At 34.5% G+C, this 72,089-nt stretch overlaps 1 protein-coding gene across 2 annotated transcripts; it reads left to right on the top strand.

The window, feature by feature from the left end:
• Positions 1–17,561: 17,561 nt before the first annotated feature.
• LOC149530399 (2,3-bisphosphoglycerate-dependent phosphoglycerate mutase) lies at positions 17,562–58,916 on the top strand. Of its 2 annotated transcripts, none has more exons than XM_089810218.1 (3): positions 17,562–17,782; positions 17,867–17,919; positions 58,567–58,916. In XM_089810218.1, the coding sequence occupies exons 1-3, from the start codon at positions 17,695–17,697 to the stop codon at positions 58,690–58,692; spliced, it is 267 nt and encodes an 88-aa protein (XP_089666344.1). In that variant the 5' UTR covers positions 17,562–17,694; the 3' UTR covers positions 58,693–58,916. The 2 variants fall into 2 exon arrangements, with proteins under 2 accessions (XP_089666344.1, XP_089666343.1); XM_089810217.1 differs by lacking the exon at positions 58,567–58,916 and adding an exon at positions 56,138–56,742.
• Positions 58,917–72,089: the final 13,173 nt, after the last annotated feature.

The following is a 72,089-nucleotide window of genomic DNA, read 5'->3' on the forward strand; positions in this document are numbered from 1 at the left end:
ATTGCTTAAGAAAAGATGTACCAAAAAAAAGTAAATTTAAAAAGGTTTCCCTCCAATCCATACATACCGAAAATAAAATTATATATGATAAATTGAGAGTGTCAAAATTCAGAATTTAGAATATATAACATATATGTCAATTATTAGTATAGGTAGTATGAGAATTTTCTAAAGAATTTGAAATATATCTTCTCCAAAGTCCTTCAAAACTCATTTATAAGACCATAAATAAAGGTTTTGGTTTACAAAACTTAAAGAATTGTCATTTGTATAAATCTTTAGATTTCCAAAAATGAAAGTAAATATAGTGAGATGTCTATTAATTTGTTGAGATATCTATTTAGTTGTTGATCAACAAGGACGATATCAATTTGTGAAGATGGGTTTCAATCTTTTGAATTTCAAAATTAAGTTTTTATAATTTGTAATCAAAGTGCCAACTATTAATAGAAGCTAAATGATTACAAATATAGGCAAAAATAATTAAAAATTTAAATTTCATTTAAATCAACTCCCAATGTTGTGTGCATCCATGTTCATCATGTTTCCTCTTAGCTTTCTTGTTTGATGGAATAGTCGTGTTCTTCTACCTTTTAGAGCTTCTTCAATAATTTGAAGTTCTTTTTTATCAAAAACTTGTTTCTTGTGTCAATTTGATGTACTTTGGCTTACAATAAATGTAATTGTTGACAAAATTCATGAGAGGTAAAGCAAATGATAATTGTATCCTTCAATTTTCTTCAAGTTTCAAAATTTTTTGATACCTGCTTTAACTTATGAATGTTTCATCTTTTTCATGAGAATGTTCATCTTTAGCGTTTTTAGCTTTTATTTTTTTTACTCAATTTTTTATCCCTTATTTGCAGTACACTTTATTAGCCTTTCCTAAATTTTGTTTGATTATTTTTTGTTCTAAATTGTAGTGACAAATATCAAATCTTAAGAAAATTTAAATAGTAATAAAAAAACTTTATTAAAATATTATCTTATCAAATTAAAGTAAAAGAAGAAATTTTTAATGAGTTCTAAAATTGAACACTAATAATGTCTAACTAAAAGTAAGAGATATATAAATGAAAACATATGCAACAATTAAAAGACCGAGAGTTCATGATCTTAGAGTAAAGTTATCTCATAAGTTATCTAACGCATATTTGATGACCATAAAAATTGAACAATGAAAATTTACAAATATTAGCAAAAAGCTAGAATTTTAATTCTAGAAATCAAATTTAAAGACAACATTCACATGGATAAAAACTTTATTCAAATCCTAATTTCTTTTATTATTATACAATAATATAATCTTTAATAAAATATAGAAAACCTACTAAATATATTTTTACAATATTTTAAAATTTATTTGAAGATAACATAAAGATGGATGGTTAGCTGCAATAGTCACAAACTACAATACTAATATTAAAATGTCAATATTATTGCTTATCTTTTTAACCAATACATTTGATAGAATAAATATGTCATGTTAAAAATTTGAAAATTTGTCAATAAGTTTAGAAGGAAATTTAAGTATTATGATATTAGAGTAATGGTTGTGTCAAGTGATCTTACAAGTAAAGTCAAGAGACAACTCTCACTTGAATATGTCGAATAAATTAAACTCTTAAAAAATGTAAAATGTTAATAAGTCAAAAATTATATAGGATCTCTAAACTGCTAATATGATCTTCATCAAGATTATGAATTTCTAAATCTTATGCTTATAATTATCTTATGCTTAAAATTTATAATTTCTTAATATTTTAAAAAGTATTTTTAAAAAACTCTACAAAACAATTTCATATTTTAATAATACTAAGTAATGGGGAGATCTAACTGCTTCTCAAGAACTCTTCTAGCTCTTCCTAAAACCTATCCTTTGGCCTTGCTAGGGTACCTATCTCAATGCATTAACTTAGTTCTTTCAATCTATTAATCATTGGATTAAGGCTCTATCACACAATTTTAGACTTGTCTTGTTCTTTCCAATTCCACAATCCAGAAAACCCATTCACTAACTATCTAATTAGGTTTAGAGGGGTCTTATATATCTTACCCCTACATTTCTAGACCCTTAGGTCAGGTTTGGGCACCATTAAAGCCCTTTCCTAGTGTTTAGGAAAAGTTGTCATGAGCAACTTTTACATCTCTTACAATTTTGCCTTGAACCATTCACCTCATTAGTTCAACTTGACTCCAAACCATTACATAAGACCTTAAAATAACTAAAAACATCAAAATCTCAAAAATCATTCCACTTTGGGGTCTTCATCAAAGTTTGACCCTTTGGTTGAATTTCTAGGACTTAAACACCTAGATTCTAAAAGACCACTCAAATCCCTTAACTCCACTCATCCCTAAACTATCCACGCACACACACACACACACACACACACACACACACACACACACACACAAATCAAATTGGGACTTCATAGCTTAGTCCTTATTAACTGGTGATTGGATAAGCTAATCTATAAGCCAAAATGTATTGAAGACCTTAAGGTACTCCTGCACCATTCTCCCCCTGATTACATGCTTCTTCAAGTCACTCTCAGCTATCCAAATAGCCTCTGACTCTGGTTGGTATCTCCACTTTACCAAGTGTTCCATGTATATCTTGTGCCTAGTTTTATTCTTCACCCTAGAATCCATAATCTTCTCAGCTTGTGGCTTGATTTGATTAGGTACCTTGAGTTCCTCCACATCCCTATTCACTACAATATTGTATTGTTCATCCTTCATCTCTCATCATTTTTATTTGATCAAATCCTTCACATTAAATATGGGAGAAATGGACATCTCTTTGGGTAGTTCCACCTTGTAGGCATTTGGTCCATATTTGGCCAACACCTTGCATGGTCTAATCTGTTTCATCTGTAGCTTGCTTGTTATGCCCTTTTGAGATCTAGATTTGTTCAAGAATACCATCACTAAATCACCTACCTCAAACTATAGATCTCTTCTCCCTTCATCTCTCTTAGATTTCAAAAATTGATTTGCCTCTATTAGAGTCTTCTTTACTTTCTCATGTATCTCTCTCATTGATTAAGCAAAGTCATCAGCATGACCACTAATTCCTTCATAACCCTTCAAGTCTCTGAGCTCAAGTATACCTCTTGGATGTAACCTATATACCACTTCAAAGAAATTTCTACCAATAGTCCTATTTGTACTATCATTGTAAGCAATTTATTCTTGAGGAATGACTTACTCCCATCCTTGTCCATACTCCTTAGTCAAACACCTCAACAAGTTACCAAGCACCTTGTTGACTACCTCTATCTGACCATCTATTTGGGGATGGTAGGCAAAGATATGAGACAAGTTGTTTCCTAACCTCTTCCAAAGTGTCTTCTATAAATGGCCAATGAACTTCATATACCTATCTTTCACTACGCTCATAGGTAAGCCATGCATCCTAACTATCTCTTTGAAGAAAAGGTGGGCAATGTGTTGTTTTGCATGGAACAAAATGACCCATCTTACTGAACCTGTCCACCACCACAAACACACTGTCCAAGCCATTAGATGTTCTAGTTAGACCTACTATAAAGTCCATGTCGATGCACTCCCAAGGCCTATTAGTGATGGGTAATGGTTGACAGAGACTTACATTTATGATGTACCCTTTGCTTATGAACACTCCACACTGCTCCACATATCTCCTTACATCTTTCTGCTTCTTAAGCCAATAGTAGAACCTTTCTATGAAGTCTCGGGTCTTGTTCAACCCAAAGTGTCCACTCAAACTCCCATTATGTTTTTCCTAAATAAGATTCTCCCTCATAGAGCCTCTTGGGATACACGACTGTTTGATCTTGAATAGTAATTCATTATTCAATGTGTAGTCAACATATTCACTATAAAAATGATTATCAAACTCAGTGCTTACCTTATGGATCTCTGAGAAGTCTACATCCCCTTTGTAAAGGTCATTGAATTCCTTAACTCCAATTCTCTGCAACTAGATCTCCTGAATAGTGAGCAACCTCCTGCTAATTGCATCTACAACCTTGTTATTAACTCCCTTCTTGTGCTTGATGGTGAAGGTGTAGGACTATAGTAGTTCCATCCACTTGATATGCCTCAAACTCAACTTATCTTAGGTGTTGATGTAATTTAGGGCCTGGTTATTAGTGTAAACAAAAAACCCCTTAGGCAATAGGTAATGCTTCCACTTTTTAAGGGCTTGTACTAAAGCATATAGTTCTAATTCATAGGATGAATATACTTGGCCTCATTTAACTAAATAATACCATTGTCCTTCCTTCTTAGCTTAGGACTACACCCACTACAATGTTACTTGCATCACATTCTACTATGAATTGTTTGTCAAAGCCAGGCAATACTAGTATAGGTTGGGTAGCCACTTCCTTCTTCAATCACTCAAAACCTACATTTGCTTCCTTGGTAGTCCTCCTTTTATGGTGTCAAGGATTGGTGTCCAAATTTCATTGAATCTTCTTATGAACTTCCTATAAAACTAAGCCAACTCATGAAAACTTCTGAATTTAGTCCCTATCCTAGGAGTAGGCCAACTTAAAATGGCCTCAACCTTGCTCTTGCCCATCTTCAAGTTGCCTTGTGATACTACAAATCCTAGGTAGACTAGTTCTTGCTTCATGAACTCACTCTTTTCAAGGCTTATGATGAGCTTTTCCTCTTGGAGTTTCCTCATCATAGGTTCTAGGTGTTTCATATGTTCTTCATTGGTTTTACTAAAAATGAGAATATCATCTAAGTAGACTACCACAAAGACTCATATGTAATCCTTTAGAACCTCATTCATTACCCTCATAAAGGTACTAAGTGCATTTGTAAGACCAAATGGCATTACTAGTCACTCATATAACCCCTCTATAGTCTCAAAAGCCAACTTCCACTCATCTCCCTCTTTCACTCTAATCTGATAGTATCCACTTTTTAAATCAATCTTAGAGAAGTATTTAGAACTTCATAATAAATCCATTAAATCATCTATTCTAGGAATAGGAAACCTATATCTAATAGTTATCCTATTTATTTCCCTAGAATAAGTACACATTCTCCACTTACCCCCCTTTTTAGGAGCCAATGCCACTAGAACAACATATGAGCTTATACTCTTCCTGATTAGACCTTGATCCAAAAGCTCTTGCACTTGTCTTATTATCTCCTTATTCTGTTTTGGTGTCATTTTCTATGCATCCTTGTTAGGCAATGATTCCCCTAGCACAAAATCAATTTGATGGTTGATTTCTCTCTTTGGTAGCAATGTAGTTGGCGTACCTTCACAAATTATGTCCTTGAATTGATCTATTAGTTTCTTCACCTCTTCTTGAATGGGTGATTATTTAGGCACCTCTTCCTCCCTTGGTTTCACTAGTATTTCATAGCCAACTCCTTCTTTCTTATTTATATTCTTTAGGAATTCTTTACTACTCATCAATAGTGCATTGGATTCTACCTTCTCTACTACATCTTCTTCTATCAAAGACTGGATCTTATAGGTTACTCCATTCTTCTTAAATGAGTACTTATTCTCCTTACCGTGGTGTACTACCTCCCTATCATACTGCCATGGTCTACCAAGCAATAGATGGCATGCATCCATAGGTAGAACATCACAAAGTATCTTATCTTGGTACTTCCCTATGGTGAACTCAACCCATACTTATTCATCACCCAATATGTTCTGCCCCTTATTCAAGTAGGTGACTTTGTATGGACATTCATGGGGTATCTTAGTAAGTTTCAACTTCTAAACTACCTCCTCTGAAATGACATTATCAGTAGATCCTGACTCAATTATGACCCTGCATACCTTCCCTAGTATCTCACACTTGGCCCCAAAAAGAGCCCTTCTTTGCTTATGCTCATCTTCAGTAGGTTCTTTGATCAATATCATCCTCAACGTGTGATTCTCTCCTTTCTTTTAATCTAGTCTCACCTTTGATTGTTTTGGACAGTCCTCTTCTTGGTCATACGCAATCTTTTTCTCTCCTTATGAAGATGATGGTTTATTAGGACATCTATAAGTTGGGTGACCCAATTGCCCACAATTGTAACACTTCATGTAAGCAAAATGGGAACTTCTTCCAAATCCACTTGAACTTCCTCTTCAACTATTGTAAGAACTTATACCTCTGCCATATCCACCTCTATTATTTGGCTCATGTTCTTGCTCTGCAAACTTGGAGTCACCTTGACCCTTATTGTCATTGCCTTTTCCACTTAAACCACCTCTTTGACCACCTCTAGTGTCCCTGCCTCTTCCTCTTCCTCTTCCCCTAGTATTGGAATCTTGCTTTTTCTTTAGTTTTTCTTCCACTTTAATAGCCATTTGATAATAACTATGAAGGGTAGTAAGTGTAAAGAGACTCAATTCTTCTTGAATGTTTCATGTAAGACCATTTAGGTACCTTGCCACCTTAATGCTCTCGACTTCTTGGACTCTAGACCTTAGGCTTAGTTTTTGGAACTCTTTTGTGTAAGCAGCTACATCTAGGTCTCTTTGACTGAGATTTTGTCTCTTCTTGTGTAATTGGATGTCATAATCCTCAGGTAGGTAATTCTCTTTCACTTTGGCCACCATAGTTTTCCAGTTTGTTATTGGTTTCTTGCTTTCCTTCTCTCTTTCTTCTTGCAAGAATTTCCACCAGGTTAGTGCTTGTCCTCTTAGCCTTAATTTGGCTATCTTCAACTTTTGAGCATTTGTTATTCCATCACATTCAAAGTGATTTTCCATACCTTAAATCCACTCCATAACTAATTCTGCATCCATTCTATTAGAAATAGATAATACTGGGGGTGGGGGGGAATCAGTATTTTACAAACTTTTGCCCACAACTGAATATTGTTAATTACTTTATAACTTGCATATGAAAGTAAATCAACAATTCTTAATAGTAAATATAACCATAAACATGGAGAGCTCATAACACCATTATTTGTTAACTAGGGAAACCCTGGCCAAGGGAAAACCCCGGTGGGGATGATACCCACTAGATGATTCACTAAACAATAGGATCCGGTTAAGGATATGGACCTTGTTAGGAGTCTATGAAGTACATAGTGTCCCAAGTCCTTGTTAGAGGACTAGGCCTTGCTAGAAGCCTCAACCCTATTAGGAGTTAGTAGATCAATTATAATGTATGCAAGACGAGCCCACTACCCTAACATGCAATTTATACAATTTAGTTCCTTCACATAATAGATATACATACAATACTTGCTTACTGCTTTAATTTGCACTTGCTTTGACCTTTACATCAGATTTTGCATCACATGAGCCTTGCAAATAGTTCTCACAATATTTTTCATGTCACATCTAATCATGAAACTTCCATAGTATCTGTGCATCACATCTATTCATTGCGTAACACACTTACACACTATTTGTGAAACATAAGATCTTTACTTATACTTTGCGCATTCACAAATTGTTGCTCAATCAGCTTCCATGTCTTCACACACTTGATATAATATAAAATAATATCCACAGAGTTAGCTTAATATGATTTAGTAATTATTTTGTAATCAAAATAATTTCTAAAGTCGTACAACTTTATTTTCTATTATGCTTTGTTCTGCACTATTAACTACCAACATAGTTAAACTTACTATAACTTGTGTCATATTGACCATACACATATGCGTACTAGTACACATCATCATGAAAAATTTATGAACCTTCCTCAGCTACGCATAAGCTTAACTCTTCATGCATCGTTTGTACTGTTAAGATCTGTACACTATACTCCTGTAAAAGTCTAAGATAATTTTTTGTCTCTGAATGCATCAATGAAATGTTGATTATATGTTTCCATAAATGATAACCATCAATACATTTAACTGACTATATTGTCAACAATCTCCCCCTTTGGCATTGATGGCAACATTTGGGAAAATTGGCCAAGTCCCAAAATAATGTCATACACAACAAAAACAAAACAAAATAACTATACTCAATTGCCTTCAAAACATAACAATTTTATTCATGTTTTGATGGATCATTACATTCCTTATCACTCCTTTACATTGATACATGCATAAGCTCCCCCCTTATATATATATATATATATATATATATATATATATATATATATATATATATATATATATATATATATATATATATATATATATATATATATATATATATATATATATATATATATATATATATATAATTTTCTCTACATAATACTCCCCCTTTGACATCAATGACAAAGGTGTCAAAACAAAAACTGTATCTCAAAAACTTGTTGTCTGTTGTTGATCAGTTCGTCATTTTGGATATGGAATTTACAAAGTCAATCTTCAACCTATCAAAGTCCTTCCAGTTCCCTTTAATTGCATTTGATATACTGATGAGTGTGCAAATTGCATAAGATGCTACTTCAACTGTGCTCAAGTCAGTATAGGCAAATTTGTCATAGGAATTCTTTGCTAAAAGACATTCCACCAATTTCCTCTACAAAATTACAATCTTGGGTGCCAAATATTCTTTGAGAATAGACAATCTTCTTATTAGAAACATATAATACTAAGAAGGGGGTGAATCAGTATTTTACAAACTTTTGCCCACAACTGAATATTATTAATTACTTTATAACTTGCATATGAAAGTAAACCAATAATGTTGAACAATAAATATAACCATACACATGTATAACTCATAACATCATTATTTGTTAACTAGGGAAACCCTAGCCAAGGGAAAACCCCAATGGGGATGATACCCACTAGATGATTTGCTAAACAATAGGATCTGGTTAAGGATATTAACCTTGTTAGGAGTATATGAAGTACATATATTGTCTTAAGTCCTTGTTAGAAGCCTCAACCTCATTAGGAGTTGGTAGATCAATTAAAATGTATGCAAGAAGAGCTCACTGCCCTAATGTGCAATTTATACAATTCAGTTCTTTCACATAATAGATATACATACAATACTTGCTTGCTGCTATAATTAGCACTTGCTCTGACCTTTACATCAGATTTCACATCACGTGAGCCTTGCAAATTGTTCTCATAATAGTTCACATGTCACATCTAATCATGCAACGTCCACAATATTTGTGCATCACATCTATTCATTGTGCAATGCACTTACTATTTGTGCAACATAAGATCTTTACTTATACCTTGCGCATTCATAAATTCTTTCTTAGTCGACTTCCATTTCTTCACACGCTTGATATAATATAAAATAATATCCACATAGTTGGCTTAAAATGACTTAGTAATTATTTTGTAATCAAAGTAATTCCTAAAATCGTACAACTCTATTTTTTGTTATGCTTTGTTCTGCATTGGTAACTACCAACACAGTTAAACTTACTGTAACTTGCGCCATATTGATCGTACACATATGCATACTGGTACACATCATCATGAAAAAGTTACAAACCTTTCTTAGTTACACATAAGCTTAACTTTCTATGCATCGTCCCTACTATTAAGATTTGTACACTGTACTCCTGCAAACTATCTAATACTTAAACAATTTTTTGTCTTTGAATGCATCAATGAAATGCTGAGTATATGTTGCCGTAGATGACAATTATCAATACATCTAACTGACTATATTGCCAACATATTCTTCCAATAAAGATAGGAATGCCTTTTAGTTCTTTACTACTTAGTGCCTTCAATTCTTTTAGGAAAGGTTCCTCAGCTAATGGAGGGTCTAGTTCTGGCTCTACTTCCTCTTCTACTTGATTCTTTCCCTTGTCCTTATCCACTTCTAATTGCTCTTTCATCTTGCATGTAGTTTCAACAACTTCCTCTAGGTTTTCTTCATCTCTTCCACAACTTCCTCAAGAAGTCTATTCTTTTCTTATTGTTCTATCAAATATCTTGCCAAGTCAACATTAGTCACCATGGTGCTTTCTCCTATGGATTCACTTACCTCTGACATGCACTCTACTCTACCCAAGCCTTTTAATAGCTCTGATACCACTTTGATGGGGAGATCTAACTGCTTCTCAAGAGTTCTTCTAGCTCTTTATCCTTTGGCCTTGCGAGGGTAATTTCTTTACCCTACTCAAAGATCACTACTAAGATCCCTATCCCTTTTAGAACCCTCCACCAACTTCAAACTTCAAACTAAACCCCAATTTCCTCCTAGTGCACCCATGGGTATAACTAGCCATTCTTATTCCTAGACTATTAATGGGACTAGGAATAAGTTTGCTATTATTCCTTGTTAGTTTTCAATCTCCCTTGCTCCATCTTGATGGTTTTTCACTTGGGTTTCCTATCGATTTCTTGTTTGGTTAGTTTTAGATCTTGTAGCCTTTTTGCCCCAATTAGGCCTCCTAGAAACTAGGTATCTTGTTTTTCTCACAAAATTCCTTAACAACCCCTAGAACCAATTACTGATCCTTCCTACCACCTACCAAGACTCAAATATTTCTCACATCTTAGGTCCCGACACTTTTATTACATTGGATTTCCACCAAACCCCTATTTTTAAGGGTTTATAGGGCATGTCAACCAATCTAACTTCTTTTATTTCAACAAGTGCATCGAATGTCTTCCTTGAACTCCTCCTTGCTTTTACATGTCCAATAAATATGCCCCTTCACTTCAACACTCCTGGATTGGAACATCCAATCCATTTAACAAGCCCTCTTGTTGTTATTCTGAACAAGCACCTAGCCAAAGTGCCTCTACACTTGCCTAGGGCTTGGTATTAAAAATAAATTCTTTGCAACCCATGAATCCAAAAGTTGTATTTACACTATTTAAAAAGTCTCCTACTTGATTCCAAGAGGCCATGGAAGTTCAACCATGAGAACTCAAGTAGGATCCATTTTTGCACAACTAGCTCTAAACTAGACAGTGAATCAACAAGACATAAGAATTTAACAAAATGATAACTAACCTAACAAACCAAAAAAAATAGTGTTATATAAAGTAAGAAAACAACATTTATTAAAATCTCAATGCATTAACATAGTTATTTCAATCCATTAATCACTGGATTAAGGCTTTGTCACGCAATTTTAGACTTTTCTTACTCTTTCCAATTCCACAATCCGTACAACCCATTCACTAACTATCAGATTAGGTTTAGATTGGTCTTATATATCTTACCCCCCACATGTATAGACCCTTAGGTTGGGGTTTGGTCACCATTAAATCCCTTTCCCAGTTTTTAGGAAAAGTTGTCATGAGCAACTTTTAAATCTTTTACAATTTTGCCAAATCATTCACCTCATTGGGTCAACTTGACTCTAAAACATTACATAAGACCTTAAAACAACTAAAAACATAAAAATCTCAAAAATCATTCCACTTTGGGGTCTTGTTCAAAGTTTGACCCATTGATTGACTTTCTAGGACTTGAACACCTAGATCGTAAAAGACCACTCAAATCCCTTGACTCCACTCATCCCTAAACTATCCACACACACATAAATAAAATTGGGACTTCATATATTAGTCCTTATTAAATGGTTTTTGGTTAAGCCAATCTACAAACCAAAACGCTTTAAAGACCTTAAGGTGCTCGTGCACCACTAAGCCTAGCCCTTTCTTGTTTTATCATGTGACCAACCATTATTTGTCTAGACAATTGTTTGTTGCAAAGTTTGGATATTGTACAATCCCACCATTTTGATTTTACAATCTGATCATGTATTATTTATTTTGGCAATATAAAGTTTGCATATTATACTTAATTAAATTAAAAAATAGAATATAGATAAATATTATATAATAGATAAATTTGATTTTGATGTTAATAAAATATTCAAACGTGTGTGTATTTCAATCTGATTTCATATTCCTTAAAATTAAGAAATGAAGAGAAACATTATTGATCAAAATTTTAAAAAATATTATATATTTTAATCTTATATTCATATGTATTGATCTCATATTCTCAAAATATAACACAAAGAACTATTTCTTATGACTTCTTCGATAACAAGAGATTAATCCTTAACATTATGAACCAATCACGAATAAAATATTTGGTAATCTCTTTAGCATGTTGTGTTATGTTAAATCAGAGAAGCTTGTATTTTTTAAATTTGAAATATTTGAAAAATATTTATTATCAACTTGATTTGAGCTAAGTCTTCTTGGCATCTACTTATTAGCTATTTCTATTGTTTGTAGAAGCCTGCTTGGTTCCCAATGAGAGAGAAAGCACACGTTCAGAGGCACACACAATTTTAAAAGTGGTATCCAAAATAGAAACTTTTAGCCTAGGGATTACGGTCAACTATAGAGCATATAAGTAGTTGGTGAAGAGATAATGATTTAGGTTAGATGCAAAGGACAACTGGACGATTGGAGTAGACTGCAGGGCATCAATTTGTAAGATGGTGGAATGGGTTATAGTTCCATCGTTTTGGTTCATATGGTTTTTATGGTATTGGTAATGTTTGCCTCTATGTAAAGCAATTTTATTGGCCATGATTCGATACATTTAGGACTAGTCTTGCACACAATTTATAAGTATGACAAAAGCATTGATAACAAGTATTATAGGAAGATACATGAAATGCACATGCTGCATGGGTATAAGCGAAAAATGATGAAGACTTTGCTCCAAGCAATAGAAATATCTAGTTTAAGAAATGTACAAAACATGATCAATGAATATTAGCTACAAATATTGGGTGTACACAAATTATAAATAAGGTTTATTTAACAACATGATCTAAAATTATTTTGCAATTGAAGATTTGAATTATTGCTCCTCTTTTGAGCACATAAAAAATATCTCGAATATAAAATTAAGAAATGTTGATAGACAGACCATAATTTATTCTTACAATTAAAAGCTTACTGCATATTTTGCAACGTATATATATTTTGCCTCATTCAATACGTTTCTTGGCTTCTGAAAAATGTTAACAATGATAGTCACAAATGAGCCTCTATATTACTTCATGATGCAAATTTTTAAAATTCTTTTGATTGAATATGAAACCCATCATTGGTAACTATTTTTCCAAGTGTCCAACAAGTGACAAAAAGCTGAAGGACAATGCCAAGGATGGTGGACAGTGGATTATTATAGTGAGAACACATAAGTTTATGATTGTTGACCTATTTTTGTCCCCATTTAGCCCAACAATGATATTTGAACTGAGAAATCTTCAGTGAGTTGGATTCCTTGCAGAGGGATAACATCACGTAGTTAGCTTGCAAATCCAACGACTCTGGTGTCTTTGCATACCATCTCAACATCCTCTCGAAAGTGTGAGATGCTACCATGTGTCTAGTCTCGGGTTGGCTCATTTTGCAAAGGTCTAATGACTCTTATGTTTTCACGTGATATCTGCTCATCCTCACGAGAACATAGGATGCTGCCATGTATCTTCGAGTGGTTGTGTCTTTCTGTCTACATGGGTGGTTGAATTAGTGCATCATACAAATCATGCTGCTACACATCTTCATTTCAACATTTCTTTATGTTGTAATGTTTCTTTGATGCCATGGAACCTAGATTGCACCATGTGGCAGAGGGTCCCACTTCCCGCGTTATCTTCTTCCCTTTTTGCTGGGTCACCTTGATCTAACAACTCTCATGTTTTCATGTCATTGCCTTGGCCTCCTGCAAAGATACAACATCTGTTCGATTTGAGCGCATCTTGGAGATTTCCCCCGACATCTCAACCATCCATTTCAAAGGGAGGATCTTGATCGACAATGGTGACTTAATCTCTTGTTGGGGATATTTCCTCACCATTTGAGCCGTCCATTTCAAAGGGAAGATCTACATTGATGACCAACATTCATTTTCAAGGAAATCAAATTCCCCCCCTGATTAAACTTGCATTTTGTGGGTAGATAACACATCATGTTATCCCTCCTCGCATTTTTTTCTAGTGGTGTGAATCAACTTCTTGTGGACATGGCATGTTATCAGGGTCCGTTCTTCAATGTTCAATGACTTCTTGGGCCTTGTTTGCAGGACACTAATGCCCTCCGTGCCTCTTTAATGCATGAAATGATCAAATCTTTGGAGATTTGACCTCTTACAACTAGGTTCATTATTCTTTTCTCTTCCTGTCACTTCCAGTAGTAGGGCACTCCACAATCAAATTTCTTTCTGATTTTTAGTTATTGCTCTCTCTGCAAGTCAATCGGTGATTAGGCCTAGGGTTTTCAGCAAGACATCTAGGTTATGCCTGCACCTTTAAAAGACAATGTTAAATATGTTTTAAGGGTTGGTCTCTTTCTCTAATTCTTTGACAGTGACATTCTATGCTTTGGAGTTGTAATTTCCCTTGTCTTGCATAAATATAATCTCTTGGTTTACCTTCTTCCACCATTAATGTTGTGCATGCCTTCTTTCCTTCTATTAGTGTTGCTTCTTATTTCTTCAAGTTATATGTTGTATCTACTTTTCTTTTTAATGCTATCTTGTGAAGCTTCTTCCTTGTAGCATTTCATCTAGCTCCTGATCTACATGTGAGTTGTGAGGGGTAATTAGCGTTGGGGAGCTATATATATTGGAGCCATATTGATGTGTAGTGCGACAGAGATAAGATTCAACACAATATTTGGTACATCACCTCCTTTCGTTGTAGCTTTAGGTTAGGCAGTTCTTCTCCCCTTTTCCTTGAAAGAAGTAGTTTAGTGCACCCTGATAATAAGGAAGCCAACCTTCTCTAGAGACTCAATCTCATAGTTCAAATTCCATAGCTTGGAGATTGTTTCCATGTTTCACAAGGTTGTCTTTAGGTTAAACTTTAGGCAAGGGTCCAAGCTTTTGTGACAACAATGACAGACATGCTTCTAGTAAGTAAACAATTTGTAATTGACATTCTTCTTTTTTGGCAAGATAAATATCTTTAAGGTCGAGCTTATGGATAAGCTTGAAAATATTTATAAGTTAGAAATTCTCAAACTATCTTTTATTTCTAAGTTTAGAATACAATTTAGAGTGGGAAATATATGAGGTTTTGATTGATTTAAAGTACATGCTTATTAGATATGGGAATTTTTTTTTTTTTTGAAGTACAAGCTTATATTACTTTCATCTAGTCAAAGAGAACAATAAATGACTCAGAAGCTAGGACTGTGGGTGATCATCCTATCCCATAGCAAATCTAAGCCATATCCTTGATGTTGAAATCTCATACTAGGCAACACAACATAATCCAGATACATACTGCCAACAATTAAGGACTCTCATAGGCTTAAATTAATTGCTCTTTGTTGTGAATTAGGTACAAACAGAGAGAATTAGCTGGGAAGTGCATGTAAACATCGAAGATTGCGTGGAAAAGTTACAGAGGGATTTAATTGCCACTAAATTAAGTAGTCACCACCGCATTTAATATGTATTGCTGCCTTTTAGATTGAAACATATAAAAACATTTTTTAGTTAAAGAGAAACTAATTAAAGAATGCTTAGTTGATTAAAGATAAATAATTAAAATAAACTTTTTAAAGGTTTAAATTTAATATACTCCACTAAAGAGTGTGCAAAATTAGGTCTGCATACATCAACATTTGATTACGGTTCATTTTTCCTCTCAAATGTTGATATATAGTACAACAATTGCCAGTTTAAAGCTCATCATGATAATTTGAGAAACTCTGGTGGCAGAAATAACGTTTACCTATTTAATAGAGCTTTGTTTTGAACTTCAGGTTACTTCCCTATATCAGGAAATTATAATAAAATATTGTATTGAAAGCTTGAATCCTTAAATCTCCAGTCAAAATTCAACTATGACCTAATATTCCATTCTAAGATCACTCTACTCATAAAAAAGTACATATTATTACTATGCAATTTAAAACTCTAGATAAAATCTAGCTTAATAAAAGGCAAGCATGCCCTTACAAATAATCAAGAACCTTAAATAATGAACAAAAGACACTAAATAACAAACAATCTATTGACTGCTCAAAGCCACATGTTTAGGATATCTAATTTTGGTTGCAATAAATTTACGCATAATCAATAACATATAACCAACAAAGTTCCAAAATGTATAATTTGTCATCTTGTTCAAATTCCTCCACCAAACTTGAAACAAGGCTATAAATATGATGATAAACTATATTTTTAAATAACTCTTTTATTTCCCAATACTGTCTTGCCTGCACTTTGTAGGAACTAAGCTGCAATGCATCTTTCTTAAAAAGACTTTAGAAATGTTTAAACAAAATGCCTTTTAAATTTGCTAGTAGTCTTACACATTTTTATTAAGACTTCGCACCTAAAAATGGTTTAATCATTGTCTTTATATACAAGGATGAAAGAGAAGAATAAGTTTACAAATTAAATTTTTTGTTTCAAGATTGATTTATCAATATAATTATTTAATGAAAAAAGTTGGCAAAATTATAACTAAGTTGTTTCATTTAAATATATTAATTTGAAAATGAAAATGAAATTCTGAAAGTTCATAGTTTCTAAGAGTAAAAAATTATCTGTTAGCGAAGAAGTAAGCCTTAGCTCAAATTGTCTTTAGTTCAAATTCATCATTTTCTTGCAATAAGTATTTAGTTTTTACAGATACCACAAACTTGTCAACAACCTCTCTATCGTTCATAAATTTAAAAACACTCAGAAATGTATATGGAATACATAGTAAGGGCTCAAGACTACCTCTGAACAATAATCCTTAACTGAGATGAGGAGTAAGAGGAAAGGACCCAGCCCAAACTTGCATGATACAAACAATAATCCTAAACAAATGTGGAGGGGTGTTCCTATAGAGCATCAACATAACTCATTTATCATCATATAAAATGAATTCATACTATAAGTGTAGCTTATGTAATGAATGAAATGCTTTCAGGAATATATATTTTTGGTTGTGAAATATTTTGCAAATCCTAAGTATAATTGGGGTTTCTTCTAATGTCGGGGAGTGAGCTGTGAGGACGATTTGGTATGCTTGTGAAGAATAATGGTGTTTTTCGTTGCTATCATCCCTTTTTATGCCAATGTCATTCTCACGACTTCATAAAAAGGAAAACCAGAGACAAACTTAATACCTTTATCTCTCAACAATACATGCATCTTAATACCTTATTATAATAATAAAATTACAAACAATACTGTGAGCAACTTAATACCTTGATCTCCTTGGAGGATGAACACTGTCCATGGCTTTCAGAAGGGGAGCCATTTTTACAAGCTTAGATTTCCTCAAACTTGCACAATAATACTAAATTATTGAATCTAATTACCTAGCATCAATAGGGATGTTCAAGCTATTAGATTTGTGGGCTATTAAAAGATAAGACATGTGAACCATTTTGCATAATGCCACCCAGCCATAAGTCAACATGTAGACATTGGAAAACTTAAAACCACCTACTCATATTTTGAGTCAAATATTTCAAAAGAAAAAAAAAAAGACACCCACAACCAATAGGAAAAAAGAAATAAAAAAGTTGAAATTCATATTAATAGATAAATTCATTCATTCAAATTATAGGTTAAGAAGAAATAACACAATTTTCAAGAAACAGTTTAATGTTAGAAATGTTATGGAAAACTATAGTCTCCTCCCTTAGAGGGACTAAAAACTAGAATCAAGACTATAGTGTTAAAATTTAAAACAATAATCCTAATCGTAGCGGCGCCCCAAATTCCTGGGTTAACCTTACGATAGAGCAAGTTGATGGTATTTGGAAGAGAGGCAGGGCAGAAGAGGAAGCCGCCGGGGACAAGGGTTATTTGTGTGTTGTATTCTTGCATGTAGGACAGGAGAAATGACGCAGAAGGGGGATTTGTTCAAAGGGCGCCAAAAGAAAGCCCAAGCTGCCAGCCGACACGGCAAAGGCATTAAAGTCCGAAAAGGCAATCATTTCAAAACTCGCAATTTTCTTACTGTGTTTTTAACTGCAGATTATAGCCCTAACTCTCTTCGGCGTTTCTCTTCAGGGAAGACGTTTAAAGAGCCTTCAAAAAAAACCAGTGCTATGGAGCTCAATGCTGTAAGTTTTTCCAATTTTCACCTTTCCGGGATTTCTGGTTACCGTCTGAAAAATTGAATTCTGTTTGTTTAATCAGAAAAGTATGGATTGGATTTTAGGTATTCCCTTGCATAGAATATAGCAAAATAGCATAAAAAAACAAAGACCATGGCAGCAGAACTCAGAAATCTTCACCATAAGCAATTTAAAAATTAGATATTGACTCACCAGCTTTACTTAGAAATGCCAACAATGACGAAAATCGAGATTTGAAAGTTTATCTTATAGTATTTATCTTCAGCTCGGCTCATCCCTGGATGTTGAGTCTTGACCCATTCATATATCTCGACATCCTCTCTTCATCCATCTCATGGTGGCCTGATTAGATGACGATCTTTCCTTTGTATAATCCCTTACACTAAGCTCTCTTTGTTTCAGCGTTTGAATCTTGTTCAACAATTCTAACCAGTAATCTCTAAGTAGAAACTTTTAATTTAGTCTGATTACCATTTGGCTCCAACGGGCGATCCTTCTTCTACTACTACTAATACTTTGAATGCTTTTTGTCCCTACTATGCCTTCTAACTTAGCTTGTGCCACTCGTACTCTTATTAGGTCATTTGGACTCAAAATGTCGGAAAAGTTGGGAACATCTAATTTCTTTAATCTTTTGATGCTAGCAAGTGCTCTAAATAACATATCTTTGCCTTCATCCAAGGGTTGTTTATCTATTCATTTCCCTTCTCCTTTATCTTCTTCTTTTTCCACCATATAGGCTTCTTCTTAATGGTTTGTGTATCTTTGATGATCTATTTCCATGACTTGAAGAACTTTAAATAGTTCCTTCTTTGTTCTTGCCAAGGCTGCTACTCAAGTTGCCTTTGAAGAGGCATGGTGACATAGAGAAACCTCACACCCAAAGCCCAAAATTATATCCTAGAAATGGGACGAGTCAATCACATACACACCTTCCCACAAGTACTTAATCTGCTTTGATACCATTTGCTGCAATCTAGGAGAGGGGGCTAAACAACAACATGAAACAAATCTCAAAAACTTAAAAAGTTAACATTGATTGAAATGAACATGATGCTAAGATGTAATGCCCTGCTCGGAGATCCTTGGAACAAGGATTCAATTCAAGCCAAGATATATATATATATATATATATATATATATATATATTTTTTTTTTTTACAAGTATAAATGCACATGTCAACATCATACAGGGATCACAAAGATCGCAACGGAAGACTTAACTACAATCCTGACAACTAGCAAATCTCCAAACGCCACTACTAAACTGACACACACAACTCATGAATGAAAACCAAAGACGACATCAGAACACAAAATCTCCAACCTCTCAAACATGAAACCACTAGCATTCCTAAAGGGTACTCAAAAGTCCAAGTTGCATTCCCTGAAGAAAAGCGGAGAGGCCCCCTGTTTTTCACATGAGAGAATAACAACTGACAGTCTCGCATGAGGAAGCACCTCTTCGTGCGAGGAAGTACACTGAGCCACGCGAGGAAACACCATCTCGCGTGAGGACATGCTTGGTTCGATAGCCAAAACACCCAAATTGGTGTGGGGTTTCGCGTGAGGATTCACCAAGCTGCGCGAAGAAGCCCAACACACCACGCGAACAATTGCATTCTAGCGTGAGAAAGCTCAATTTTGCGCAAGGATACATATTAACAAACCAAAAAACAAAAAGGTAAAAATCTAGGAAATAGATTTCCTCTATATTAGGGAGTACCAGATCCACATAAATTGAGGAACGAACACTCGAGTGCTTAAACAACAAGATGCCATAAAACAAGAAAGAGGAGCATCTATTAATCTAAACCATAGCAATAAAGAACGTACTGAAAGCAACATCGCAATGTACAGAAATAACATCACAATAACTGAACAACCAAACTAAGTACGCGGTTCCTCCCAACCATCAATAGCATCATAAGACCATCATGGATCCTAGCCATCCCCCGCGCGTAACGTCCCAAACTACCAACCAGATCATCGGTGTTATCTTATGAGGACCTCACTACTAAAACGTGCTATAACATAAGATTAAGGGAATCTAACATGCTAACTGTAAAGCATTAGAGAATCCAATAAATCAACCACATCATCTATCATATGCTAACATCATACAAATAGTAAATCTAACATGCTATACCAATAAGCAATAGATATGCTAATAAAGCAATTCACATCATCTAATCATATGTTAAACATCATAATATGGGAATGCGTCAAATAAACTAACATCATCTAAATATGATATCCAAGCATTCCAATGAAAGCATAAATTATAAGAAAGCATACTCCGAAACTTGAAGCATCAAGTGAAAACATCCAACAACAGTCACACTAGGATAAAAGGTTGTCTCTGTACACCGGTCCCTAGCAGTGGTATAGGTAGCTACGCCTCCCAACCACGTGGCACCCTTAGGTCCACACTCGCCGTGCTGATAGAGATAATGATTCAACCACAAACACACATAAAGCACAACATCCATGGCTAACACTCACGCGAGACAATATGACGATTGAATTCAAGACATAGACAATGCATAAACTACAAGTCTTGGTTAGACAACTCTATGGACTACTAAGTAGGGGCTAACATCATGGAGAGTAGCTTGGCATCGACAAGCCCAAGCTCAGAACGTGCAGAGTCTACTCCCTCAATGGCAAGGCTCTAGCACAGATTATTATCTTAAGTTTTATTACCACCCAATGTTTTATTTAGTTATCACTTATTTAAAACTTCCTCGCCTCCGCCAACCCTCTGGGCACAATGATCACCAGGTTGCAGGATAGAAGCCCACTCAATATTCTACCCTACCCTACCCATGCTCATCCAATGATGAGTGCCTGTAGGCATGCAAATTCCCAACCCAACCCCAATGATCATAACTTTCGGAAGCACCACGGAAGATTGGGCCCCGCAGGTTATCCGACAAATGTACGTGCACGTACTCATGTGTGGCGCACTATCATCACGAAAATCATAGCACAAGGATTGGATGAGAACACAAGCAAAATATCATTCAACCGATAACAACTTGGGAGGATGGATTCTATAAGAATCCCAAAGACAATAAAACCATACATCATGAAATCACTCAACCGACCTCAATTCAGGAGTATGGATTCTACACAAATCCCAACGATGCAACAAGACCAAACATCATGAACTCACTCAACTGGCCTCAATTTGGGAGTATGGATTCTACACGAATCCTAGTGTCCATGAAACAAAAACAAGGTCCAAGAGAAACCATAACACCAAGTATAAAATCACTCAATCAAACATGACATCAAGAGTACAAATGCAACACACATCCCAATGCAAACATAAAAGTGCAATAAATGTCCGATCGATATCCAAACGAATGATCCAAGTCCACGACCAATCTCATGCCAGGAAAATCCGAGAAAATAGGGTGACACGCAAAATGAGGTAAAAACCCCAAAATTTGGAAAACTTCAAAATTAAAACCCATTTGGCCTTTGGTTATAGAAACCCCAAAAATCAAAAAACAATTAAGTTCGGACACCGTATGCAAAAACGGTAAGCATAACGGCGCAAAACCCCAAACCCTCATTCCAAAAACAGGGAAATGTTCATACCCGACCAATTGGGTAGAACCAGCAAATAGAAACGGAGGGGAACGCTAGTTCTCAGCCTCCTAACAAACGACTACCAAAAACAGAAGCTGAAATGGAGCGAAAACAATAAAACGGAAGAGCCCTACCTCACAACCAAAAGGCAAAACGGGATCTGAACCATAAAATAAAAATCTTGCAGATGTAGCTGGAAATCAAGGCAATCCAAGGTTTCCTCGAGCTGGATCCAACGAGCTCAACCTCGCGACGATCCCATGCCCGTAGCTCCCACAACAAACAGAACAATAAATCCTCATGAAGAGGATTTTGGGTTTTACTCTCAAACTTTCTAATTCAAAAGTGAGAAGTGAGGAATTAAATTCCTTTCTAGATATTTATTCATTTTTCAAGTGAACAATTGATTAGGGCAAATAACCAACCGACCTAGTTAAACCCTGAATTGACCCAAAGGAAAATAGGCTATTCTTAGAAATAGGAATTTGTTTATGGCAAAGCTGCTAGAAATTAAAATAAATCAATTAAAAAGCCTGAAAACCCAAAAACATAAAAATTTCCTTAACAACTTTCGCAACAATGCGAAATTCTATATGCATAGACACACTCACTGGTCTAATCACATAATGCAAATGAGTTCGGATTTAATAATCACCGAAAGGGTTAATTAAACAATTAAAATAAGGATACGTCGATCAAACAGGGACGACATTGGTAAAATATGAATAGTTGAATCACTAACTCCATGTGCCACTACTAGGGATATAAATCCTGCACACTAAACAACACGATCAAGTGCAATTGCATATAATAACATAACCGAAGCAATAAATGCATTAAATCACCTAATTTAACCATTTATTTAATTATATTAAAATAATCTATTTACATCACTCACGTTCGCATAAAGCAAAACAATGCAAGAATGAAGTAAATAACCATAGCATTAAATCCATCACCTAACATAATTAGAGATATGTCCAAATACCGGATAACCATATATTGTCATAAAACACACTGTCATCTCAAAATGGCATCATCATGCAAATATGATCAACTGAACAACATAGTGGTCTAACATCTATGATACTGAAATCCAAGTAGAACATCTGACCCTCAGGTCATCTCACATGTAAAACATAACACGGGTAGCAAATATCTCTCGGATCAAAATATAACAAGGTAAATATCCACAACACATAACCAAAGAATCCAACAAGGACAATCCATTCCTAATTATTTAAGCAATTAATAAAGGTAGTTTAAACAACATGAAAAGACACTTAAAACACATAAGTGAACATAGTCATAAACATGACTAACCACTGCTATAGGAACCTAGTCCAACGTAGCACGATAATAGCACACAATGCAATCTCTGCACACATCTCAAGGTAATCACGGAACAACCTCATGATACCACATCAATCTTGGTAACCATTGGCACAAACCTCAGTGAACTATAAATCACATCATAATCTCATAAATCAGCCTAAGCATAATCAAAGAAACTGATACAAAACATAAATCCAATCATCTCAACGGTGTAGACCACTCATGGTCCCAAGCATGATCCCATCACAAGGAGAGATCAACAAAGTTGCATCTTTCAGGATGACTTTCAAAAGTCAAATGGGAGAGGCACTACATAACATTCCAACATTAGCATTGATTAAGACAACACTAAGATACAAACACATATATTTTGTTATTCAACAATTCTGAGACTATCTGGGGTTCTTCTACTGAGATGATTGAGATTTGCCTCTATCCTTAAGAAAAGATTTAGCTACAAAGGCTTGCTCTTAGGAGGAGGAGGTAGTACTGCTACCAAATTGTCATTTCCAATGATCTTGCTAGAAAAGTTTGGTGTACAATTCAACATTAATGGAAGTAATGTTGGGAGTCTCTATAAAGTGCTCTTAAGATTTAGGTAGACTCTTCAAGGTGATTACCATATCTTCTTTCTCGATTTTTCAACCAATAGCTTCGAACTAATCTTGAATGTCCTTAATCTTGGTGAGATGCTCCTGCAAGGACCTATGTTCACCCATCATGATGGAGAATAGTTGGTTCTTTAGGAAGAATGCTCAATTCTTGTCAAATGTCTCATTGAATTTGTTGAGATGCTTCTAGATGTCTAATGCTAACTTGCTAGAAGGAATTCGAGGTAGCGGATCATCTATAACAAAGAGCTTGAGAAGCATGAGAACGTTGATTTCGGTCATCAAACTTGTCTTGGTTTGCTTGGACTCTAGTAGGATGAGTCTTTGTTCCCAAAACAAGCTCATCAAGGTGGCAATATTCGAAGGTTGTCAACATGCACTGCTTTCAGGTGTTATAGTTTTTGTTGTTAGATCTTTGATTGCCTTCCAACATTAACTTGGTCAACGGTGCCATCTTGCATGTTTGTCAATGCAGGAAAAACCAAAATGAAAAAAAGAGGCGATAACACAAAGTTTGAAACACGAATCTCGAAGCAAAAAACAAAGGCAAATGTAGGTATAGACTTCCCAAAACAATGACGTACGATTAACATAGATTTCAAGAAAAACTTCCGAGTAACCCAAAAAGTCTAATGAAGACTCATAAGAGATCTAAAAAAACCCACAAGGAATCTATTGGCACAAAAAAAAGACACCCACAAATTTGAATGGTGACTAGTTTAGGTTTCGAAAACCCATTAAGAATTTGCTGTTAGTTTTTTAATTTGGCAAAAGATTAGAGAGTTTCAAAAGAAACCCTACATTTTCTGTAAAAAATGGCTAGAAGAGATCCTTGCGTGCCCCATACGACTTGAGAACAATATAAATTGACCACAGAAAGGGTCGTGAGTAGGAAGATGGTGCTAGTTTCGAATTTGGGTGCACATACTAATCAAGATGGAGACATGAGTGCAGAAAAAACTGATTGCATGCCTTTAGAAAGATGTTGCGGGCTATAGAAACAAGCAAATAAAATACTGTTTTTCATAGAGAATTGCCTGCAACTAAAATCCTGCAATATGGATGGGAGCTGCCTATAGCATAGTGTCGAACAACAAAACTCGTGTTGGGATTTTGAAGAAAAATCGGTTGTGGGAGGAGGAAACCATTGTTCCTCAACACCACACAAGTTGCAAAAATGGCGGAAACCCTAGATGGATTTCAAAACAAATTCCTGTAAATAATTTCAATATTTTTAGACAGATAAATTCATTTAAGAAACCATAAATTTTTTGAAAAAAGTTTCTGCTCTCATACCATATTATTGAGAAGTAATTGATAAATTATTTGATGTATTAACAAGTGATCAATACAATCATTAAGACTGAAGAAGATCGTAGAAACAATCTTATCTACCTACTTTACATTTCAACCTACAAGAATCTACAAACTATACCACAACCTAAACCTTCTTTGATACCATTTACTACTATCAAGGAGAGTCATTGAAACTATAACACTAAACAAACCCCAAAACTTATAAAAGTTTACATAGAATGAAATGAACATGATGCTAAGATTCAACTCTGATTTTAAGAAACAATACATATGAATTCCACTAAGCCATGAACAAATGGAAGATGACAATGATTTTGGGGAAATCTTGCCAGAGTTTCTCCTTGTAGAGCCCAACATTCTTTACGAAATAGTACAACAATGTTCAACATCTTGTGGACTATCTCTAAGCTCTCAAATTCCCAATAACATGCAACAAATGAAGAACTTTTCTTTTTAGCCATAACTATGGTTACGGGGGGACCCGTTTCCCCCCTAAAAGACACATCTTGAAGATGGAGACGCCTCTTCGAAGATTTTTCGCATCTCCAGAGACCTCAAAAAAGGTTGGAGAGTTCATGACGAAGTCTCCCGAAGTCTCCTAGTCTGCTAATCCAAAAAGTGAAGTCTCCCCGAAGTCTACTGATAAAAAATTAATGTAGAATATAATATTAATTTTTTTAATGTATTTTAGCCCTCTTTTAATGTTTGTAATGCAAAAATTAAGACCAATGACAATTTAAATGATTAAATTATTTAAAAATATTTTAATATTTTATTTAATAAATTAATAACTGAAGACCTTGAGATAGACAATCACAACCTTGTGGGGTAGATGATAGTACCATCAACATACTAGTACTAGATAGATTTCTGGTTTTTGTTTACTGTACTATGTTTGTTCATTTTTGTTTGCATATTGGCAATTTAACATCAAACTATACTTCTTTTAATTTAAAATTTGAATATGTAATGATAATTTCAGTGATTTTTAATCTGATATGATGATGATCATATGCAATATTCAGAAAACAAGTATGACTATGAGATACAATAATGTGTTTATGTGAGTTTTGAAATATTTGACTCCATTAATGTGACATTATTATTATTCAGAGAGATCAAATTTCCACAATTCATTAAGATTATTGGTAATTGCTTTTGGATTAGATTGTGTTGAATTTTTTGACCATCAATGTTTCGAATCACAAAACATGATTCATCATCAGGGTGAGAGAGCAAGAGCTCCAAAACAAAGTGAGCTGCAGATTGGGACTAACTTCAAAGATATAGAGAACTACAGAGAGAGAGAATGCACACAAACCAAGGGTAGAAACCCTAAAAACTAAAAACTAAGATAAAATATAGATATAAATAAGACAGTGGGGGAAACCCACACAAAAAACACAAGAAGCCCAAGAAGAGACAAAAACTATATATATATATATATATATATATATATATATATATATATATATGAATTTAGTCTTTTAGTTTTACAGTATTACTATTTTGTATTTAGTATTAGACTCTTTATTTAAACTATTTAAAAAAAATTTGCCATGTCCAAGCACCCCTGTCTCCTATTTTTGAAGAAATGTTGTACTGATATTAGCACCCATACCGGAGACCTCCAAGTCTCCCCGTCTCCCAGTGACCTTGGCTATAACTTGCAAAAAATGCTTTGGAAGCCAACTTAATAAAATCTAAACTTGTTTTTGCCACAAAATTTTACTAGTAGATTTAAATATCCAAAACGAACCTCAAGGGAAGTAAATGGAACAATTCATGCTTAAATGGAAAACTTACTAAAAATAGTAAATTTGTGAAAAAGAGTAACCTTGCCCATAAATAGCCCTTATTGAAAAATTAGACAATATTTTTTGGGTGATGCAAGATTGCTCTTGCACCCTTGATACTCTTGCATCAAGATCTGATCCAAGTGAAACACAATTGAGGCCACACAACCATTGTACAAAGTAAATTATGCATCAATCCTCTATATGTTTTCATAGGCCTTATTTCTAAGACAAGCGTTCCTTGAATTTTATTTCTTTAAATAAATAGGTCATATATATTGTAATGTCCCCTTTTTGGGACATTAGAATTTTGAAAACCAATTTTGTAAAATAGTAAAAATGAATTTATGGGAGACTAATGCAAATTGATATAAGTCATTTTAATATTAAAAAGGTTTGGAAAGTGACAAAAGAGAAAGATTACAGAAATGGGAAATCAAAGGGTCACAATGCTGCTCCTTTATAGAACAAAGGAAGCTCGCTTGCATACGCTTGGATTATGTTTTGATTTCTGATTTCTTATTATCCATTCCAACTATAGTTTTTGTGTTTGCTATTGGATCTTGTTATTGTTTTGTTAAAGGATGGAAATGCAAAATTATCTTTTGCATTTATATTTCAACTGTGTATTTGCAATAATTGAATGGATTGGAATCAATTACACTCAAAATATTGTTTGAAATTTATGTGTTGAAAATTTGGGTATAATATTTGTTGAGGATATTACAACGGTACTAGAGTTGGTTTTCTTGCTAGCTTGTGAGGTTTTATCAGAGACAAATTTCTAGAAAGTTCTATTATTAGAGTTATCATTGTGTTGTTTGAAAGAATGTGTAGGGACTGTCCATGTGAGTTTTGTTCCACTACAACATGCAGAATCAAATACTTAATGTTTCAAGGAGAAACAATAAACACTTAATCCTCTATTGATATAAGGTCATCTCTCATGGTAAGCTTGCAAAGTAAGATCACGAAATGACTTCAAGGTTCCTTCTATGGTGGACACTCACTCAGTGAAATAATGTGATTTGTTGGTCATTGCGAAGGGACTTATGCAAAATTATCTTTTGCATTTATATTTCAGAAAATGGCTATTCATTCAATAGATATCAACTCTTGCACCTCTAAAGATTTGGCTTTACAATGTGCAATGCAAATATAAGTTCTGACTTCCCAATTCTCCCCTTCAACTTAAACTTCTAACCTCTATCTCTACTTCTACTTCTACTATGAATGCAAGGAACCATGGATGAACTTAGACTCTACTAGATGTAATCTCGCCATTGACTCCACCCATCTAGTGCAAGCTTCTAAGGAATACACAATGATTTTCACATCAATATCCTCTCTCCAATCCCATCATCTAGATGCAAACCAAATATTGAACACCAATTGAAGTTAAGTATTTTCATCGGCTCACCACACAAGGCTCTCCTACAATCCATAAGAGGCTAGTGGCCTAGATTTGTTCTAGTCATACAAGTGAACATCCATAATGACTTTCATCCAACTAAACTACTAACAACATGAAACAAAATCCTAATCTAAGTGAGGAAACATGGAGCACCATGCAATAATACAAACTTGATCACAACAATTCACCATGCAAGACACAACAATGAAAAGTAGAGCAAATTTGGTATTACAATAGCAACAATTTTCCAAAAAAATCCCCCCTTTACAAATGAGAGAGGTGAGGGATTTATATAGGAAGCTCAAATACAATTAATGACCAAGATTGATTTGAAATCAAGCTCCAAGATCGATACACAAGCCCTAATTAGGGTTCCATAACCACTTGATACATGCATTAAATGCTCACCCAATTGCAATTAAGCACCACCTTGTGGGCCAATTAAAAAATTACAATATCTTCATGGGCCAGTAAGACAATTCAAATCTAGAACAACTTGAGAAGGATCAACAACACTTGGGCCAATGAGAAGAGAACACTTGTAGAAACAAGCCAGTGCCTTGCAAACCAATAGGAAAATCCAAAAAAAACTGTGGACCAATTGGAAAAAAGGCAATTATGCCACCTCATCATCTTAACTTGCAAGACAAACCACCACTTGTAAATGATTATAAAATTTTAAATAATAATTGCAATAAAACTTAGATTATCATCACAAACTTACCACTTAATTTCCAATAAAAATAATTTAATGGGGTAATGCAAATTTGATTGGAAAATATTATTTATTTTATTACCATTTATAATTTATTTTCCACCATTTTAATTTTGCATTTTTAAAACCGATGCCAATTGGATAATTTCAATGCAACAATGGATGAAGTAATTAATTCATTTTTAAAATCAATCCATAATTTACAAAGTCATGGTAAATTTAATCTCCATCCAATTTAAAACCCACTATTTGCAAAGTCAAGGCAAATTTAAGTCTCATCTCAATTTTCCCACTATTTGCAAAGTTGATGCAAATTTTGATCTCATCTCAATTTAAAACCATTTTTTTTAAATTTAATTTTTAAAAAATTTTTGTCACTCTCATTTTTTTTTACAAATTTTTTGGTGTTATTCAAATCTTTGAAATTTGATCATGTTTCACAACCTCCCAATAAATTATAAAATTTCAAAGCATTTTATTAAACCCAAGGAGAGCTAAGTGGTTTTGAAATTGAGATCTTTTGTTAATCATGGAGTGGAAACCACTACACACTAAGGCAAAACCATTAATCAAAAAGTGGAAACCACTAGGCACTTAGGCAAAACCATGGTGGAAATCAAGGGTGACTTAGGCAAGTGCATGTAGCATGCGATAGTCACCATGCACTTTGGTATGTACATGTAAAGTGAAGTGTACACTGCTATGTGCTGAGGCAAGTACATGTATTGTGCACAAGTCACCATGCCCCTGGCAAGCACATGTACAATGAAGATCATCATGCACTTAGACAAGTACATGTATTTTTGGCTCAAATTTTTTTATTTTTTGTTTTTCAATTTTTTACAGTTTGCCAATTTTTGCCTTTTTTTTAATACACTTTTAAAGCCAAATTTAATCAAATTTCAAATTTTCCACATACATAGCTGGATTTTGTCCCTTCTCATTTTTTTTGACATTTAACCAAAATTTTCCAAATTTTTCTTCAACTCAACTCTTGGAAGGCTTGCATATTTTGAATTACATCCAAAATTGCTCTACCCCTAAGACTAAGAACAAAAGAGGGGTGACCATTTGCGATGGGGCGATGGTATGAAAACCCCACAATAGGGAACACTATATAAAAAGAATTGCATTGTTTATTGAACATTGAAATATTTATCACAAAAATAATTAGCTAAAGGAAATTGTGAGTTCAGGAATGTCAGAATTGAAACTGGAAAATTCAGGGAATCGAGAATAGATTTTCCCTAATTTGGGAAATGAGCAACTTCTGGGTAGAAACATGTTTTCATCCAAAAGAACATTGTTTTTTGATGTTGTGAGAACTACCCAGAACAGTTGGTCGGTGGTGTTGAGGAAGCTTGATCACACTGAAAATTTGAATTTTTGTAGCTGTTTGAAGAGTTTTTGAAGAAACACAATCTCAGAACATCAAGTGGTCAAAGAGAGGTAGTGATATTTTAGATTAATATACTGCATGAAAGAGGAGCAAGTAATGAAAACAATGCCGAAGAAACAATGTCTTGTTGACGACTGAGCAACCAAATCAGTATCATAACATTTTAACAAACAAGAGCCAAGTTTATTTTGATGATATATTGATTGGTGGTGAAGAGAAAACTTAGGGCCCGTTTGGTTGGTGGAATATGATTTGAGAATTGGCAACTGAAATTCTGAATTTGGGATTCTGGGATTTGAAATCCAGATCAAGTTTTGGGAATTTGTTTTTGGACTGTTTGGTTCAAATCCATAAATATTTGATTTTCGGAATTTGTTATTAAGGACCTATTTGGTTCAAACCCAGAAATCCGGCATTTCATATCAGACATTGCAAAAATATGGGCTTCGAAAATGAAAAAAAGAAAAAAGTGGGAGATTATACTTGGCCAATAGATATTTGTTTCCTTAAATTGGACAATTAATTCAGTTTTGCCAGCGTTTCAATGGCTTTCTTGCATTTTTTTCCCTATAAAGCAATGTATGTAATAATGGAGTTGAAAACGGTGTGCTGTGCAGAATGGATAATAATGTTCATCTTCCCCACATTAAGCTGTGGTCATTGTCTTCACAAATCGAAAGTAGCCTATTACTCTTCCTCTGAGGCTATCAATGGCAAGTATAAAATACAGTGGGAACATGTGGGTATGAGTCCTAATTTGCAGCAATAGTGAACAATGGTGATGTGGCCTACTAGTTACAGATGCCAGCTTGTATTTCTTTGACCATTTTTAAGTCCACCTAACCACACTGCAGAATGGGGGTTTGAAAAGAAGAGGAAAAACTAAACATTGCAGATGATCTACACAGGGCTTAATCAGTGATTATATGGCTAGTAGAAAGAGAAAATTATTTGAGTGGGTTTGGTCTTTGGACAATATGCAAGCATCTTAACAACTTCCCGCCTTTGTACACTTTTGTCTTCAACACAAAGCATTGCCATGAAGAAAAGATGCATTGATTCTTCTAATGGAATAATGCTCAGCCTGGCGTTTAAATCTTTGTAACTCCCTCTTGTATCGAGTTTCTCGTCTTTTTCAGCCATTGAACAATCTCTGCACCATCACAAAATCACCAATGTCTTAAAACTGAAATCATCTAGATGTCAAATTCAATTAAAATTTCACTTTATTTAGAATATTCATTTTCAAAAAATGGGATTTAAAATGGGAATTAAAATGGGAATTCCAAATAACAAGTTTTTTGAGGGGAGACGGAATTCTTGTTTTTGGGGTCAAATGGGGATACCGAATCCACATTTTCCCAAATTCCAATTCCCATTTTGTAGACCCAAAGAGTGGATTAGGAATTTTTGAGAATTCCGAATTCCAATTCCAGCTCAAATCCGTGATCCAAACGGACCCTTAGGCCTCATTTGGTTGCAAGAATTGGGCGGAAATAGGAAAATCTAAATACTTGCATTCGCCAATTTGACGTTTGTTTGCAAAACACAAAATTGGAATTAGAATTCGACTATCCTAATTTGACCCCAAAATGAGCATAGCGGAATTTCTAAAAAAAGATGGAATAAGAATAGCTTATTCTTATTCCAGTTTTTAATAAACCCAATTTGATGGGTTGTCGGGTCTGTGACTTTGCCGTTTGATTTTATTTTGCCACTCCGATGCATTTTTAGACCATTTTCTCTATTCATAATAAGATATAAACTAGGTCAACATTATTTAACATTTTTTTAAAAAATGAGAAAAAAGACTAATATCATATTTCATATCTTTCTAAACTTTCATAAAATTATCTTTACAAATAAATCTTGTGTTTAGTCTTATAATTAAAATTATGTTGAAAGATCATTTAAATATCATATTAATGATCTCGACTTATTTGTATTTTTAATTTTCTTTAATACATTTAAAAATAAAATGATTTTAGTTTTGATCTTATACTCATTAAAATAATTTGATTTAATTTACAATTATATATAATATACAATATAATATGTCCTTTGAATTTCGATGATTTTAAAGGTTGTGGTATATCTTTCACTCATAAAGTCAATTTAAAAAATAAAATAAAGGCCAATTAAAATAATTTGACTTTTTAAAAAATTAATAAAAATGAGTTTTTATAAATTAAAAATCTTGTTTATTTAAAATATTATCAAACTAAAAAAACAATTTAATTATTAAAATTTTAAAATAAAACTTATTCCGATTCCAATTTGAATCATTGCAACCAAACATAGAATATGCATATTTCGACTCCTCTTCCAGGTCAACCAAACAGGTCCAAATGATATTCCAGAGCTTATTTTAAGAATATACAAATACCAGAAGAGAGCTTATTCCAGCATAGATGAATGCCGCTTTCGACAATTCTTGCAGCCAAACAGACCCTTAGGGAATTAAGTCGGTTGTTTCTGGAAGTCAGAATCCAAGAATATCTGTTAGCCTCGATATATGAAGCTTGTGAAACACTAAAGCGGTAGCCAGAGCTCAAGTTTATTAATGGGACTGGTGACGAGGAGAAGCTGTGTATGAAGTGGGTTGTTGTTGTTTCTCAACCGGGTTATACAACATGACTCCAGGCTACATTTCAAAAAGACTACATGCAATTATTTGAGTTTTAGAATTTATGTAGTTAAAGGAGTTGAGCAAGAAAAAAATTGATAAATTGAAGATTAACGTGCTTTTTTAAGTTTTCTGTACAGAGACCCAACCTTGCTCAGGCAGGTATTTGAATCATATAACTTGCAGGAGATAGTCATATCAAAATCTGTGAGGAACTTGAATGCATGTGCCGTTTGTGAGACCAAGTATGGGGAGTTATCTTTTTACTATGAATGAGGAGTTCAAATAGAAGTCACTGTTGCCAAGTTTAAGACAGTAGATGATTACTTGGCAAAGGTGCCATAAGGGAGACAGCAAATAAATTTCTTCATCATTTGTTACATATCTTGCCGCAAGCTGTATTGAATGTGTTTGGAGTTGGATTTATCTGAAGACCGTGAGTAACAAATTAATGGATTACAAAAACCTTGGAAACTGTTGCAGAGTATGCTCAATGTACTGCGTAAGGCATTTAATTTAAGAGAGTAGTTGTTTTTAAACACTTCATATACCGAGCTGATACATTTTCTAGAGAATTTGATCATTGCTGTAGAGGAAAGGGAGTTAACTGTAGCGTAATCATTGTCAGAACAAGGTATTTCAAATCATAGGGCTGAGATGGAATCTTTGGTGTCGTGTCTTATTTCTTCCTGGGCGTTATGTTGAAACAAGTGGGGCATCGACAAGGTTCTTACTACGATTGGGGCACCTGCCACGTAAATACAAACTAGATTGAATAACACAATTCATATCTTCCTGTGTTTATAAAAATGCCTCTATTTTGGAAAGGTTTAATTGCCGATTATTTTTTGTGGGCCCCATTCAATTCTAACCTTAATTTCATATGAGGTGGTGAGAGATTCTCTAGCTAGGAAGAAGCTGCTTTGTGAGCCTATGATTAGTGAATGTTATTTGCCGGAACCATATTCCTGCAACAGACTATGGTCAAGCCGTTTAATATCAGATGGGCGATTTCCTTGGCAATTTTTTTTCTATTCTTCAAAGGCAATAAATTTATTGGGACAACAGTTCAAAAGTCATTTTAATTCCTCAGAAGTATTAGTGCCAATTTCATGAGGGTAATAAAGTGTGGGCCCGAAGTATTGAGACAATTTCACGAAAGTTGTATCTAGCTTGGGAAGTAGCAAATCTTGATAACAACGATTTTTTTAGCTGGCACAATATGGTAGATCGTGGGTGGTAGTAGCAACCAAGATTTACTATATTCGACTCCAGGAAGGAAGGTTAGCATTTGCTAATGCTACTTTGGAGGTGTTAATTCCTAAATTGTTGAATGTTAATCCAGTGAAGATTGTGCTGTTTGTAATTCAACAGAGGACATATTATGAATGAAGACAATACTGTGATTTAGTGTTTGATAGTTGAAATACTTTTGCTTTTTGAAATTTAGAACTGTTGTCATGTCACTATTGCACATTTCAAATATGAGTCTTCTCAAGTCTGAAAACAAGACACTTCTGCTAGTAACAGAGCCTGGAGTGTAATGATTAGACAGAAAAGGTTGAAATCAGAATTGGGGTTAGAACTCTGCTGTGGTCAGACTGTTTGTTAAATCTCTATATCCGTGTTTACATCAGCTATCTGTTGATTCAGCAACACCAATCTGTAATTAAAGTAATCCCCAGTCAAGGTTCAAAGAATCATAAAATCATCATACATGACAACTGTTTGACAGAATATCCACATAGCTGCAGTGGAGAAATTATTTCAAGAAACACGGGAGTAGTCTTTCACTGCCTTAGATTTGGTGAAAACAGAGCAAAATACTGACAATCGGAAGTTTGAAAAGCAATGTTTTCTCAAAATAATTTAATGCCATCTTTAGTTGCAAACACTTGAGAAACTTGCAGAAAGAAAAAGAAATAAGGAATGAATTGTATATCATCGGATTGCATTTAGAGTCTGAAAATTATGGATGGTGTTTTTCAAAGTTGTAAGAATTGGATTCATATTTATCCAAAGTGGTACAGTCTGATTGGAGACTTTTTGAATTGGGTTTGCAACTTGTTTTTGTGTGTGTGTGTGTGTCAGCTTATGTGGACTACATGATGTCGAAGGCTCTGCGTTTGGTGAGAGGGCTAAGACTTTGGAAATCATGGCAAAAGCTAGATTTTAAATTATCATGTTGAGTCTCAATTGTGATACAACGTTTCTTCAAATATTTCAATGTTGTTTAAGTGAATTTAGGAAGCATCATCCAAACAATGTGAGGGCTGGCATGCAATCATGCCTTAATCTTAGATGAGGATGAAGACATTTGTAACCATTTGCAATCAGATTTGTTGGCAATTTGGAGAGGGGAGCGTAAAATCTCACGTATAGCTTATGAGCTCACAAAAGAATTGATTGGACATAAGAATGAAAGGTTAAAGTAGCACAAATGAAAATGAGCTAATCTCAGTTGGCAAACAGGTTGTAGGATCTTTGAAAATGAGCATGAACCAAATGAGAAGAGAGCAGATTTGTTTTACATGCCAGCATATTTGGACACTTGATCACAATTGTGGGGACAACAAAGAAGAAGAGAGCCAAAAAATTCAAACCAATGTTGAAGAAGATAAGAATCCAACAGTTAGGCTCCAACAAAGTAACACTAAAGCTTGCAAGGTGATGGAATAAACTACGGTTAATGGTAAGGGATATACAAACCTCTTTTTTGTGACTTGGAAGTTGTTATTGACAAGCAATTGATGAGGATGTTTATTTTCAAGATGTTGCCAAGGAAGGGAATGAGTCTACCCATGATGATGAATCATCTGCAAATGATGACATAATAGCAGATGATGCCATGCATTTTGAGATGGAGGGAAACTCTTTTAATAAATTTGAAAACAGTGCAGTAGGTAATGAAATTTCTTTCAACCAAGGGTTGTCCAAACTTGTATATGTGAGCTAGATCAAGATGATGACCCTTAAGGGGCTGATTTGAAGGAGCAATCAATTTCCTTATTTCTAGATAAGAAATTGGGAGGCTGTAATTTGAGCTCATGATAGCATGAGCTAATAATTACATGCCTTCACAATATCATAGGCTAATAACCACCGCCCCAGCCTTAGTGCATTTTGATAATATCCATTAAAATATTTAAGAAACTATTTGGGAAGTGCAAAGTAAGGAAAAAGGGAATGACGACTGGTATACCTTAACACAATTGGAAATGATTAAATCAGATTACTTTGAAATTGCCTAAAGATAAGGATATTGCAATCAATTTTGCAGATGATAAAAAAGAGGTATATGAGCTTTTGTCTTCAACGGAGTATGACACATTACTCATTACACAAGGCCGAAAGTCAAAATTCTATGGCAGCAACTCACAAGGAAGATATTGGAAATGATTAAATCAGATTACTTTGAAATTGCCTAAAGATAAGGATATTGCAATCAATTTTGCAGATGATAAAAAAGAGGTATATGAGCTTTTGTCTTCAACGGAGTATGACACATTACTCATTACACAAGGCCGAAAGTCAAAATTCTATGGCAGCAACTCACAAGGAAGATGGACTTGATTTGAAAAACAAGGAGATCATATGGATGATCTTTGTCTTCAACGGAGTATGACACATTGCTCATTTCACAAGGCCAAAAGTCAAAATTCCATGGCAGCAACTCACAAGGAAGATGGACTTGATTTGAAAACTAAGGAGATCATATAGATTGTTGAAGGAATCTAATGCCCTTTGTGAAAATGAAAGTGAGCATATTATTTCTACCTTTCCCTATTCAAATGAGACACATTATGCTAAAGAAGATCAAAAGGACCATCAAGGAGTCAAACTCAGGAATTTTGATGAACAATGGGTCTATGATGCTCCATTATGCAGCAATGAAAGAGCTCATATAATAGATTCCATGGGTAGATTCCAGCCATGGGATAGAAATGATCAAGGTCTTCCAAGGCTAGAAGAAGTTGTGCTTGTGAGGGATGAAGAAATGACACAAGGGTACCACAAGAATTCTAATTTTTACAACAGCAGTAACATGCCTTCACAATATCATGAGGTAAATAATTTCCACATGAGGATGAGGATAAACCAAGAGGTACCAGCTCTGAAATTTCATTTGATGGGGATCTTTTCATTGGTGCAGATGTTGGTTGGATTGATGACACTTGTAATGAATCAGAAATTCCATACTTGTCTTCGATGAATAATGAAGGCTCCTACAACTCATTTATAGATTTTCCACTGAGTTCTTATGATATGTGAACTGTTTACTCATTGGTTGGTGATTTTATCTTCATCCAAACTTCAGTTATTAGTGGCATTGCATTTTCAATTTTGGCATGGTCTATAATAGTTATTGGGTTGCAGGCAGATTTGTGGAGACATTTCTTCTTGAGGTAAATTCGTAATGAGGTGATTATTTGTCAGGTATAGAGGTATGATGACACCCTCAATATCTCTCTTAATGCTAGTATATCTTATATCAACAACATTTGGTGGTCTAATGTGTTGATCTTCGTGCATAGATGCTTTTGGCTTCTTTTGGGTTGACTAGTTATTCAGTTGGCTGATATAGGAAGATGGTAGAATGGCGGATATCTATTTCTACTCCCATGGTGGGACATATAGATTGGTTTTGGATCCAAGTGTTGACAGGATGGGAGCTTTGTTTATTGTGGATCATGATTAGTTGCTTCTTAGCATAAGGGAATAGTGTTATTATTGTTATATTTGTACAGCGGATTGGTAAAGTAGTGTTTTTGAGGTTGTCGTGAATGAGTTGTATTTGAACACTTTGCTTTACATTGCGACAAGGTTTGATTTCAGTTGTTCCAGGTTGGGCTATAGAGCTACTTGTAGGTTCATATGGGATCTTGGTATTGGTTTATAGATTCATGATTGCTTAAGGATAAACAATCTCAAGGAGGGAGAACTAGAATTTCCCATTTTTGGGATATTAGAATCTTAAATGTCAACTTTCTAAAATAGTAAAAGTGACTTTATGGGACTAGTGCAAATTTATAAAAGTCATTTTGATATTAAAAGAGGTATAGAAAGTGACAAAAGAAAAAGAAGATGAAAATACAAAAATGGGAACTTGAAGGGTCATAGGGTTGCTGCTTAAAAGAACACAAGGAAGCTCATTTGCATATGCTTGGATTATGTTTTGATTTCTGATTTCTCTTGGAGGATTTGGATGCTTCAACTTTCAGCCAGTTTGAGGATGGAAACCCTCAAGCTTGGAGGCAGTGGACAGAAACCCATTGTCTATTGGAGATGCAAGGGCTTAGTTTGTGATAGGGAGGCTCCTATACTAGAGTCAGCTTGACTCCACGCTAAGGCCACTTACTAGACCTTCTAAGGGTTTACTCCTTAACCCTACCCTTTGGAGAACTCTCACAACTCTTTTCCTACTCACAGGGGCCTCTCTATCAATGAAAATCAAACTCTTTCCTTGAATTCACTAGGGTAAGTTCATCACAACCTCCACCATGACCATGTCAATCACCTTGCAAGATTGTTTGGCTTCTGAATGTTAAGTATATTTAACTAGATAGCCTACAGGTCTAATAGTATAGACCATACTTCCTCTTCTTATCATAATATATCTTGAGACTGGCATTAGATTATATATATCTCTTCCTAAAGGAGCCAGTGACTTCTCATGAAGAAACTTTATAATGCTTAACTAAACTAACACATTGTTAGTTAGGTGTTATTAAATTTGTCTCCCCAGATCGCTGATTAGAGGAAGTTTAGTTAATGCTAGTTTAGGAAGGGATATGTCCATTTGAGGGACATACCCTTTAGTAAGGATATATAGGAGGGTTATTGGTGCAATTAGAGAACACACGGAAACAATTAAGTGTGCTCTTCTAAGTACCAATACCCTGCAATTAAAGATCAAAAGATACTCTCATTCACAAGGTTGATTATTACTTATTATATCAGCATTAGAGAAGTTCGGTGTTCTCCATATATTACACTATTAAGGTTATTTTCTCAGCAATATATATTGCACTGATCTATTTGTAGATATATATAATTCCTCAGGTCAGAATTATAAGTGTAAACTTCATCATATTCAGAATGTAGAAGATCATTGTCAGCAATCAAAGAAGGAAATAGAAGTCTGATTCAAAGAATTTTTCAGTATCTTTACATGGTATCAGAGCTCTGGTAGTCAAACCTAGGCTCTGCAAAATTCAATTATCAGACTCTATATATATCTAGCAACTATCTTCTATCTTCAATGGCATACACAATCAGACCCGAGGACAGGTTTGATGGGAAAGAGCACTTTGATGCCTGGAAATTTAGAATCATGATGATTCTTGAAGAAAACGATGTAAAACAATTTGTTGATGGAGCATCCAAACAACCCCCAGTTGAACCTCACAAATCTATCTGGAGCAGAGGAAATAGAAAGGCTATTCAAATCATCTTGAATGGAGTAAAAAATGATATCGTACCTATGCTTACAAAACATCAAACTGCCTTTGATATGATGAATGCATTGCGAAATTCATATGAAGTAAACAATGCAACTAGGGTTTTTGCACTAAAAAGGCAATTGAATCACATTCAGATAAAGAAAGGAGAATCGATAAATTCTTACTTCCTAAGAGTTGCCAACATTAGAGATGAACTATCAAGTATAGGAACCACCATTAGTGACACATAATTAACACTTATGGGTATAGATGGATTGCTAGATTCATGGGAGACATTTGCACAAGGAATAAGTGCCAGAGATAATCTTCTGGACTTTCACAGACTCAAGAGCGATTGTCTTTAAGAGGAATCCAGAAAACTAAAGAAAGGAAATCGAAAGCAGAAGATGAAGAACTTCACGTTCTTAATACAAACTCCTATAAGGGCGAGAAGAAGCATTTCAAGAAGAAAAAGGGAATCAAAAGAATGAAAAATCCAAGAAAGATCTATCTAAAATAAAGAGTTTCAAATGTGAAAAATTTGGACACTACAGATCTAATTGTCCTGAAAATTCCAAACAACAAGCAAACTGTATAAATGTTATTAGAGAAGAAGATACTTATGATCTTGAGAACCGTGTTTTGTATTCCTCTCTATCAAATGAAATTTCAAATAAAGCATGGATAATTGATAGTGGATCTTGTATATATATAAAGGGATAAAAAGAAACTCTAGACTCTTTATCAAAGAAGGTTAATGGTGAAGCTACCATTGGTGATAACTCAGCACACTCCGTTAAAGGAATTGGAAATTGTACTTTGAAACTAAAATCAAGAAATACTCTTCTTCTTAAAGGTGTACTCTATGTACCAAGAATTAAAAGAAACCTAATCTCAATTACAACACTTGAAGATGATGGGCACAATGTTGCATTTGTGGATGACAAAGTACTAACTTGGGCTAAGAGCTCCTCCATCAATAAAGAAAAGTTAATTTGTCAAAGAAAAGGATATTTGTATGCATTGAAAACAGAATCTAGTGGATCTATTCAAGCCCTAGTTCATGAAGCTGCAGATATAAATGAAATATGACATAGAAGATTAGGGCATCTAAATTTCGAAACTTTATCAACTATGGAGAAGATGGTTACTGGATTACCTAAACTAAATAAAGACCACCCAAGTATTTGCAAAGGGTGTGCTCTGGGTAAGAACACCAGAAGTCCCTTTCATGATAGTACTAGGAAAACAAATAATGTACTAGAATTAATTCATTCAGATTTATGTGGACCTATGTTTGTTCCTTCTCTTGGAGGATTCTAGTATTATATCTTGTTCATAAATGACTTCTCTAGGAAAACATGGATTTACTTTTTAAAATGCAAGGAATTAGAAGAAATCCTACAAAGATTTAAAGAATTCAAAACATTAACTGAAAATTTTTCAGGGCATAAAATTAAAACCCTTAGAACTGATAACAGAGGAGAATATACCTCAGACTTGTTTAAAAGGTTTTGTAAAGAATCAGGGATTAAGATGGAGTACACTATTCCTTATAATCCAGAACAAAACAGGGTAGCAAAAAGAAAAAATAGGATAATTATAGAGGCTGCTAGAGCTATGGTTTTTGACCAAAGTCTAGAATATTATCTTTGGGCAGAAGCCTCTTGTACTGCTGTATATATTCAAAATAGAAGTCCTCACTCCTATCTTAAAGATAAAACCTTTGAAGAAGTATTTACTAAAGTAAAACCCAATATAAGTCATCTTAGAATTTTTGGGTGTCCTGTATATATCCATGTTCCAAAAGAAAAGAGAACCAAGTTAGAACCCTCTGGGAGGAAAGGTATTTTTGTAGGGTATAGTGAAACATCTAAGGCATATAGGATTTTCATACCTAGACAAAAAAGTATTGAACTTAGTAGGGATGTAATCTTTGAAGAAGATCTTGCATTCAAAAGAGCCATAAGTTCTGATGAACCTTCTCCTTTATCTAGTTTTGAAAGAAATAGTGAATCTGGGTCCCAGAGGGAGAACTTAGAAGAAATCGAAGATGAAATTCAAAATATGAACTTTGAAGAAAATTCAAAGAAAAGACCACTCTGGGCCATTAAAACAGTTGAAGCAGCTCAAGACTTTGCTGCACCTTCCGGAACAATTAGAGAAAGCAAAAGACCTAAAAGATTCTCTAGTTGTACAACAAACATGAGTGATTTATCCAAAACAGAACCAACCAATCCTTCTGATGCTACTATTAAACATACAACTTGGAAAGAAGCTATGACATAAGAATACCAATCTATTATGAAAAATGATATTTGGGAAATTGTTCTAAGACCTAAAGGAAAATCTGTTGTTTCTTCCAAGTGGATATTTAAAATAAAGCATGCTGTTGATGGTAGTATTGAGAAGTATAAAGCCAGATTTGTAGCCAGGAGATTATTTTAGAAAGAAGGGATTGATTATGAAGAAACCTTTGCTCTTGTTGCTAGATTTACCTCCATAAGAGCAGTCTTAGCAATTGCCGCATCAAAGGGATGGAAGGTGCATCAGATGGATGTAAAAACAACATTTCTAAATGGAAAGATTTCAGAAGAAGTATATCTAGAGCAACCTGAAGGATTTGAAACTCATGATCCTAACGCTTTTGTGTACAGGCTCAAGAAAGCTCTCTATAGGCTTAAATAGGCTTCTAGGGCCTGGTATGAAAGAATTGATAAGTATCTCACCAGCTTAGGATTCTCCAAGAATGAAGCTGATCCAAATTGATATTATAAAAGAGATAAAGATGATATGGTAATTTTGATAGATCAGTGCAAGAAAGATCTAACTAGAGAATTCATAATGAAAGATTTGAGACTCCTTCATTACTTCCTAGGACTAGAAGTACGACATAATTTTGACAGTATCATACTTAATCAAGGAAATTATACATCAGACATTTTGAAGAGATTTGGTATGTGGAATTGCAAACCTATGTCTTCTCCAATGGAGACTAATCTACATAAACTTAAGGAAGCAACAATAGAATCACCTTCCATAGATTCTACTCTCTATAGATAGATGATTGGGTCCCTTATGTACTTAGTAAATACAAGACCGGATATTTGCTATGCAGTTAATGCCTTAAGTCAGTTTATGTGTGAATCGAAAGAGTTTCACCTAGTTGCGGTTAAACACATTATGAGATACTTACAAGGCACTCTTAATTTTGGACTCAAATATGAAAAAGTTGCTTTAGACTTACATGGATTCACTGATTTAGATTGGGGTGGAAGTGTTAAAGACAGGAAAAGTACTTTAGGATGCTGTTGCAGTTTAGGATCAGCAATGATATCTTGGATATGCAGAAAGCAGTTTTTAGTAGCTCAAAGCTCCAAAGAAGCCGAATACATTGCAGCAACGATGGCCTCTCGAGAAGCAGTTTGGCTGAGGAAGTTACTTGTGGGATTATTTGGGTAAGCCATGAATCCTACGATTATTCATTGTGATAATCAGAGTTCCATCAAGCTCTCAATGAATCCAATTTTCCATGATAGGTCCAAGCATATTGAAATTCCTTACCATTATGTAAGAGATATGGTAGACAGGAATTCTGTGAAATTGGAATACATTTGCACTGCAGATCAAACAACAAACATACTCACCAAACCTTTATCTAGAGTGAAGATAGAACACTTCAGGAGGAGACTTGGTATGGTTGAGTTGTAATCCATTTGTACTCTTTTGATTATTAATAAAATAATTTTATTTTGTCAGGCTATTGACTGTTATGGGCTCCACCATGTGAATTCATTATTTTAAGAGGTGATGATCTCTGAAGTAATGAACACTTGTATAAAAGGCATTATGAGAGATGATGATCTCTTAGATAATGTACTAAACAGTAGAGTTTTGCTATAAGATCTAGATGAGTTTTAGATCATATTGTGATGTTGACATTGCTATCTTCATGAGTCACAAATTGGATAAAGGAAGAATCTTAGCATTCTCCAGGTTTATCCTGTATTCTGGTAGATCTTAAACTCAGGATCTTCTTGTGATATAGAAATACCAATTTCTATGAATCACAGCTTGGATAAATGAAGAGATTACTCTTCAGATTTATCCTGTATATTATCACTAGTAGCAGTGATTTGTCATATCACAGGTTTAGTAATATGACTTTATATCATGTGTTTTATGATACCACATACTAAGAAGAATCAGATAGATATAGAGTATTAATTCTTGCTTATTCATCTGTATTGGTGTTGCTAGATATAATATCTCTCTATAGGATTATCAGTTTAAGAGGGAGTGTTAAGTATATTTAACCAAATAACCTACAGGTTTGATAGTACAAATCGTACTTCCTCTTTTTATCATAATATATCTTTAGACCGGCATTAGATTATATATATCTCTTCCTAAAGGAGCCGGCGACTTCTCATGAAGAAACTTTATAATGCTTAACTAAACTAACACATTGTTAGTTAGGTGTTATTAAATTTATCTTCCCAGATTGCCAACTTAGAGGAAGTATAGTTAATGCTAGTTTAGGAAGGGGTATGTCCCTTTGAGGGACATACCCTTTAGTAAGGATATATAGGAGGGTTATTGGTGCAGTTAGAGAACACACAGAAACAATTAAGTTTGCTCTTCTAAGCACCAATACCGTGCAATTAAAGATCAGAAGATACTCTCATTCACAAGGTTGACTATTACTTATTATATCAGCATCAGAGAAGTTCGGTGTTCTTCATATATTACACCATTAAGGTTATTTTCTCAGCAATATATATTACACTGATCTATTTGCAGATATATATAATTCCTGAGATCAGAATTATAAGTGTAAACTTCATCATATTCAGAACATAGAAGATCATTGTCAGCAATCAAAGAAGGAAATAGAAGTCTGATTCAAAGAATTTTTCAGTATCTTTACAGTGAACTTTCCATTTCAACCATTCTTGAAGTCATTTTGCATAAGCGTAGTGTACTTTTCGTACCGATTGCAAATAGTTTAAGGGTTAGTAGCCCTATTAGGCCTTATTAGGTCGTTGAATTTGATTTTTTGGCAAATAACTGACAAACTCAACAAAGGAGGCCCAAAACAAATCTCTGATCCAGATACCCTTTTGGATGCTCTCCAATATTTTTAGGGTATAGGGTAACCAATCTCTCTGTACAGTCCTTTTCCCAAACTAGGCCAATTTACAAAGGGTTTGCTCTATTTGCATTGTCACAGAGCATAACCTTGATCAAATGGATTCACCAACTCTTGTCACTCCTCCCAGGGCTTCTTTAGCCTCCAAACAACTCATCAATAGTGTTGGATTACTCGTGCCAATCCAATCCTCATACAATCATTGACTGTTACTAACTTGCTCCTAGCCGGGGGCTGCCAGAGTCGCCTAGTGCAAGCTCTTAAAAATAGCAAACTCCATTGTTTCACCTCTAACAAAGAGATTTTGAAAGGTTATTAAGTCCATTAGCTGTCCTCAAAGGGCCGTGAAATTCCCGCAGTGAGGATTCAAGCTAGACTTCTTTATTCCCTAACTACTCTGTACAAGGCGAGTACAGTGGCAAGAAACAAAAGGATTTAATATACGCTATCAAAACAACTCAACAACTCACACCACTGTACAGGAAGCAAGAAAACAAAGTATTCTAGTGAATCACATAAAAAAGAACGAAATTTCAATCCATGCAATGTAAGTTGCTTCAGTTGCCAGTCAGACTGTACATGATTTGTCAGAAAATGCAATCTGTTTGCTACTGCTCAGGTATCAAAACTTCAACCAACCTCACAAACTGAGTTTCAGAGGGCTTATATATCTTATCCCTCCTTGTTCCTGCATTTGGTTACAATGGGCAACTGATTTTCATTGAAATGCAACTCCTAGGCCAAAAGTTGTCATGCAACTTTGCAACATTGCAAAAGTTGTCATGGCAACTTTTTGCCAATGTCAAAAACTTTGCAATTTTGTGCACCAACTTGACTCCAACCTATACAGAATTTGTGTTGAGGTTGGAAAGGTTCTTCCTAGTTCTATTAAGCTTTATTCCAACATCAATTCCACCCATTCTAAGCATTTTGGAGCCATTTTTCTTACTAGGCCCTATTTGCCCAACTTGGCAACTTTTGGCCATCTAGTGGCAACTTTGTGCACAAACTCACATTGCTTCACACTTTCATCATCAAACCTATCTACACACACCTATTAGACCCTTCTAGAGTCCTCATTTCATTCATGACCTGGCTAGGTCATTACAAGCCAAAATTGCATTGGGTTTTGAAGCAAATCCTAGGTGCTTCTGCACCAGTTTGGTTGGGCAGTTTATTAGTGCTGTTTGGATTTTTCTACTGAACTAAGCTATAATTGGTTATAGGATAGTTATACTGTTTATCATGACATACTTGTTCACTAATCTACGTACTTGTACCTGATCTGTTATAGTATTGATGGATAAATGATGTTTGTAGGTTGTTAAAGTATAAATTATATTGCTGGATTTGTTAATTTTGGCCATAGGAAACTTATCTTGCAAGAATTGAGACAGGTAAGACCAGCCATAAGAAGCAGCATAAAAAAGGCCCCACAAAACCAGCAGTTGGAATAACAGCACAAGAACAACCAATATAATGAAGGAGGTTTGATGTGGAACCTAACCAAGGAGCTCTGAACTGAAGGACCCAAATTGCTCATTTAAGTTTCTTGGAAGAGATGATTTTTGCCAAATCTACAAAAGCAAGGTCCAAGTTCAAAGCTAGCTTTGGAACTTGCACACAAAATCGTGCTTTACCATAAGGGGAGACACCTTAGTTTGTCCTGTGGGGTTTGTTCTGGGGTATTCCTAATCATTACATTCGAAAGTAGGCAATAAGTTCCGAAAAGGAGGGGAGATCATTTTGGACTGCAAATGGAGCTTATCTTCTTGGAACAAGTGGGAAATATGCCCAACTCTATTGCAGTGAGAGCAAATTAGCAAGAACCCACTGCATAATTTGCTCCTATACACCAGCTTGGAATAAAGCTTAATAGAACTAGGAAGAACCTTTCCAACCTCCACACAAATTCAAAATCCAGTATAAACTAGCCATCTCACGTCATTAGCGACCCTATTAATTGCTAAAAAAACTTAATAAACCTAACTTGGAATAAAGCTTAATAGCACTAGAAAGACCCTTCCAACCTTTCCGACCTCAGCGCAAATTCAAATCCGGTATAAGCTAATTGTTTCATGTCGTTAGTGACCCTATTATTTGCTAAAAAAAACTAAGGGCATTACAAGATACCTCTAAATATCTTTCATCCCTATGTTCCAAAGGGAGCTTTGGGAACCTTACCTAAAAAGGGTCTCAGTTGAAGTTTCCTTACTGTAACTAGTCTGGTAGTCCATCTTTTTTAAAGGATGATAGATCTGCTAATATCCAAGGCCCACTGAATGAAGCTTGCAAGAAGAACAGGAAGAACCCATCAGGCATTGTGGCCACCTTGATCTGACCTGTAACATCCCATCTTTTTAGCTAAGTTACCAATGTTGATGCGGGTGCGGGTTGCTAATGCACATTTTTTTTTTGGGGGGATTTTGGATGCGTTTGGGTGTGTCCATATATAATTTAAAAGAAATTTAAAAAAAAATATATATATATATATATATATATATTTAAATTTTTTTTTAAAATTTATTTACACACACACACATACACTATAATTTATGTATGCAAACAAAATGAGAAGAATGAGCAATGAATAGCCTTTTTTAGGGCTGTTTTAAGATTTTGAGGCGAATAGGAGAAAAAAATATAATAAAAAAACAATTAAACACATGTTTTAGTAAGTCACTTAGGTGACTGGGTGCTCAAAAGTGTCGGATGTTCTTTGGAATCGCTTGGATGCTCTACCGATTCTCTTTGGATGCTTTCCCAAGCATCCCGTGCGCATCCGTAGGAAAGAATCGTGCTTCCCGACAGCACCCATGCAGCATCCTAATGCATCTGTGTATCACCACGCATCAGCACCCGCATCTGGCTTGAAACCAGATGCATCGGTATCTTAGCTTTTTAGGCCCAGCAACATAGAGTGTCAATATTCGGGTTGGGGCCAAAGAGTCTCCCAATGAGAGCATTCTTTAAGGAAGCAACAGCACTATTGATCAAGGAATTATGAATCTGTAAGCAAGAGCCAACACTCACCAGGCATAGGATCCATAAATGGCTTGGATAAAGTGACATTGTCAAGTTCAGAAGAAGTAATCTCAGACAGAAAATCTGAGCTTATCTGTATTAGGAATGTTGGGATACTGGCAAAACATGCCCAGAAAAAGGGATCTTGGACCTGGTACATGCTGATTTGTGTGGTCTGATGAAGAAACCCATTGTGTTTGGAAAAAAGTTGTTTCTTCTATTGGTTGATGGATTTTCTAAGAAAATATCAGTTTATTTCCTTAAAATCTAATTAGAATGCTTTTGTCAATTTGCAACATTCAATGCCTTGTTGGAGAAACAAATAGGTAAACAAATCAAGACTTAGATTTAATAAAGGAAATGAGTTTTTCTCAAATTTTTTACAAGACGGCTGGTATGCATAGACAATAACCATTGTACATTTCCATAACAAAATGGAGTTGTTGAAACGTGAATTAGACATTTATTGAAGTAGTAAGCTGCATGGTGCACAATTGGAATGTGCTGCATTGATATTGGTTCGAAGTAGCAAATAAAACAATTTACATTATTACCTTGAGTCCATGTAGAGCATTGTAGAGTATCATTTTAACGGAAGCATAGACAAATTGGAGTCTATAGGCAACTTTTGTTTTTTCAGTTATGTTAATTTTGCATTATTGCTCACAAAAAAAAGAAGCAAATTAGGTGCAAAGTTCAGTACATGTTTGTTGGCCATTGTGAAGAGTTAAAAAAAATGTAGATTGCTACGTCCCTGTAAACATGATTTTCATTAGTATAGATTCTTCACAGATGAGAAGAGACTTATCTTCCTTGGATAATGGTAAACCTACTGACATTCATGGACAGCTAACCACAACAATTAATTTTGGAACAAGTTTAGGGGTTGTACACAAGAAGGCTCTCAAAGCTAGGAAGAATCAGAAGATACAAGTTTTCAGCTATGTCATCGGGATGTGTCTCCCTCACTTGGAAATGTGCAGGAACTATGGGACTTGGCTTTTTCATTTTGGCAAAAGGAAAAGTTTGAATTTTTGAAATTTTATGTATTCAAAATCTAGAAACTACACTGCTCCTTCGTGTTTGCATATTCTCTTTGTTGTTGTGCATGCCTTTTATGAATATTTGGAAATTATCCATATTTTAATAGCTTTCCCCTGCTGTACCCTGTCCCCGACATGCTGGATAACCTAAGTTTTAATGGGGGTTTCAACAAAGAACAAAGTTATATTCAAGTTTAACACATCAGTTAGGGGAGCCAATTGGAGGAACCAACGTGTTCTTAAACCATGGAGAATGATATTTAGGGAAATGAGTTGGAAATTTGTTGCTCACTTCACATGTTTTACATCCTTCTTAGACTTAAACCCCGCCATGAAAATCAATCCTTGACAAGTGCTTTTTTGGTCGATAGTATTTTTTTCATTGTCTTGTAATACTGCTTTTGTTTTGACATGCCTATAAATATTCACACATGAGTGAAGGTTAAAATTTATTATGAAATATATTAACTGTAATGTGAAGTCTTGGGTCTTCCAATGGAATTAGGATATTTAATGTTATCTCTTTCTTTTAGATAGATTAGCAGGATTTCTATTGGGGGACTCTCCTAATAGCATAACATAAGAACTTGCAACCCTAAAAATCCATACTTGCTTGGAATGGCATACAACAAAAGACTCAAATCCTAGAATTGTTGTTTAATACATATCAGAAACAGCACTGAGGAAAACAGCCTTCAGACCACTCCCCACCTCTCTCTATCGGCTGCTGCATCCTCACAGTATATCATATACACTTCAACCCCTGCTTACACTCAAAGCTCACCACCCAACTGTACTGTCCCCTTTTGGCTCAAGACATTATTAAATAATTAACAATATGTTTAATTATTTAATGAGCTATTATTGTAATTGTTTTATATCATTCCTTTTTTTTAAAGTTCATCATAAGGATAATATTATATAATTACTAAAGTGACTTAATAAAGTGAGAAATCAAATAAAGTCACTTTAATTTCAAAAGTGGAACTAAAAGAAAAAGAAATGAAAAGGTGCGAGGAAATGGAAGGCCAAGAGACATTCAGATGTTATAAAAGAGCATTGAAAGGATTGTTGGAGGACACGTTGAATTTATTTCATTGATTGTAACCCTGTGGGTTCTGGAGATTTGGACTTTGTCCATCTCAGCCTTCCTGAGGACGAAATACCTCTTGAAGAAGACTAGCTATGGTACTAAAAGATCTGCTTTGGCTGGTGTTTGCTGAAGATAATAGATAGATCTGCTGATGTTGTGTGGATTACCAAACCTTCTGTACATCCTGTATCTGTGATTGGGAAGTTTCCTGTGAATCCAATCTTTCTGTAAGTTCTGTAGATAATTCTGTTATTTTGCTGAAATGATTTATCTACTTCGATGGCAATGTTTTTTTTAAATTTCAGATCTCTATTTCTGATTTCAGTCTGATATTATATGATTTCCAATATAATCTGTTGGGTGAAGAGGAATCAGTTTTATGCAAACTGTTTGATTAAATTCCTGTGAAACATTTGGCAAAATCTGGAGCAAATATCCATAGGGGATATTATACTGAGCAGCATTTTGTGTTTCACATTTTAACAGTCATGGGAAAACGAAGGCCAAAACTCATGCCCTTCAGAAATAGAGAAGCTATTATCACTTATTGAAAATCATATTGGTGGGGTCATTCTAAATTGGAAGGACAATTAATGATACTAGTCAATAGGTATAGAGCTTGGATATAAACTTCCTATCTTAGATAATTTCATTCGTACCATACTGAATAACTACTGGGTTGTTGTAGTCAACATCTAGAATTGTAATGGGTCTACCTTAGATCCTTTTGAGAATATTAAGAGTTTCTTTTCTACAAGACTGATAAAAACTTCAAAGCCCAATTAGCTTCAATTGCAATCTCACTCTGTAAACTCTTTTTAGGAGAGTGAAATTTAATGGGGCCCACTATTTTGAAAGACTTTGTAGTCAACATCTAGAACTGTAATGGGTCTACCTCAGATCCTTTTGAGAATATTAAGAGTTTCTTTTCTATGAGAGTGATAAAAATTTCAAAGCTCAGTTAGCTTCAATTTCAATCTTACTCTATAAACTTTTTTAGGTGAGTGAAATTTGATGGGGCCTGCTATTTTGAAAGATTTGCCTGCCTTCTTTCTGATTATCTTCTTTTTATGTCTGTGGTTGGTTTTTGTGAGCACTCCAAATATACACCTCAGTACAGATATGATCTGGAGGGAGTACAACAGAGACCAGTTTAGATTACAAGCCTATTCTCATGCTTCCCGAAAGGCTTTTCTGTGGGATGCAACCATTGATGATAAATTGACGACTCTACTAAAATGACCAAATTTATGCTTTAAACCTGGAGATTCACATTATATACTTTTGCATGTCTTGACTTGAGAATTTGATAGTCAAAGACAATTCAATTTTTTAAACTTAGGATCCACATCCTATTTTGTTGCAAGGCCCTATCAGTTGTTTGTGGGCTTAAGCAGAGATGCATCCCCAGCCCTAGAACTAGTCTCCTCGTTCCCATTGCATTTAGGGGACGAGAACTTCACAAGCATATCCCCCTGCCATCCCCCCTATTTGCAAATCTGTCAGAAACAGGTGAAATGTCCCTGGGCTGTATGGGGACACTTAGTCATCCCTCCCAAATGGGCATGCTGATGTCAACAATTTTTTGTCTTTTTCTTTTTAAATTTCGTTTGGCTCGAATGTGTCTTGAGGGTCCCACAAGTTCTCCCACGTCAATCTAAAACCCTAATTTGCCCTAAAAACAAAACACGATTTTGAAGCTTCATTATTTGTACTTCATTTGTTCAGCGTTTGTATTTAGAAATTTGCCCTTGCTGTGAGGGTTTGGCTCTTGGAGGAGAGATTGGATTGATTTAGAGGAGAGATTGGACTGGTTGGAGGAGATGTTGGACTGATTATATTCTTTGCTTCATGTCTGAAGCAACATATTAACTGCAATTTGAAGCTACAACCAAGTTATAATATCATTTTTCTTTAGTTTTCTAAGTTTTAAACTTGTTGGTGAGCTTGTAAATTGAAAGATATTTTCATTACTTGATTTCAGAATTATAATCGTATAGAAAAACACCACAAAATGTGCAGCAACAATAGGGGCAGTCATGAAGGTAGTGAAAGTCAAAATGAAGTGAACAGACCCTTCTACTTCTGAAAATCTAACCTCAACTGGTACTCTACAAGGCCATGCATGCCATCCACCCTCTCCTAAAATTTGCAAAAGGTCCTCTCAACCCCAAGAAACCATTGCTTTAGTTTGCCATGAATGTAACCCACCGACAAGGGTAAAAATATGGGGAGCAGCAAGAAGAGGCTGTCTTGTGCAACACTTGTTACCATGGGAGGTATACTGGGGTTAGAAGCCATCTAGTGTGTGAGAGTGGACACGGTGTTAGAGTTTGTGAGGCAATAACATTGGAACAGCAGGATGAAGGGATAAAGTTGGTTGGAGTGAGTGAGGACAAAATCATTGGTAGTAGGTACAACTCACAATAAGAAATGGTCATCTATTGGTTTGCATGCCTCTTCCAATGTTTCTTTTGGAGAGAGTTGCGATAGAGGGAAAATGAAGGCTGCTGTAGGTGAGAAAAATTTAGTGATGGGGTTAATGATATGCAAAAATGTGAGCAGTTTGATGATTTAGTAGCCAACTATTATTATGAACTTGCTTTTCTATTTCATTTAACAGGGTCACCTTATTTCAAAACTATGCTGAGAGATAAATTGACAGTTAATCCCTGTTATGCCCCTTTGGAGTGTTAATATTTTTCATTGATGATCTGTTACTGTGATGACAGTTAGTGGCTTTCAAGTCTTGATTGTGCCTTAGTTGTGCCATGTGTCTTAGTTGCAACAGGAAGATCTTGAAATTGATGTGTCATTGTGGTATTCCCTTTGTTATCTAAACTCACTGAAATCCCTGCCTTCTGTTGGTGGCTTGTGAACTTGTCACTTGGACTATAAATGTGGACTGCATAAGGTTTACTTGACATTATGTTATAGTCTTGTAGAGATGTTTTTGCATAGTTGTAGCACCTGCTGTGCTCTCAGATGTTAACAGTTACTTTCAGATGCTTGTAATATGAGTGAGTGTATGAGCTGGTTTGTAAGCTGTGTACTGGATGGCAGTTGGGAACAATTTGCAATCATTTTATTCCCTTGGAATCAGAAACGTGTATAGCAAATAGATAGAAGCTCCTGTATTCTGTATTCAGTATAATCAAGTGCTTTGTCAGTGTATAACAGTTCTTGAAAATGAGTTTTGTTTGGAGTGTGAAATACACACAGGCGCTGAATGAAACAAAACATTAGTTTTTTATTTTCGCTCCACCAGCTGTGTATGGAAATAATGCTTTTGTGAACGCTATCATCAAAATGGTGGATATATAAATTATTGGTGATAATATTCAGTGCCGCAGCCAGATGATCATGATTGCTCTTCGACAGATGTCTCTTAATGAATATGGTGGCCCTGTCGTTTCAGATAGTAAAAAATGAATGTAATGGACATGTCTTTACTCTGTGGGGGTGTTTAGTATCACAGTAAGAATGTTTTCTTCCTGAGCAGCGTTTTGAGTGATGACGCTTCTTTGAAAAGATTGGTCATTTTTTGCAGATAGAGTGGTGCATTTTTTGTGTTAATGGCAGACAAATGTAGGCTGTGGCAGAATGAAAATGGGTGTCACAACAAAAGGCATATGAATGATATGTAGAGACATGGTCAGCATTGGATGTGATTCAACATTGGTGTGTGGATAATAAAGGACATGTTTCTGGGACTAGCAAAATCAAATTTTTTGGCTTTTGTTTTTTCGGGCGACACAAGTTTGGATTTATATGGCTGTACATGGAGATATATTGTTCTCTCGATGTTTCTAATTGATATTGGTGATGTGCAAACAGGTTGACACTGTCATGGGAAATAAACATCATAGACGTAGTCTGTAAATTCAGATGAGGTGTCATGTTGCTAAACGTCAGTGAAATATCTGGTGAGCAGGAGGCATTTTCTGTACCTGTTCGTTTGTGAAGTTTGTTGAAGGAGTGGGAAAAGGGGTACTGTGAGTAAAAAAAGGATATGCGATTTAAAAAAGGATTTACGGAGATTGAAAAAGGAGGATGCAGGTGTTCTGAAAAAAACAGAGCGATAGTATTACAAGGTGTCTATGGTTTTGGGAGTTTTTGAGGTTTCAATGTATGTCAATGTGCTGGGGTTGCTGTGGTGAGTGGATAGCTCTGTATTTCATCACTTTGCATGAAGATAGGAGAGAACGACCTTGATGATCTGAGAAGATTTTCACAGTGCTGTGTTCATGAGTTAATATAGATGCATTAATATATTATTTAAGTGATCTAGTGGGTGCAGCAGTAGTCTCTGATTATAATTTTTATAAAGCCTGCTTTACATTTTCGGAGAGTTTTGTCATCTCTGATAAAACCTGAAGTTGAACTATTTGTAAACTTGATCTTCATTCTGATTGTAAGGTTAGGAGCCCTCTGGAGGTAGGAGCCTTTGATTGTTAAGGTAGGAGTCTGTTTGTTTCTGGTTGACTAAGAGTTGGTGCTCTTTTGTACAGGGCAGCCCATTTCTTGGTGATTAGTGATACCGTGGTTTTTACCCAAAGGGTTTCCACGAGATAATTTTTGGTGTTCTTGTCTTCTTATCTATTGTGTGTTTGGATCAAAATTTTAGAATATTGATTCACCCCCTCCCCCCTCTTAGCATTCTTTTGTTTTTCACAGAGAACATAGATTGTGTACCTCCCTCAGCAAACAATATTCAAAAGCGACCATGGTTATGAAGGAGATAACACAAACATGGACAATGATCGACTCTTTCAGTCATAGATGGGTGATCTGATTTTCAACATAGGCCACTCAGTAATGTCATAGATTGAAAAATCGCAGACTACTTACCGAATTTTTCAGCTTGACAGCAGACTGCTACCCTATTGAATCTCAAGACCATATCTTTCAATGGCGTCAAGATTTCCAGCTTGAAGGGATTTCGTCCTTCAAACTATTGAGACATAATCTCCAGAAAATTTCCCAATTTCTTTAATATTTCCAAGCATGCTTAAAAGAAGCTTTTCCATTTCTTTTATAGTGTTCTCACAAGAGCTTCATCCTTCATTTTCTCAATGTGGGATAAAACATAACTCCCTTTATGTAACTTATGTCTCCAATTTGTTATAAAATAAAGAGGACTCTTTTAATTTAAATATTTCCCACAAACTATAGTCTATGCATTAATAAAGTTAAATATTTAAATTTAACTTTATAAAATAGCTTTATCAAAGCATAACAAATCTTATCAATGCTAAACAAGTCTTCTTGTCGATTTTAAACAATTACCATCGACATATCGTTGCCACTAGATGTCCGCCCATGTCCAAGATGACTTACTATAAATAGTAAGTATGCCCAAAGTTGCCTCAAAACCCCTCAGAAAGACCTGCAACTGAAACTCTCTAGACCAAATGGCCTCTAAGTCCCTTTAATGTCCTGGTTAGCCTACAGGACCGTGGGGAAATAGGCTAACAACAACATCATGCTATAAATGCTAAAAAGGGGACATTACATTAAGGAGGGGGAGTTTTTAGAAAATCTCGCCAAAAACTTGCCAAAAAACCAAAAAAACCATCTAAAAGCCAAAAAACCGTCATTTCATATTTGCAAGAGGATTTAGTTATTTTATTCAGTATCATTTCTTTTACTTTAAGTTATATTTGTATAAATATTGTGAGAATGTTTGAGATAGGTTTCAGCTTCATAAGAGTTCAAATGCAAATTCTAGATTTTGAGGGTTTTCAAAATATTGTAGGCTTAGCCAAATTTTAGGATTCAGCAGTGTTATCTCCCACAACCCGTCCTAGCTATGTGAGGTCAAATTGAAGTTGGAATAAGGATTTTCTAATGATTCTATTTTATTTTCTCACAATTCACTTTGTTTGAATTCCGGTGTTTCACTGGTTTTTTAGGTTCTCGAACTTTTTAAAAAATTGGCCAAATTTTTCCCGAGTTGGTTTTTTGGGGCTTGGTGAGTTTTTGCCGAGTGAGAGTTTTCCATCTATGATTACTACATGCTTTGTTGGTCATACTTTTTTAGAGCTATTGATTGTTCTGGGAAACTTAGGATGCTGATTTCTAGTTTTCCATTTTGAAAAAGGTCATAGATGATTGGGTCTTCTAATAGCGTGCAGAGTGAGACAGATTCAACTCATGTTTGTAAGTTGGTTTGAAGGTTGAGAGTGCTTCCAAACATTTTTTGACTTCGTGTTTTGTATATGCTTTGTAAGGCATTATCAAAATAGATTAGGTGAAAGTAGCAGTGCTTGAGGCTGAAGACATACAAATGTTTGTATGTAGCCATCACACTTCACTTGCACTTTTTTGATCTTTTTCAAAGGAAAAAGACCCTAAAACTAGTTGAAACTAGATATGCTAGCTATTATTTTTGCTAGAGAGGATGTTGGAGGTGCAAGATGCTCTATAATCCATGGTTGTTTGTGTAGACTGGAAAAAGTGGGCTCCATCAAAGACTAAAGAAAGAAAGCAGTGACAGGAAGAGTACTTAATGACACTTGGTGGTCCAATATCAAGCTTCTACTTTGTATTTTAAAAGTTTTAATTTGTAGATGTTGCTTGCAGGTATATTTTCTCTTATCACTAACTGTTGTGATAACCTGGTATTGATGTAGGAGCATCTTAGGTTCTTTGGCAATCTTGCAGCGACCAAAAGATTTCCTTCCGTTTGCTGTTTGAAGAATGGCCGTTGCTGTTCGTGTTTTCTCTTTCCGTGCCATTACCTCCTTAATGAGGACCTATCGTGGATCTTGTGCCTAAGCTCACAGAATCTAATTCCATCATTCGTGGGAGTTACCCTTCTCCTTTTTCAAGGCGTGCTGTTTTCCAGGCATCTCGAGTAACATGCAAGTTTGGCTTCGGCAAGGTTTTGTTTGACATCTTGGCGTTCCACACACTTGGGACCTATCCTTGTCCCCACAAAAGTATATTTGCTTGTTTGTAAGGTTGCAGAATTCTCCTTTGGGGCAAGACCTATAAACTGTAATAAGTTGCCTAACATGTCGACTTGTGGTCTTGCTGGCTATATAATTAGAGATCTAGGATTAGGAAAAAGACAATTAAGTTAGATAGAAGAAAAATACAAAGATTCGACTCTATAAGCCTGAGCTCTTAAGTTCGCTAATTGTAATTGAATGTATATGGCTGCAACTAGGTAGGCCTTATGCCTGGCATGTTGAATGAAGATTGTCTCCTCAAATCTGCATTGTTCCTTCTATAATTTCTTGTGAGTTTCTCCAGTTGGTTGACTTCCGTGTGTTACTCTTAGCGAGGGTAGCTGGGAGGTGATTACTATCACATCAGGTATGCAAATATGGAGCCTCCTAACTTAGGAGAGATCTATTAGAGTTTCAATAGCATCTTTGATCAAATGAAGCAAGCAATTTGTCATAAAGATCCTGAATTGCAATTATATGGGGAGCATATCAGTTCTATTTTCACAAAGTGGTGGAACACAATGAACACCCCTCTTCATATGCTTATCTATGCTTAATCTGAAGTGGTATGCACCTAGACTTGGACGATTGCTTCCTTTTGAGGTTGAAGACGCAATAGAGGGGATTACAACAACCCTTCTTAAAATCTGTAGCACTGAGCAAGCAGTGAGTCTCCGAGAGCAATGGCTTTAGTTTGCCAATTTTTTGGGTCCTACATTCAGCAAACCAGAGGTTAGGATTGATAGGGCCACTATTGCACAAAAACTCCATTGGATGATTGAAATTTCTTGGAAAGAACACGTTAGAGTAGAAACAGTTTGCCATTCGTTGTTCTCACAGATTGCTAGTTCCTTTGCCATAGAGGATCTGGTCCACCAATGGCTTCATCCGTACCATTAAGTGAAACAAACTTACCTCAAAGCAAGTTGAAATGTTTGCTGCAGTTCATAGTGCCTTGAGACTTTAGGACCCACAGACTATTGAGTATCAATAGACTCCAGTAGCGTGATAGGATGTTGATTCTAAAGATGTTAGGCAGATTGACATGGAGGAGATGCAACCAAGAATGATGGGCTACCATTGGATGATCCAATTCAGGCAAGGAGTGATAGTGGCTATATTGATAACCAAAGGAGGCTTTGTTTTATAGATTTTTGATGTTTGAGACTTTTGGATATCGATAGACCATGGTGTTTTGATGTGTGAGACTGCTGTTATACCGCTTTATTGATATTTATTATTATGCTATTATATTACTGCTCTCTGTATATATATATATATATATAGTCTATACCACCACCCCTATAAATTGCCTTTTGACTGCCGTCCCTGAAACACTTTCCCTGTCGTCCCTCCTATCCCTGTCCCCAAAACAGTGGAACATAGGTTGCTTGCTTTCCATGCGACAATCTGTTGATAAAATAGATTAAGATGGTACCTTTCAGAACATACGTTTACTCTGTTGAATGAATAAAATTGCAAGTTTCTAAGTTCCGGTCTGTATCTGAATATATTCACATCTATGAAAGAAGAGAAGTCAAATTACAGAAACTACTCTGCACTTGCTTGATGAACCATGCAACAGTATTCACAGTATTTTTGATGTCTATGGTTTCCACAGTAGATCATTTGCAATTTATTTATGCACATGTTTAACCATCAGTCTTGTATTCAAATTTAAAATGATTGATAAATGTGGCTCGAGATAGTTTGTTCTATTTCTCTTTCCTGATTTACATTCCAAATCACCCATGTTGTCTTTTAGTAACAGTACCTACTAATGGTGATAAGAGACAATCGTCCATGAGCCCATCGGCATGTTTTCTTGGCTTGGGATCTTTTTCCTTGACTGAAAATATCTAAATGAACTTTCAGATCTATTTATGTATAGATACGATCCCTCTTGTTTTTGAGTGGTTATGTAAAATATGTCCATTTATGTAGATACTACCAAGCAGTACTCAATATCTGATTGTCAGGTCTGCTAGTTGATATTTATTTGAAGATTAGCACTCTTATTAACTTGTTGCCAGTAATTCATTTATTGACACAAGGCTGATCTCATTGGCTGACATGAAAGTAATCCATCGTCTTCTGAATTTTCTTAGGAGATAACCAAGTTCATCAATCAAGCAAATGAGGTGAAGGCTGCAACTATTGCCAGCAAAGAAGGTGCCCAGTTGCAGATAGTGAAGCCACCGTCAGGGGTTGCAGGAACTTCGAAAAAAAAATGATTTTGGCTGGAAATATTAAAGTAGTCAAAAGTACAATAAGGTTATGAGCATAGATTTTTTCACAATATTTTGTATTTGTATGATCAATTTTTTATATTGTGTTTTATTAATTGGTTTCAAATGAACCAATCAGACGGCATAATTAAAATAACTACAAAAAATATCAATGTATATTTATTCTCAATTTTGTTGGAAATGTCAAAATCAGATTTCTCTATTATTCACTTTGATAGTAGATGTGGACAATCCTATGAGTATGATATAAGCTAATGGGCTTATACCTAGCATTTGCACCTAAAGGAGGTGCAATAGTTATGCCAATAGTAATATTATGCATTAAATAATATATTAAATGAGTACAAATTGAAAACATGGTTATAACAAGAGCTCTGATCGAGCTTTAGTCCCTGCCTTATGTGGGGAGAATGGAGGGTTATACATACAACCAGATCTATTTTTTGGTTTAATCCATGGAACTGTAACATTGATTTCAAAAGTTGTTGCAACTTTACAGAAAAGGAGGAAGTTGACGGTTAAAAAAATAGAATGGTGGAAGTTTTCTATTTGTATTTCAAAATTAGCAGACTTTCAAATTGCACAAAAATAACACATGTAACATATGAATACGTATGTTGAGAAGACTATATATGTAAAATTATCATATAGTTAAACTCATTTTGGATGGCATCTATGTGTCTCAAATAATCAATATTTAAGCATAAAAATAATACATATTATAGATATGTTAAATGCGTTTGAAGAAAATTAGATAGATAAGAATTGATATTTAGTATTTTCCTATTATTAATTTTATTTTGTCAAAAAAAATGAATTGATATTTAGCATTTTTCTATTATTAATTTTATTCCGTCAAGAAAAATGAATTGATATTTAGTATTTTTCTATTATTAATTTTATTCCGTCAAGAAAAATGAATATAGAAAATGAAGTAAATGAAAAATGAATATAGAAAATAAAGTAAATAAAAAGTAGTTTTGAAATAAAATAAAAATATAAACATTTGAAATTTTTAAGATTAACATATTTAATCTAAATGTTGTTTTGTTTGAATGCAGAAAAAGATCTTGGCGTTGAGAAGAAAATAAATTCAAATATTAAAAAAATATTATTTAAAAATTAAAAATAACATGTAAAAATAACATTTTTAATATACTTTGAAAAAGTAACTATTATACTATTTAATTTGAAATAAACATAAAGCATTTTAAATATCTAATTATAAATAGAAAATATAACTAAATATTAATTCAGTCATATAATTTTTTTAGAATATTACTTCACTTAGTAAATATTTAGGAGAAAATATTTTAAAATAAATAAATTATTTTTTAAAATGTTAAATTAAAAATTACAATATTTATATTAAATATAAAATTTATATATTATCATTTGTCAAAGCTTCATAACTTTGTTAATCTTATAAAAAAGTTCATATGATTGTCCATTGATGTAGACGGTAAATTGGAAAAAAAAAATCAAAACATTAAATATTGACATAAACGGTAAATTAGAAATCAAAAATCAAAACATTAAATTAGTTAAACTTTATTATTATAATAATAATTTATTATATTCATCGTGAGTTCCCATGTGAGTGCAAGAGCATTGAGACAACTTCATTCATTGCGGAAAGCGAGTTAATGCTTGCGTCAGTGGCAGTGACACGTGGCGAAACAGCCCAATGAGAACAGCTATGCGACACATATCTCTGTATACAGAGCTATACATGGGGTTTCAGCTTTTGCGAATTAATTTAAGCTGGGCTTTGTAAATTTGTACCTCTGCATGTGTTGAGAGCTTGAGCTCCTGTGATAGGACATCAACATTTATTGCATTCTTATCATTAGATTTTTTTGAATATTTTCTAATGCGAAAAAAACAATTAATGCCAGGAAAATGGCCATTGACCGATAGGAATTTTTTTTTTTGTTTCAGTAAATAAAATTAAAAATATCTACTCTATAACTTTAGGAAATGACTTTAGTAAATGATAAATTTTTACTGAAAAAAGAAATTGCGAAGGGGGGGTGTGTGTGTGTGGTAAATGAAAACATTAGTTCTCTGCCTTACTAATAATTTATAGATGTCATAAAAACATAAATCAACCTTGACTTTGGTAAAAGAAATTTAATCTTTTTTTTTATCATTGCTATGTCGTCTTTGTCAAGTTTAGGATTGGGATTTTATGTACAAAATTTGAGTTAGAGTCAATGTTAATGTCAAAGAGTTCAAGGCTTACAGTTAGGAATTGAATCAATGGTTAGAATTAGATTCTGGAGTTGCGGATAGGGCTAAGATTATGTTTGAGAATGTTAGGAAATGGTGGCTCAATCTTACAATAATGGAATGTTATTGTTAATATAGGAGAGACAAGGATTTGATGCGTTCCATTGTACACCATGATCGTAAGGGTCCCCTTGTCATGCAACAACTTGCAAAACAGAATTTCATATAAATTTTGCCATAGTAGTTTTTCACCAGCTACCCGGGCATCTCTTTGACAAGTACTCCTAAAATGTTAATCATAATCCTAACTATACTTGATTTCTAAGAGTAACTATTAACTTTGATTTCAAGGGTAATCAAAGTTAATTCTTAGAATGATAACTTATTTTTGACCAACTGTAAACTATAACTTTAACTACAAACAAGAGATGATAATTATGTTGTAGGCGTTCCCAATATGAAGTGAAGGGCCTCATTTTGAAAATTGATGGTTAAAAACGTAGGATATCAGAAATGGAGACAATAGAATTTTACTTGTCTTGGGCTCGCATGCGGGATTAGTAGACCCATGACATAGCCCGAGACACCCACTATTAAATAATTCATTCACGTCATACTAGTTTCCATCAAAGAGCTTTGCCCCTTGATTTGACATCCATGTTATACAACAAAATACTAAATGTGGCAAGGATTTGATATTAACTTTCATGTCATTGAATTCAACAATGACATAAAATTGCGGTATAAATCATTATTGAATGTTGTAGTATAAAATTTTGCACGTATAGAAGTTGTAAAAGCTTCACATTAGTCTTGAATGCTTCACTTAGTGGCTCGGATTCAAACAAACCAAATTTTATGCAATCTGACAGAACAAAAAGAAGTTATGATAATGAGAACGGGCAGGGTGGATGTAACACACAGTTGTATGCAATCTGAAATAAATAAATAAAATGAAGTTGTAGAGACTCTTCAATTGTTTCCCCTACAAAACCAATCAATAATTAGTTATGCGGTTCATATCGATTTAGAAACAATTGAAAGCCAAATTTGTAAACTAAAATTGAAGATTAAGATCAAATGTTGATAAGTCGGATAAGAGTTTGAATTTGAATAGACTTTGCGTGACCCGCCTCAATCCCTTTGTCGCAACATCCGGCCCGCTACTTCAAGTGTGACACAGTCATTTGAGAGACGACTTTGCGGCGAATAGAGCAATGGGGAGGCGCAAGAGACGGATATAATACAATCAAGCGGAAAAGTGGATTCGTAGAAGGACTTGCTAGTAGAGTCAGTGAGCCTCTTTCTAATTTTGCTGCTTGTAGATAATTTCTAATAACTCTAGCAAATTTGCTAGATTGCCAAAAATATTTGTGCTTTTTCTTTTCTTTTTGCTCAATTCCTCGCAGTATTCCTCCCATCACTGCTCCCTTTTCTCCTTATCTTCCAGGCTTTTCCACTATTTGAGGTTGTCATATTCCTTATGTTTCTTCTTCTTTGTCCTTTTGTAAGATCGCTGGTTCAAATCCCCCACTACTCAACTGCCCCCAGCTAATCTTTGGCCTCTCCTTCTTGATCTCAATTTCGATCCAATTGATTACATAGTCCTTCACATTGAATTCCCTGCTCATGCTCTCTTGTCATTGTCAACACTCATCTTATCAAAACTATAAAAAAGACTCGCCTTGTCCTCTTCATCCATGCTCTTGCAATCCACAACTATTTTCCCTCTACCGAATTCTCAGATATAATCATAATAAATAGTACCATTTGTGAGGTGTGAAGACGTTGCTTTTTCATACAACTATCACAAAATCAAATCAATCCCTTCATAATTCTGTCAAGTCTATAGATATGATGTGCATATGGAGGATTTCAGACAAGATGTGTAACAGAGTGGTCATTGGGATTACTTCCAATACATACATTTTCCCTATTCTTTTTTATTTTGGACATGCAGACATGCAGATTTAATTCCAATGTGAAGAGTGGCACTCAAAACATCTTATGTAGGGGAGATGACTGAGTAGCTGCGCATGTTCTAATTACCATTATATTTACTGTTATTAGATCTCCAAATTGTTGTTCATAAAAAGTCCCAAACAATGATAACATGTGTATTGATAGTTAATCATTTTTTAGCTTTCTTGGTTGTTGATTGTTCTATTTGTGCAAAAAGTACTATTTTTTTGGCAAGTGGCTATTAGGGGGAGAACAAAATGGGTTATAGACAAATATTTTGAAATGACACTTTTAGACCACCTCACACTCTACGAGTTTTGCAAAGAGCTATGTAAATGCGGAAAAGTCAAAATGATAGCTTTAAGATCTTCATTAACCTACAGAGGTTCACCGAAAAAATCAACAAATTTTGACATACGATTAGGAGTTTTAGGTGCCCAAAGTTAGCCTAGGCAACTAGGATGTCATCTCCCCTAATGTGAGCAACATGTAGTGGATGTATTTCATTTTTCAAAGCACTCATTATTGGAATGTCTAAAGAAAAGATCGTGGAAATTAAGACTACTACAAACAAGAGCCTTCTTCAATTATCCAAAATGACAAATCAAACATGGAAATTTCAAAGTAAATGTGAAAAGTGGTTATTTGTCCATGTCTTATTGGTGCAATCTTAGCCTACCATTTTGTAAATCATCTCCTTCTATTAAAAAGCTCATCAACATACTTACAATGGTCAAATATGCAAATAGCTTAAATAAAGCAGTCTCCAATATTGGAAAAAGGAAAAACCAAAATTCATCTGAAATCTTTAAACATTCATACTAATTTAAACAAGGACATATAGCGTTTAGTTCCTGCTGATGGAAAATTAGAGTTGAGGTTATAGTCAAAGTGTTAAATATTGGTTTTTGATGAGGTGTATAGTTTTGTTACATATTTCATATGTGATAGCACTAAATAAGTTGTACATACTTTGCAATTGTTGACATTTTAGAAGCAATATCATGCAATTGTTACCATGTTGGAAACCAAGTTAGTGAGTTTGACTTAGAAACTACACAATCAATATCATAATATGTTGGAAGCAATCATACCATATAGTTGATCAAATATTTTGTCATCTTTATCAAAATATTTGTGTCTAACTTTTTTTAGCATTACTATGAACTCTAAGATGTTAAATGCAATAGTGTAATTTGCATAGGGACAACTATTAATATATGTAATATTAAAATGATAACAAAATATAAAGTACCATATTTTTATTGGTCAATAATTCTTTGAAACCTGAATATAACAAGTATTTCAAAATAGTTCATATTCCACTGTAAAGTGCTTCAAATGAAACTTAGATACATCTTTGAAATTAAATTTAAATCCAATCTTAATTCCAATACAATTTAATATTGTTTCCATGTCATAGTAGAAGACATCAAATGGAGACTATTACCCATAATGTTGAATATCCCTTCAATACAATATAACCTTGAAATGTTTAACTAATAATTTGGAAAATCTAAAATATCTAAGTAAAAGTAAAAGCTAGGTAACATTTTAAAATTCTAAAGCTTTAAACACAACTTTCAAACTTCACATTTTAAACCAAAAATTTAGTTCTCCTTTCAATTTTTTAATTTTAAATAGGTAGTTTAATAATTCAAGGGAAAACATTATTATATTAAATAGTAATATAAAATATAGATTTATATTAAATTAGCATAAATAATTGTGATTATATTTATTTAAATGATTTTCACATAATCAAGAATGCCTTCTATATATCTTGAAAAATTATTGGCCTCTTGAATATCCTAATGAAATGGATTTTTGAATCATATATCTTTCCTAGTTCAATGATCTGTTGTATTTAAATGAATTAGATTTTATAAAAAAATTCTTCATAATTACCAATGATCCATTCTATTTAAATGAATGAGATTGGACTAAATAAATCAAGCTACAAATTCTTCAGGAAAGTCAGATATTATTGATGTTTCAACTAGTTATTGATTGCCTAGTTTGATTCAATAGAGGGATAAATAGAGTTATGCCTACATTTGGCAACATCCCAACTAAATTGATAGTTTACGAAATCCCATATCTTCCATGAAAGGTAGTTTACACTTTCATACCAGAATCCAAATATTTTTAGACATCCCTTGCATTAAAGCTGTGGAAAAAAATAAATTTACATAATACAAAGTTTCTGTGATGGAAAACAACTTTTAGGAACATAAAATCCTCATTTTTTAGAACTCGGTCTCATAGAAATTACCACGTTTTATTTTTTTGTAGAGCCATTAAATCCCCATTTATCAAATCGTAGGGGCCTTAAAACCTTTGTCCATTAAGATCCTCCCTGCATAAGTTCACTAATTTTAGTTAAATTGATGCAGAACATTTCACACAAGTCCTCCTCTAGAAAATTTTAATGTGATTATATATTAAGATTACTAAAATAAGATTACCGAATGAGATGGAGAGACTTGATCTTGTTTGGCTCCTCTGATCTGTTCATCATTAATATTTTTCAGCTTCCACATAAATTAATTTGCTTTAGCTCCTCTGATTTGTTCGTTGTTAATATTTTTCAAGTTCCACATAAATTAATTTGCTCTATGTATAAATTGAGAGTATTTAAGGTAGAAGGGAAGCTACAATTGTACTTAGAGAAATATGATAATCTTGAAAAAAAAATGGATTATGAATGTTCCAGAATGTGATAGAAAAAAAAATGAGGACAAGATTTGTTATCAAAAATTAGATGTTTCCAGAAAAAAGGAAGGACAGATTTTTATAAGATTTAAAGTATCTAAAATTTGCATTAAATGCAAGCACCAACCTCTCTGCAATTTTGAATGATTTTTTTAAGGAAGATTGTGGAAAAGCCGAGACTTAAGAGAAGAATATTCTAATTTTAAAGGAAAGTCAATTTTGGAAATTGCTCCATGGTTATTGTTCATTTGTACTAGCCAATAGGAAGATAAATAAATATTTGTTTAAACATGCAACTTTAAAAAAGAAAATTGTAAACATTATATATGTACATACTTTTGAAAAAAATCTATAATGTGATTGGTGAAGAGAAAAAACAAGATAGCATTCACTGAATGCTATAGTATCCTGCCTATGGCAAGAACTAAAAAAAAACATACAAATGATTTCCAAGTTTAATGCTTGAATTTTGCAATGGTTACATTGATAACAAGATATATCAAGTTAATATATTAAAGAGAATGACTGAAAATTTAAAGAATGTTTCTAAGAGAATTCCAACACTGATCATTGCTTTTGTATAACTCTTCCACATAGTCATGCATCAATTAGATTGTTAATCATATAGAATGGATTCAATTGTAAATGATATATTTTGTTTCATTGCAATAGTCAATTTGTTGACTAAAAGAGTATATTGCCAGTAATTTTAAGGATGGAATAGATAAGACGGTGATGGCCCAAAAGAGATAGAGAGAGATTGCAAAGAAGAGAGATATAGAGGGAGAGGGGGAAAGATAATGAGATATAAAAGTATACAGAGGGGCGATGGAAAGAGTGGATGGATACAAAGAGGGAGATGTGTCTATATATGGAGTGGGGAGAAGAAGATAAAGATAAAGATGAATATAGAGTACAAGGATGAAAATATATAGTGATACATATAGATTAAGAGGTAAAGATAGAAAGAGAATTAGGGAAATGTAGAGGATGGCTTGGAGAGGAAGAGATAGGAGGAAGATGTCTAGATGGTAAGATGCATCAATTGATAAAGAGATAGTAGATATATAGAGGATGAAAGGGAGACATGTAAAGGAATCAATTTTCAATGATCTTTCGTACCTCTACGACATACCTATTGCACGCTAAGGTGCAATTGCTAGTTATTATTTGATAAATATTGATTAATATTAGCATTAGATAGAAGACAATATTTTGATTGATAGAAAATAGCAATCTACATAGTTTAGCAAAATATGAATTTTTAAATCTTGAAGGTTTGTTTTGAATGAGGTTTTAGGTCCTTTCAAAACTCGTTGCTCGCCTACTCTTCTAGAGACTGTTTCCTTTTGTCAAGCTCTCCTGGCCTTCTATGGCCTCTTGTTTGTTTGTTGATTGTTTAGGTTTAGGACTTAATGTTTGTTTCTTTTGTAATCTGTTGGGTTTCAAGCACTTGTTAAAACCTATTTTACTTAATCAAAAACAAAATGGAATATCTTTCATTTAATAATATTATTTATTGTCATCTTCACAAGAATATTATATCTTTAAAACCTAAAAAGTACTATTAAAATAATAAAAATTGTTATTAAATTTTAAAATCATTAAAGTTTAATAACAATTTTTATTATTTTAATAGTACTTTTTAGGTTTTAAAGATATAATATTCTTGTGAAGATGACAATAAATAATATTATTAAATGAAAGATATTCCATTTTGTTTTTGATTAAGTAAAATAGGTTTTAACAAGTGCTTGAAACCCAACAGATTACAAAAGAAACAAACATTAAGTCCTAAACCTAAACAATCAACAAACAAACAAGAGGCCATAGAAGGCTAGGAGAGCTTGACAAAAGGAAACAGTCTCTAGAAGAGTAGGCGAGCAACGAGTTTTGAAAGGACTTGAAACCTCATTCAAAAAAAACCTTCAAGATTTAGATTTTGGTCCCTTCTTTTGAGAACGTAAAGACATATCAAATGAAGGATTGGAGGACTTAGGCCTTTTTTTTTTTTTTTTCCCTTTGACTGATGTTCATCCATCCTCCACCTTCCTAGTAGCCTTCTGCCAGTCAGGGCAATCAACCCCACAACCACCCCCCAACACCCTCACAATAGGAGATAAAACAACTGAAGCAGTACCCTCAACACTGTTCTAAACAACAACAGAAAAAGGGACAACACCACCAATCTGAACCAAAGCCGCCAAAGGGACAACATTCAAATCAACAATTTCAACAATAGAAGAAGGGGCATCAACAACATTCTAAGTCACCACCGTAGGGAAAACATTTGAATCATCAGAGACAACAACAGAATCCTTCACCAAAGAAAGATCATTTTGAGGAGCTATCCAACTCATCCACAACTGTGCATACTTTCTGAATCATGTAGTGATCATCCAAAACCCCCAACCACCAAGAAGGCGATTTCTTCAATCTAACCTTTTCAGAGGAGAAACGTGCTGTGAGATGGCCGATTTATGACATTTCCTGCATCTAAAGGGAATTATCTCATAATCAAGAAGTTGAATCCAATAACCATTTGAAGAGGCCAACTTAATCTTTTCAGGGAGCCCCTTGGAGACATCAATCTCCAGAAGAATGCGAGCATACATCGTCCTAAACACATTGGAAGACCTCAAATCAACCAACAAGAAGTCCCCAAGGGCCTCTCCCACAACCTCTAGGACTGAATCCAACCTAAAGTGAAGGGGAATATTCGAGAACCTTACCCAAAGAGGAATCTTATTAAAGGATTCAGAAGTTGGGTCAAAATCCTTATACCAAGGTTTGGCCATCAAGGGGAACCTCTCCTCCCAAGAAAAACCATGATATAGGGTGAAATTTCTATCTTTAGCATTTACAAATTTCACAATGAAAAAACCCCTTGCCACAGGGTAAATCTAAACTAAATCCAAGATGATAGGTTCCCAATATTTGGAAATCCAAGCATGCAGATCCGAAAGAGAGGGCCAGAAACCCCTAAAATGAAAAATAGCAGTTGTAGAAGAGAAATCCACCTCATATGTAGAGATCTCATCAACAATTTCTGAATCTAAATGAAGCACAATCGAGTTACTTACAGAGACAAGCATAGCTGAACGGAGCCCCGACTTCACAACATGACCCCTAATACCTCCCTCAAAAGTAGCCACATATGCATAAGAGATTGCAGATCGCCCCACAACAACCCGAGATTTAGCATTAGGAGAACGGTGAGCCGCAACAACATGAGCAACTAGATCAACATCCATAGTGAACCGAGCCACCGCAGGGGGATAGAGAGCATCTATAGCTGCAATCAGAGAACGAACAACACCCCAACAACAGCCTGAGGACAATGGGTAGGAGAAACCAAGATTTGAAACTCAACTTGAGCAACGCAGGCAGAAGCGAGAGCGGGCTCGTTATAAAGATATTTCATTTTTTTATGGAAGATGTAATTTTTTTTGATTGGTAAGAGGCCAAAACCAAGATTAATTATTATTATTAGTAATTAAGTTGAGTAGAATTGAACCCAAGACTTGTGTTGTAGGCTCTTGCCTCATGCTATAATTATTTTAATATTTATTTTGGAACTAAATTATTAAGAAGATAATAATCTAAACAATTGAAATAGCTAAAGATGCATATAGTTTACTTTTTTAAATAATAGTATATATTTGCAAAAATTGAAAACTATTGTCATAGTCTAATATTGACTTTTAAAAAGATTTTGAGTCAAGAATTACTAAATTAATTTTTTAATAAAAATATAAGAAACAAATAAACATAGAATGATGAAGTTCATTGACATAAATGAGAATTACTATAAAATATTTTTTTAATTTAAAAATATTTTTAAACTATAATTTTTTTAAAAAAAGAGTCATATTTTAAGGTTTTAAAATTTTGTAATATTATGAACTTTTAGAAAACAAAAAAAAGTAATATATCAAAATCTCAATAAAAGAAATTTAAATTAATAATTTTAAGATTTAAAACACTAATTTGTTTCTATTCTTATTAACATAAAAAATCAATTCACAATTAAAATACTATATAATATTACCTACTCCTTTACATGGAAAACATGAGAAATGGTATTCTAAATAAAGTATTTTCCATCGAGTTAAGTGAAGCAACATCTCCTTTTCCTACATATATGAGAAATGATATTCTAAATAATGTATATTTTGTGATGGTAGAACAAAGATGTAAAACAAACAATGTGTTTATAATCATTTTTTAAACAAACAATGTGTTTGTAATAATTTTTTTATAGTTTTGCTGAAATCTCACTTTCTATTATACTTTGATGGATGTTCTTGCATTGTGCTAAAGTTCCCATTTTTATATTAGGCTGAGAGGATGGTAATGGCTTTACCATTGCCAATTACATTTAATTTAAAAATTCTAATGTCTTTTCAACCATTTCGTGCATAGCCTGCAATCGTTACTAGGAATGAGACCAAGTATGTTACAAAGTGTGGTAGACTATCTAATATGTTTGCAATCAATCATCACCAAAGTAGTTGATTTCAGAATTAAACAATGTCCCATAGAGCTAAATTTAGACCATATGCCTCTTTGTATTAAATACAATATGAAGGTCAAAAGACAGAAAAGTGATCAAGTCCTAGATGAAAGCACAAAAGGACATAAAGAGGGCAAGATTCTTATAAACAACGATAATAAAAAGATATTTTGCACGGCTCTTGAACAACAACTCCCAATGCATTATGACATCACAAATATCAACAAAAACAGGGATAAGAAAAGTCACATCAAAAAAAGTTTTCTAATGCCACTAATTAAGGAAGCACTAAAGGGTTGCAAGAGAACAAGGATAAAGAAGAGCATCTCAAACACCTTTCTGGCCAACCCATGGTATGATGAAGAATGCAAGGCCGCAAAAAGGAAATTTAAAGGGAGAAAGGAAAACAAAACAATCATAAGAGAATACAATCAACTAATCAAATCCAAAAAAGAAGAATATGTGATTAATCGGAGGAAGGAGCTAATCATGTCAGGAAAGCACAATCCTAAACATTTTTGGAGGAAATTACAACAAGCTAGGAAACAAGCTGAAAATAAAATTACGGATTCTCAATTATTAGAGTATGCAAAGACTCTTTATGAAAGACTGAAGGACAAAGTTTCACTCCCCACAACCAACAACTCAGATGAACTATTTTTTGATGAATACATTACTCTAGGGATAAGGAGATTAGTGAGTGGAAAAGCTCAGGATATTGATGGGTTGTAGGCTGAATTTCTAAAGTGGGGGATAGATTTGTTAACTCCACACATCAAGAACATTTTTAATATGGTCATGCAAGGATGCTTTCCCATGGAGTGGACCACCAGTGTAGTTATTCCTCTTTATAAGAGCGGGGATGTTAACAACCCTTCCAACTACATCACCATCATGGTGAACCCCCTATTAAGAAAACTGTATGGGAGTATGATAGAATGGAGAATCAGCGGATGGGCAGAAAAAGAAGGGAAAAGAGCTACGGGACAAGCGGATTTCAGACCAAAACATTCCACCATTGATCACTGCATTACCCTAAGGTTCCTCATAGAAAAAATGTGGTATAAACAAGCGAAAGAGGCTTTTTGTTGCTTTGTTGACTTTAAGAAAGCTTTTGACACTGTCCCTAGGGATAAGTTATGGAATAGGATGGAAGAATTAGAGGTCCCAAAAGAGTATAGAGATGTTGTTTATAAACTTTACAAGCAAATTAAAACGAAAATCAGAACCAAAGTGGACATGTCAGAATGCTTTGGCAGTGACATAGGGGTCAAACAGGGATGCTCGTTATCGCCTACCTTGTTCAGCCTCTATATTGACAAGTCTGAGGAATGGCTAAACAAAGCCAATGGAGAGGGAATTCAATTGGCTAAATATGTGATCAGATTGCTTTTGTATGCCGATGACCTCATTCTAATTGCTAAAACAACACAAGGGCTAAGAGAACATTTGAAGAACTTAGAAACCTTTTGCATAGAAGTAGGGATGGAGGTCAACACTTCTAAGACCAAGATCATGGTCTTTTCTTTGAGGAAGAGAAAATAATAATGCACTTCCATATTTAATGACAAAGCGCTAGAAATTGTAGAAGAATACAAGTATCTATGGATATATTTCCATTACCGGCTTAGTTGGGAAACATGAAGATCAAAAAGGATACAGGGGGGATGGAAGGCATCTTATCCTCTTCAAAACAGGTGCAGGACAATAAAGTTATGGGATTGGAAGACTAAGAAAACCCTTTTTGGGTTGTTGGTGACACCAGTTATTTTTATATGGAAGCGAGGTATGGGGGAGCATCGTATCAAACCATAAATGGCGACAAATTGAAAGAATTCAAAAACACTTCATCACAATGAATCTCAAAATCAAATCCATAGTCCCATACGAGATTATTTTAGTGGAGACGAGCATGTTCCTGGTGGAGGCCTCAACAATTGTTAGATTGATGAGCTAT

The sequence above is a fragment of the Cupressus sempervirens genome, chromosome 11 (assembly GCF_028749045.1).
Source record: "Cupressus sempervirens isolate cs-2001-9-10 chromosome 11, ASM2874904v1, whole genome shotgun sequence".
Classification (NCBI taxonomy): Eukaryota; Viridiplantae; Streptophyta; class Pinopsida; order Cupressales; family Cupressaceae; genus Cupressus; species Cupressus sempervirens.

What these genes read in the sequence shown, in the direction of transcription:
- LOC149530399 (XM_089810217.1), top strand. Translation starts at nt 17,695, where the DNA reads ATGACGCAGAAGGGGGATTTGTTCAAAGGGCGCCAAAAGAAAGCCCAA. An exon ending in AGGCATTAAAGTCCGAAAAG is followed by an intron (nt 17,783 to 17,866) that starts GCAATCATTTCA and finishes GTTTCTCTTCAG; the next exon opens with GGAAGACGTTTAAAGAGCCT. An exon ending in GTGCTATGGAGCTCAATGCT is followed by an intron (nt 17,920 to 56,137) that starts GTAAGTTTTTCC and finishes GTATTGATGTAG; the next exon opens with GAGCATCTTAGGTTCTTTGG.